The sequence below is a fragment of the Pipistrellus kuhlii genome, unplaced genomic scaffold (genome assembly GCF_014108245.1).
Source record: "Pipistrellus kuhlii isolate mPipKuh1 unplaced genomic scaffold, mPipKuh1.p scaffold_m20_p_3, whole genome shotgun sequence".
NCBI lineage: Eukaryota > Metazoa > Chordata > Mammalia > Chiroptera > Vespertilionidae > Pipistrellus > Pipistrellus kuhlii.
The window spans coordinates 98,360,003-98,422,798 of record NW_023425529.1 but is presented as its reverse complement, the minus strand read 5'-3'; the positions used below and the strand labels follow the sequence as shown (position 1 = coordinate 98,422,798).

General features: G+C 36.8%; 1 protein-coding gene across 6 annotated transcripts; it reads right to left on the bottom strand.

The window, feature by feature from the left end:
• Nucleotides 1-12,926: 12,926 nt before the first annotated feature.
• Nucleotides 12,927-32,603, bottom strand: UFM1 (ubiquitin fold modifier 1). Of its 6 annotated transcripts, XR_006742918.1 has the most exons (7): nucleotides 32,434-32,603; nucleotides 32,305-32,361; nucleotides 27,289-27,346; nucleotides 20,984-21,023; nucleotides 18,678-18,710; nucleotides 15,711-15,898; nucleotides 12,927-13,611 (listed from the first exon to the last, which is right to left on the bottom strand). XR_006742918.1 is itself a non-coding variant. In XM_036454986.2 (6 exons), the coding sequence occupies exons 1-6, from the start codon at nucleotides 32,586-32,588 to the stop codon at nucleotides 13,550-13,552; spliced, it is 420 nt and encodes a 139-aa protein (XP_036310879.2). In that variant the 5' UTR covers nucleotides 32,589-32,603; the 3' UTR covers nucleotides 12,927-13,549. The 6 variants fall into 6 exon arrangements, 5 of the variants coding, with proteins under 5 accessions (XP_036310879.2, XP_045444545.1, XP_045444546.1 ...); XM_036454986.2 differs by lacking the exon at nucleotides 15,711-15,898 and having other exon boundaries at nucleotides 12,927-13,626; XM_045588589.1 differs by lacking the exon at nucleotides 15,711-15,898.
• Nucleotides 32,604-62,796: the final 30,193 nt, after the last annotated feature.

Below are 62,796 nucleotides of genomic sequence, written 5' to 3'. Positions count from 1 at the left end.
GGGGGATGTCTGGTGAAGGTGTTCAGTGGCACAGTGGTGGGGGGAGTGGGATCACTTAAATGACACAGGAGGATCAGAGGGGGCAATCAAAATGACACAGGAGATTCAAAAGGGGTTACTATTAATAAAATGGTAATTCTCCCCTCTGATTCTCCTGTGCCATTTTGATTTCCCCCTCTGATCTCCCCTGTATCATTTTAAGTGATCCTCCTCCCCCCATCTTGATACCCCAATTCATTTTTTTTACCCCTAGAAATGAGCACAAAAAGAAAAAGCTACTCTGTGGAGTGCAAGAAAGGAATCATGGAAGATTCTTGGGGCCAAAACCTTACTGCTTTCTGCAAAGAGAAGATGTTGAGTATTTGATTGGTCTGAAAATGGTGAGCAGAGTATGGTAACCTCACTGAACAAGTGGACAAGGGAAATGCTAAAAAGCGCAAGTGTGAATCAGGTCAGCAACCATTATTTTCCGAGCTGGAAGACCTGATCTGTGAATGGATTGTTGACAGGAGAGCAAAGGCTTTGGTTGTGAATAGGGCTCAGATTCAAGAATTTGCCCTTGCAATGGCACCACAGTTTGACATAGCCCCCAAAGACTTCAAAGCATCACAACACTGGCTGGATAATTTCCTTCAGTGAAGTGAACTGTCTTTAAGATCTACAACATTGTTTAGGTTGGAAGATACTCAAGTTATTAAGCGAGCACTTGCATTCAAGTCCTTTATTGATGATGCTGACTTCTCTAAATACAATCTTTCCAACATAATTGCTATGGATGAAACTGCAGTGTTTATGGGCCAATCATCTCAAACAACAACTGAACAGCGGGGTGCCTCCTTACTATACATTCCTTCCACTGCTTACGAAAGTGCATGTGTTTCCTGTATTTTGGCAGTTCGTATGGATGACACTAAAATCCCACCATAATCATTTCTAAGGGCAAGAAGGAAAAGATTGAACGTGTTTATTTATTTATTTTTATTTTTACATATTTTATTAATTTTTTTTGCCCCCCTCCCTCCCCAGAGTTTTGTGTCCATTGGTTGTACTTATATGCATGTATACAAGTCCTTCCGTTGATCTATTATCTCCTCCAGATCTTCCTCCCCTCCCCACTGTTATTTGACAGTCTGCCTGTTGCTTTACTTTCTCTATATCTGTCTCTTGGTTCATCAGTTTATAATGATCTTTATCATCCACCAATGAGTGAGGTCATGTGGTGTTTCTCCTTCATCGATTGGCTTATTTCACTCAGCATGATGTTCTCCAATTCCATCCAGGTTGCTGCAAATGATGAGAATTCCTTCTTTTTATGGCAGCATAGTATTCCATTGTGAAAATGTACCATAGTTTTTGGATCCAATCATCTGCTGACGGGCAACGAGGCTGTTTCCAAATTCTGGCTATTGTAGATTGTGCTGCTATGAACACAGGGGTGCAAATGTCCTTTCTGATTGGTGTTTCTAGTTTCTTGGAATATATTCCTAGAAGTGGGATTACTGGGTCAAATGGGAGTTCCATTTTCAGTTTTTTGAGGAAACTCCACACTGTTCTCCACAGTGGTTGTACTAGTCTGCATTCCCACCAGCAGTGCACGAGGGTTCCTTTTTCTCCGCAACCTCGCCAACACTTGTCATTTGTTGATTTATTGATGTTGCCCATTCTGACAGGTGTGAGATGGTATCACATTGTTGTTTTGATTTGCACCTCTCGGACAATTAGTGACTTTGAGCATGTTTTCATGTGCCTTTTGGCCTTCCTTCTGTCTTCTTTTGAAAATATTCTATTTAGGTCCATTGCCCATTTTTTAATTGGATCGTTCATCTTCCTTTTATTTATTTGTATAAGCTGTCTGTAAATGTTGGAGATTAAACCTTTATCAGTGGTATTATTTGCAAATATGTTATCCCACACCGTGGGCTTTCTTGTTGTTTTGTTGATGGTTTCTTTTGCTGTAAAAAAGCTTTTTATTTTGATGAAGTCTCATTTGTTTATTTTCTCTTTAGCTTCCATTGCCCTAGGGGCAGTATCGGTGAAGTTCTTTTGGCATACATCTGAGATTTTGCTGCCTGTGGATGCTTCCAGTATTTTTATGGTTTCCCGTCTGATGTTTAAGTCCTGTATCCATTTTGAGTTTATTTTTGTGAATGGTGTAAGTTGGTGATCTAGTTTCATTCTTTTGCATGTGTCTGTCCAATTTTCCCAACACCATTTATTGAAAAAACTGTCTTGACTCCATTGTATATTTGTGCCTCCTTTGTCGAATATTAATTGGGCATAGTGATTTGGGTTGATATCTGGGTTCTCGATTCTATTCCATTGATCTATATGTCTGTTCTTGTGCCAGTATCAGGCTGTTTTGAGAACAGTGGCTTTGTAATACAGCTTGAAGTCTGGTATTGAGATCCCTCCTACTTTACTCTTCTTTCTCAGGATTGCTGTGGCTATTCGGGGTCTTATATTGTTCCAAATGAACTTTTGGAGAGTTCTTTCTAGGTCAGAGAAATATGTCATTGGTATTTTAATGGGGAGTGCATTGAACCTATAGATTGCTTTAGGAAGTATGGACATTTTGATGATGTTGATTCTACCAATTCATGAACATGGTATGTTCTTCCATCTCCTTCCATCTTCCTCTATCTCTTTTTTTCAGTGTCTTGTAGTTTTCTGCAAATAGATCCTTTACTTCCTTAGTTAAATTTATTCCAAGGTACTTAATTTTTTTGGTGCGATGATAAATGGAATTGCTTTTTTAGCCTCTGTTTCTGTAGTTTCACTGTTGGTGTATAGAAATGCCATGGATTTCTTGGCATTAATTTTGTATCCTTCTACGTTGCCAAATTCATTTATTAAGTCAATTAGTTTTTTAATGGAGTCTTTTGGTTTTTTTATGTACAATATCATGTCATCTGCAAATAAGGATAACTTTACTTCTTCTTTTCCAATTTGGATGCCTTTTATTTCCTCCTCTTGTCTAATTGCAATGGCTAGTACTTCCAGTACTATGTCAAACAGGAGTGGCAAGAGTAGGCATCCCTGCCTTGTTCCTGTTCTTAGAGGGAATGGTTTTAGTTTTTGCCCATTGAGTATAATGTTGGCTGTGGGTTTATCATATATAGCTTTTATTATGTTGAGGTATGATCCTTGTACTCCCACCTTGTTAAGAGTTTTTATCAGGAAAGGGTGTTTGATTTTATCAAATGCTTTTTCTGCACCAATTGATATGACTATATGATTTTTATCTTTTGATTTGTTAATGTGATGTATCACATTTATTGATTTGTGGATATTGTACCATCCCTGCATTCCTGGAATAAATCCTACTTGATGATCTTTGTGATGTTCTTCTGGAGCCGATTTGCTAGGATTTTGTGGAGGATTTTGGCATCTATGTTCATGAGGGATATTGGCCTGTAATTCTCTTTCATTGAGTTGTCTTTATCTGGTTTTGGTATTAGGGTGATGCTGGCTTCATAGAAGGAGTTTGGAAGTGTTCCTTCCTCTTGAATTTTTTGGAAAAGTCTGAGGAGGATAGGTTTTAGTTCTTCCTTGAATGTTTGGTAAAACTCTCCTGTGAAGCCATCTGGCCCTGGGCTTTTGTTTGCTGGAAGCTTTCTGATGACTGTTTCAATTTCTTCCCACGTCACTGGTCTATTGAGATTTTTAGATTCTTCCTGATCGAGTTTTGGAAGTTGTATTTTTCTAGGAATATGTCCATTTCCTCCAGGTTGTTCAGTTTGTTGGAATAGAGTTGTTCGTAGTATTTTGTAACAATCTGTTGTATTTCGTTGGGGTCTGTTGTTATTTCACCTCTTTCATTTCTGATTTTGTTTATTTGGGTCCTCTCTCTTTGTTTCTTAGTTAGCCTAGCTAGAGGTTCATCTATCTTGTTTATCCTTTCAAAGAACCAGCTCTTGGTTTTGTTGATCTTATGTATTGTTTCTTTGGTCTCTATGTCGTTTATCTGTGCTCTGATTTTTGTTATTTCCTTCTTTCTGCTTACACTGGGCTTTTCTTGTTGCTCTTTTTCTAACTCTTTGAGTTGTAGAGTTAGATCATCTGTTACCATTTTTTCTAGTTTTTTGCAATAGGCTTGTAAGGATATGACCTTCCCTCTCAAAACTGCTTTTGCTGTGTCCCTTAGATTTTGGATTGTTGTGTTTTCATTGTCATTTGTTGCCAGGATGTTTTTAATTTCTTCCTTGATTTCTCTGGTAACCCAGTCCTTGTTTAATAGCATGTTTTTTATTCTCCATGGGTTTGATTTCTTTGGATTATTTTTATTGTAATTAATTTCCAGTTTTATGCCATTATGATCTGAGAAGATGCTTGATATGATTTCTATCTTCTTGAATTTGAAAAGACTTTGCCTATGTCCCAAAATGTGGTCTATCTTTGAGAATGTCCCATGTGCACTTGAGAAGAATATATATTCTGTGGCTTTGGGGTAGAATGTTTTGAAGATGTCAATTAATTCCATCTAGTCTAGTGAGTTGTTTAGGATTGATATTTCTTTGCTGATTTTTTGTTTAGATGATTTGTCGAAGGGTGACAGTTGGCTATCAAAATCTCCTACTATGATTGTATTGCTATTAATCTCTCCTTTAATGTCCTCCAGTTTTTTTTTAAATGTATTTGGGTGCTCCTGTATTGGGTGCATATATATTTTCCAGGGTTATTTCTTCTTGTTGGATTGTTCCCTTTAGTATTATGAAGTGGCCTTCATTATCTCTTGTTATGTCCTTCACTCTGAGATCTAATTTGTCAGATATAAGTATTGCTATCCCAGCTTTTTTTTCATTTCCATTTGCCTGGACAACTTTTTTCCATCGCTTCACCCTCAGTCTGTGTGCATCTTTTTTTCTGAGGTGGGTTTCTTGTAGACAACAGATGTATGGGTCTTGTTTTCTTATCCAGTCTGACACCCTATGTCTTTTGATTGGAGCATTTAATCCATTTACATTTAAGGTTATTATTGATAGGTACTCATTTGACTCCATTTTTATTCTATACCGGTTGAACATGTTTTTGGCATTTTTATTCTTGAAACTGAAAAAGCCTGGACTACACAAGCAGTTATAAGGAAGTGGGTCAATTTAATGCTGCCACTTGTTATGTGAGGGGGCCAAAGAGGTTTGCTAGTCTGGGATGCAGCCAGCACTCACTGCGCTAAAGACATGAAGACATTTTTTCACAAAAGAAAAATAGATCAGATAATGATTCCCGCAGGAATGACGGCCTATCTTGATATTGCAATAAACAAGCCATTCAAAGACAATTTGCGCATGGAAATTAATGACTACATTGAAAATAGAATGGAGAGAAATCAGCATGGAATCTTTGTGAAACCTAAAGTGCAAGAAGTTGTGACTTGGGTGAAGAATTCATGGGAGAAAATCACTGACAGTTGCATTGCAAATGCACTGCGAGCAGGCTACTTTCACGAGAAGTACTCATTTAAAGACAGTGCTATTGCTAAACATGAGAGATTTGGTCCACTGATTCTGAAAGAAATGGAGTCACAAGAAATTTACCAGGAAATTCAGGAATTGGATTGTTATGATGATGTTCCAGAAGATGTTGACATGATTGTCATTGAATAAATGAGTAAATTCTTGATACTGTAGAATTCACAGTTTGTCTGGTTTGTGTTGACAACTACCGTACTACCGTACGGTATAAGGTAATAAATTTCCTTTATTTTCATTTAACAATAAATGTGTACCATATTCTTCTTCATGGAAAAATAAGACATCCCCTGAAAATAAGACCTAGTGCATCTTTGGGATCAAAAATTAATATAAGACACTGTCTTATTTTTGGGGAAACAGAGTATTACCCATGTATTTATGATTCCTGACCAGTCTTTCAGTTTAGAATTTTTATTTCCATTTTCATGCCTGAATTCCAAGCTGTACTTATTTTGTCCTCTTTTGGTCACTAACTTGCTGCCTGACCTTGACCTTTTTTGTTTGTTTTATAGTTTCTCACTCTATCTCCAGATTCATTCACCTTGGCCTTAGGCAGGCATCCTCTGTTCTATACTAGGCATCATTCAAATTATCCAATGTTGGTTAAAGTTTTGTGAGTAGAAAGTAATAAGGAGGGTTTGTCAGCCCTTAAACAAGAGATGAGAACAGCCAATGAGAACTATGAAAAATAGTTGAAATAATTAGAAACTGCTGCCCAAGCTTCATGACTTTTAACAGAAGGGAAGGGGACAAGTCTAATTCATCTTTATAACCTTGATAAATGTCTGAATAAAGAAATGAAAGAATTTTAAATAGAAAAATATGAAGAAATATAGATGTAAGTATAGAGGCTTCTATTCATGTCATCCCCTACATCTCAAGAGCTTTACGCAATACTAGTATAGAAGAGTTAGAGAGGATGTCAGGATAAATAAGTAGGACGGAGAGAGTGAGAGCGAGAGCAAGAGAGGCAGAAAAAGTAGCAATGTGGTAATTATCAGCTTTTTTAGTTTTCAACTAGACCCATTTACTAGGGCCCCATTAAGAGCAGCTGTGTGCCCTGGGGTTTCATCAGTAAGGTTTGATTTATATTTTGCCGCATAATAGATGTATAACCTTGGAAAAATTAGCAAATCTCTTTGAAAGGTCCAAATTCTTAATTAAAGTATGATGAAAAAATGTTATTGAGCTCTAGCCAGAGTGGCTCAGTTAGTTGGAGCATTGCCCATACAGTTTGGTCAGCACACATACTTAGGTTGTGGGTTGAATCCACGGATTGGGGTGGCTATGGGAGGCAACTGATCAATGTTTCTCTCTCTCTTCCCCTTCCCCTCTCTCTAAAAATCAATATGTCCTTGGGTGAGGATTAAAAAATATATTGACCTCCTATTAGGTATCCGTGTGTGTGTTTTTGTGCTATCTTTTTTAGTAAGAAAGATGTTAATAGTGATTATTTCTTTATAAGACTTTAGGTGTAAGGCTCAAAGTGCAACATGTATCCCTCCCACATACCAAGAAAACAAAATAAAAAATGACTTAATAATTCAACAAATTTATTTTTAGGCATTTGTAATACTAGGTCAGCCAAACTGACAATATTGTATAAAACAGTCCAGCAGATGATACAAATTTATCTCAGAAGTCACAAAGGATTAAAATTCTTGTGACTCACTCATTTATTCATTGTTTCTTACATTTCATTACTACTTAATTTACACATTTAAGGGAAAGTTTAAAAGCCCAGTTTCATTCATGTTTATATAGAAAATAAGAGAAGCTAGCATCTCCATTTGTGACACTGATGACAAATAACACATAGTTTATTTCTAAAACAGCTCATCAGTTTTAAATTGTGTACTTAAGAATTAATTTATTAAATGCAGTGTTCCTTGGTCAAATAAATATTGACATAATGTATCACCACAATGTGCTCTCAATAACAGCTTTTATATTGCTAACAACTTTTGCCAGAAAATCAGAGATTTATGACCAAAACTAGCTCTTTGCAGCTGTCAACCTCAGCCACTGTTCTGTATGATAAAACCCTATCCTCTATATAGCAAAGCAGACACTAGAGACATAAACCTACTTTTCAACTGTTTGCAATTATTTGTTGCTATAAATGTGTGTGGGTTTAGTAAAAGAGTCTATGTTTATGGAGATTATTGAATGTTCAACTTCTCAAGCAAAGTAAGATCATAAAAATGTTCAATAATAAATTTGAGGAGCTTTCAATATAATTCTAGGAAAATGATGGGAAACGTGTATTGATTTACAGCACATGTGTCAAACACAAGGCCCGCGGGCCAAATCCGTCCCGCCAGGCCTTGCAATGTGGCCCGCACCGCGCTGTCATCACTGCACTCCACTGCGTTTCCATCACAATGACAGTTTATGACTGTTCAGTAAACCATTCGGCCCGCGATTTAGGCTGGATTTTAGATTTTGGCCCCTTCTCTGATTGAGTTCGACACCCCTAATTTACAGGGTGGACTTTATAATCATGTATACCCAGGAGCAAATTTCATAACTTTGGATACATTAAATTAAATCTTAGGTTCCTTAATAGTAAAAAGTTAGCACCAGAATTTTATAAAGAATTAAATAATGTATGTCAAGTACTTAGCACTGTGCCAAACACATTTAGAAAATGGTGTGCTGCAAATCTTCACTTCTACATAATTACTTTGGTAGATTTTGATGCTTTGATATGTATACAGTTTAGGGAGCCCAGGAAAAGGGATTTTATTCATAATTCGTGTCCAGTATTTAGCAATCCATGATATAGCTAATAATTCATATATCTGTTTAAAAAATGGAAAAATGCTTTGAATTTTAAAAGTGATTAATTCATTTCTGAGACAGATTAAATCCCTTGCTATAAGAAATGTTGAGGAATATGAGCATATTGGATAATCAAATATTGTGGCTAAAGAAGTTATTACATTTGAGTCATAAATAGTTGCAACTTTCAAATCTTTCATTCTTTTAAGTAGCCTTTTAGTTATAAAGTACTATTGGGTCTAGTAATACTTAATGTCGTTTTTTAACATTCGTTTAAAATCTTGTTTGGCGTTGACTTGTATTGACATAACCTTCAAACACGTGGTATCTACAGAACGTGTGAAGTGCAATTAACAAGTTTTGCTTAAAAAAGTTTGTGTTTGGTTTGGTTTTAGCAAAACTAGGGCTAAGAAGATGGCGGATGAAGAGCATATTCGGCACTGCATGCTTTACGAGTTCCAATTATGAAGAAAAGCAAGTGAGGCTGCAAAAAACATCTGTAGTGCTCTTGGTCAAGATGCAGTTAGCGCCAGAAAATGCCAGCGTTGGTTTGAGAAATTTCGTGAGGGAAATTTTTCGTTAGATGACAAGAGTGGTCGAGGCCGTGTGTCCAATTTTGATCAAGAAGCTCTTCAAGCTCTTTTGGTGCAAAATCCTCAAAGTACCCAACAAGAGCTTGCAACAACTTTAAATTGTTCACAAAAAACAATTTCCAATCAATTGCGTGCACTTGGCAAAGTCCAAAAGTTTGGAAAATGGGTTCCTCATGAGTTGACCGACAACAACCGTAATCAAAGAGTCACAATTTGCAGTTCGCTCCTCTCTCATCAAAACTGTTTGTCGTTTTTAGAGCAAATTGTTACCGGAGATGAAAAATGGGTGCTGTATGTTAATTTGAAAAGGCGGCCTCAGTGGTTGGACAAAAATGAGGCTTTGCAGCCCACGCCAAAACCTGACTTGCATGCGAAAAAAGTGATGTTGTGTGTTTGGTGGAATTTTAAAGTTATTCTTCATTATGAACTTTTACCATCTAACCAAACCATTACAAGTGCAGTGTATAGTGCCCAATTGGAAAGGTTAGCCCAAGCTTTAAGAGAAAAAGAACGATAACGCACTACGCATACTGCAAGAATCACTGCTGAAAAACTGCGCCAGTTGGAATGGGAAGTTCTCCCTCAACCTGCATATTCTCCTGATATTGCCCCTTCTGATTACCATTTGTTTTGTTCTTTGCAAAACTTTCTTCTTGGAAAAAAATTTAATAATGAAGAATGCCTCAAAAATGCATTGACCGAATTTTTCGCATCAAAATCACAAGAATTTTACAACAGAGGGATTAAAATGCTTCCTGAGCATTGGGCACAAGTAGGAGAAAACAACGGCAACTATATTGTTGATTAAATTTTGTTGTATTGTTTAAATAAATTTGATTTAAAAAAGTATTAGAAAATGACATTAATTATTACTAGACCTAATACTATCTACTTTGGGCAAAACAGTTTGGAAATTTTAATGCTTTTATAAAATCCAGTTTAAATCAGAGATAAACATTATCATTCTGTATTTAACAATTGCTATAATGAAGGAATGTACAAAATACACCTGTTACTTAGATAGCTGAATAACCTACTTCTTGAGAGGAAAGGCCCAATGGCTTTTCAACTTGGAAGAATGAGTGTAAGGTTCCCAGGCAGAGGAGTGGAGAAAGAAGTCATGAAGACATAAGAACATGGCACATTGAGAAACTATTTCTTGATTGGGGTAGCTGCAGTATGAATTGGAAAGGAAAATTTAAGAGTAGTGATAACAAAACTCTGAACAAAAACTAGTTCATGAAGGCCCTTATGCCATGAAAAGTAGACTTTTATTCAGTAGGATGTAACCAGTTAAACTACATATTCATATTTCCATGCTCATTACAATATTGCAAAAGAAGAAAGACTAGAGGCTTTGGTAATAGCACATTCCATGAAGATGAGGGTTTAAATTATAGTTGAGATGGCTGAGATATATTTTTGTAAAATAAATCAATATAATTTTGTGATTCATCTGCTATGATTAGGGCAAGGAAAGAAATGAGTTCCAAATATCTGGCTCAGGCAATTTGGAGGATGAAGATAACAGACTGGATAGACTGAGCCTTTTGAAAATGTTTATTTAAATTAATGGTTTAATTAAATAGCCTGGTTTAAATAATTTATCAATATCCAGCATTAACTCTCAGAGAGCATTTCCAGAATTTCTGTATTACAGTTTATAGGTAGTATGGTTGGAAAAACAGGTTATTGGGGGACTAATCTTTGTAGTTACATCAGCAAGATAATGATAAAAAATCAAGTTGTCTGCTGGGGCTAATAAATATAGGGTTATAGTCCTATTTCCATTATGCCACCCTATGGAATAAGGCCAGAATAATAATTATCTTCATTTGACTGATTTTTACTTAATTTCTTATAATTTTATCATATTTATACCTTGTATGAAGAATATTTATGATTATTCCACATATTCAGTACTCTACAATGTGAATTTAAGCTTTATACATTTCTTTTATATTTTTAAATGTATTATTCAATACAGAGCTAGTATGTTATAAAAAAAATAATACTGAAAAAGTCTCCCGGTATAAAGATTTCAAAGAATCATATTTCAAATCTCAATCTCTTAAAGCCTCTTTTTCCTTCTGTAAACTGGGGAAAGAGTGTAAAATTACTGTGAAAAATAAGTAAAAGTATCAAATACTGGATACATAGATGTTTAATAATTTATTTTGGATGAATTGCATATAAAATTCATATCTAAACAAAACTTCATACATATATGAATTATACACATAAATTATATACATACATAAACCACATATATATGCTCAAATACATCCTATATAACAAAAGGGCAATATGCAAATCAACTGAACAGCAGTACAACTGGCTGCTATGACATGACCACCAGGGGACAGATGCTTAATGCAGGAGCTGCTCCCTGGTGGTCAGCAGGCTCCCATAGGGGGAGCACTGCCCAGCCACAAGCTGGGCTGATGGCTGGCAAAGGCAGTGGTGGTGGTGGAAGCTTCTACCGCTTCTGCTGTAGAGCTAAGGATGTCCAACTCGCTCAAGCCATTAGTTGGTTACCCCCTGAGGGCTCCCAGACTGCTAAAGGGTGCAGGCTAGGCTGAGGGACCCTGACACCCCCTCACCCCCCAATGTCGTGCACTGGGCCTCTAGTACATATACTGTATAATTTATGTATATAATTTTGTTTTATGAATAGATTTGGGAACATTAAGTTATTTTTAATCTTAATTTGGGGAAAGGGAGGCTTAAACAGGACTATTTCTTCCCATTGACTTTTCTTCAAAATAACTAACTTTTAGAAACAAAATATCCAATAACTACTAGCCCTGAAGCACTTCAAAAGGTGGCTTCACTATCAGTAAAACAGACTGTTAAGTAGCATCTTCGCACTTAGCTACTAGACAACCAAGAATTGGAATGTGTACTTTCCAAGATTCTAAAACATATTCTAGTTATTTTCTTTGACTCCTTAGATTTCATTTTGTTCACCTATAAAGTAAAAAAGTTTACCCAGCTACAGAGAAGAGCTCATCAGAATGGATTTTTGAATTAGAACTTTAGGGAGAGTTTCCATACATCTGTATTTTTAATTCCCTAAGTTCCTCTCATAACCAACCAGGCTTGGGACCAACTAGCCTAAACAATTACTATAACCTCTCCCCTTGCTCCTTTCAAACGTAAGACTGGTATTTGGAAATATATGCTCATTCTATGACCTATGGCCATTAATCACTTTTGTCTATTGTTTTTCTTCATTAATCCTTATGCACTGGCTTAATAGGTGTGCTAATTAAAAGCTTTAGCCTGGCCAGTGAGCGTCAACCTATGAACCAGGAGATACATGGTTCCATTTTCAGGTTGTGGCCTCGATCCCAAGTAGGAGGTGCGCAGGAAACAACTAATCAATGATTCTCTCTCATCTTTGATATTTCCTTCTCTCCCTTTTCCTTCCTCTCTGAAATCAATAAAAATACATTTAAAAATTTCTACTAGTAAAATAAAAATAAAAAATATGCTTTATGGTATAACAAATTGTTTTCATGAAATATTACGTGCCAAATAATGCATTTAAGCAAAATACTTCAAAACATGCTGCACAAAGAACTTATTGATTATATTTATTTAATAACAAAATGTCTAATTAAGAAAATGTCTTTAAGAACTTACAATCAAATTTTCAAAACCCTAAATAAAAATATTAAATAAATTACTTTATAGTAGAGGATATTATAAACTTATTTATGTAATACAGCAGGCAGACTTTGTGCTAGAAACAGTGGATGGGATCTAAATTAAAGAAAAAATTCAAAGAATGGGTATTCATAAATTTCTGGTTAATAGAGCCTTAATATTGTTAAGGAGCAGGTGATATTTAAGCATCAAATTTTATTTATGAAAATAAATACTTTCTCAAACGTCAGAAGTATAGTTCTCTGCTTTAGAAAATATTTTTTTCCCTTTTATAAATCAGAATCTCACTATTCATTTATCAAATATATAAATAGTATCTGGTTAATTTCTTAAACTTAACTACCAATGTCACCCTTCAGATGCTGATTCTGTTACATTTCCTTGTTTTTCTGCCAATGAAACAAGGGTCTTAGAGATATTTTATTTATGAATAATTCACCAAGTATTTATTGAAAGCCTACTATATTTTCAGGTTTAGAAAGAGCAAGACAAACACAAGGCCTGCTCCAGAGAGCTCACCATCTATTGTAAAATACAGCAAATTGAGCACTGATTCTGAATCACTATGAGCCTTCATTTCATTTTTAAAGATTTGAATAGTTATTGATTTCTGCTGTAAGAGAAAATAAAAACATTCCTTAGGTATATCATTCTTTAGATTCTCATAAAGGGAATTTTCAAATCTGTATGTTGAAAAGGCCTATAATTTGCTTTTTCAATTGTCTTCTGCTACTTATGACATTCTCTATTATCCCCTTCTGTTCTCCCAACACAACACAGCCTCTGCACTTTTGCCTATCCAGCTGGCTTTTGTGACTACACTTTTCGACAGCTTTCTGTTCCCCTTCACTGTTGTTTTTTGCTACCTGGGCTTAGCCATCTTCCCTTTCTTGGCTTCTTATTCACTTGATTAATCTTAACATTTCCTTAAATGTAGGACCTTCAGTGAGTATAATTAATCATTATTTCCACTAGCATTTTCTTGATCTTTGTTGTGAATTTCAGATCTTCTTTACAATAGGCTCTTGCTCAATGTAGTTTCCAAATATCCCCAGAAAGACAATGTTTCTTGAAAATTCCTGTTTTAAAGTCTGTATTAAAAGAGACTGATAAAGGAATGTGTTACTCAGCAAAGGACGCTTCTACTTTATTTTCAATTCTTAACAAGAATTGGATTCTGCAAGATCATAGTTAAAACCCTTTGGTGAGGGTTATCAATCTACTCATAAAGCCTAGGTAAAAAAAAAATAAAAAAAAAAAATCAAATTTTGAAATTTTGACTCTGATATTAAATTAAAAATTATATAAACACATGAAGTTTGAAACTTAAAAAAATACCTACATGTAAAAAGTTAAGACATATTGGGTCGGCAACTAAGTAATTGCGGATTTTTAAAAGAAAATCAAAGACAATTTTTTTATGGAACTAAATAACTTTATTCTTTAATGTATTGCCCATTTTGATCAATGACCTTTTGCCATCTTTCAGGCAGCATCATAATCCCACGTTCAAAAAACTTCTGGTTTTTATTAGCAAAAAACTGAATCAGGTACGATTTGACATCATCATCATTATTGAAATTTTTACCATTCAAGGAGTTTTGTAAAGATCGAAACAAAAAGTAATCAGATGGTGCAAGGTCAGGACTATATGGTGGATGTGGCAAAACATCCCAACCAAGCTCCATTAATTTTTGCCGAGTGACCAAAGATGTGTGTGGCCTTGCATTGTCATGATGGAATACAACACCTTTTCGATTTGTCAATTCGGGCCACTTTTCTTTAACTGCATTGTTTAATTTCATTAGTTGTTCAATGTAGACATCAGAATTGATCCTTCGGTTGGGTGGTAAGAGTTCAAAGTAGACAATTCCTTTGTAATCCCACCAAACTGATAACAAAACCTTCTTTTGATGAATATCAGCTTTTGATGTTGTTTGAGTTGGTTCACCTGGCCTGCTCCACGATCTTTTCCGCTTGATATTGTTGTAAACAACCCATTTTTCATCGCCAGTTATCAGTCGTTTTAAAAATGGATCATTTTCATTATGTTTCTTTAGCAAATCGCAGCTGCTAATGCGTTGCGTAAACTGTGATTCTTTCAGTTCGTGAGGAACCCATGTATCGAGTTTTTGAACATAGCCAAGTTGTTTTAAGTGATTTTCAATGCATGTATGTGATACATGAAGCTTCTCTGCAATCTCACGTGTTGTACTGTGACAGTCCGAATTGATTATTGCTTTGATTAGGGCGTCATCAACTTCAACTGGACGACCAGAGCGTTTTTCATCTTTGAGTGAAAAATCACCAGAACGAAATTTGGCAAACCAATTTTGACACTGCCGCTCTTTTAAGGCTTCGTCACCATAAACAGCACATAACTTTTTATGAGCTTGGGATACGTTTTTCCCTTTGTGGAAATAAAAAAGCAAAATATGACAAAAATGTTCCTTTTGATTTTCCATTTTTCAACGAACGCCAAACAAAAACTACAAAACAGATCAAAAAACTTTTTTTACTGATTAACAGCTGAATAGCCAACTATCAAATAACAAAATGTGTTTTACATTTGTACTACGTCTGCAAACCTAAAAATTCAACTGAAGCCATATATGTGTGAAACCCGCAATTACTTAGCTGCCAACCCAATATAAGTATTCATTGATATGTCTATATCATTTATTATAAATAGTATATGATTAAGAATTCAACTATTTTAAAAAAAAATAGATATTGATTTTTTACAGAGAGGAAGAGGGAGGGATAGTTAGAAACATTGATCAGCTGCTTTCTGCACACTTCCCACTGGGGATGTGCCCGTAACCAAGGTACATGCCCTTGACCAGAATTGAACCTGGGACCTTTCAGTCCGCAGGCAACACTCTATTAACTGAGCCAAACTGGTTAGGGCTCAACTATTTTTGAGTCTACAAATCAGATCCTTGGAGTAACCTGCCTTCTATAATCCATAAGCCTTTTAAAATTTTACCTTAAAGACAAATAAAAAGATTCAATAAGTTTAATCTTCCAAATGTTCTCAGAAAGAATTATCCTCCAGTAATAAAACACCAGCAGTATGTGCTGTGAGGTAGCAATGAAAGACTAAGATCTGTAAAAATGATACCCTCAATGCATAAGCATTCTTTCTTCATATGAAGAGTCAGAACAACAAGAAGGGACAGTGAGTTACCTTTCATTATTTCATCAATTATTGATGTTTTCATAGTATTTTAAATGCCTGATGTCAGTTTTACAACAGCAATACCCAATATTTATTTTGAAAGGTAATTCTATCTTTATGTAGAGGATATTAACAACTTCCAACACGATCTCTAGGAATAATTCGCAGTTCTGAACCATGCTTTAGGAAAACATTTCCTACAAACAAACAAAACATAAAGTTAGGTGTTTAAAAAACAGGTTATCATAACATTCCACTAATTATTATATACAATTAACAAAGCATTGTAAAAAAACAAACAAAAAATAATAAAGCACTGTAAAGTAAGTAGGTACAAAAACACAAGCATAATCAGAAACTAATTTCATGCTTTCAAAGCCTTGTTGCTATTCCACTCACATCTTTAGGACCTAACCATATGTCTGAAAATTTTAAATATGTACATTAGCCACAAAAATGCTAACTAAACCAAAACCGGTTTGGCTCAGTGGATAGAGCGTCGGTCTGCGGACTGAAAGGTCCCGGGTTCGATTCCAGTCAAGGGCATGTATCTTGGTTGCAGGCACATCCCCAGTAGAGGGTGTGCAAGTGGCAGCTGATTGATGATCCTCTCTCATATATGTTTCTAGCTCTCTATCTCTCTCTCTTCCTCTCTGTAAAAAATCAATAAAAATATATTAAAAAAAAAGGCTAACTTATACACTAAGCAAAGCACAATGTAAATCAATTTAACCATCAATACTTGCTTTAGTACACAATAAGGACAAAAAAGGATGAATTTAAATTACCACAAGTGACATAAGTTTAGAAACCCTGACCTATTTTGGTTCAATTAAATGATGAGATTTACTATGTGTCCCATAAAGTACACCTTTCATCTTTTAAAGGAATACAACTGATAACATATTACAATAAGCAATAATTCATATTAACATAAATTGAACATTTCTAGAGTAAGAAAACAAAACCTTTAAACCTAAATTTAAAGGCATTTACAATGTTATAAAAAGCCTCATGATTTTCAATGAATAACCTTTATAATTTAATAAAATTTATTATCTACCTACAACTGATTTAAATTTTATAAATTACAATTTTAAATCCTTCTTCATTTTTACATGACCAAATTTCAGTCCCAAGATCTATGAGAACAATGTAATTTTGTTATAAGACAGAAGTACTTTAGAATATAATTTAAATAAAAATACTACTCAAGATTGAGGTTTATTATATTAAAGCATGCTTAACTTCAAAAGACTATAATTAAATTACATAAGCCAAAAAGAAGGGTACATTTAAAAAATATATATATACAGCTGCCTGTTAAAAGTTGAAGATGACCCTGCTTGCCCTAACCAGTTTGGCCCAGAGTAGAGAGCATTGATGTGTGGACTGAAGGGTACCAGGTTCGATTACGGTTAAGGACTCATAACCTGGTGGGAGACATGCAGGAGGCAGCTATTCAATGATGCTCTCATCATTGATGTTTCTCTCTCCCTCTCCCTTTCTCTCTAAAATCAATCAATAATAATAATAATAATAATAATAATCCTTTCTAATAAGAGAGTAATAAGCAAATTAACCATTCAGCTACACTTACAAGCCACACCCACCAGCCAATCAGAAGTATGCAAATTAACCCAACCAAGATGGCTGCGAACAGGAAGCTTGGGTTGCCCCTGATGATGGAGGGAGCCAAGCTTTCCACACACCCTGGCCAGCCCAGGCCTCCAATCAAGGCTACAAAGTTTCAATTATAGAAGATTAAGAAATCCCAACAAAAATGGCTTCAGCCACAGAGCAAGCAGGAGTCTTAGCTCCACTAAAGGCTACAAAGTTTCAACTATGGGAGATAAATAAATCCCAGATACCAGGGCCTCCACTTGGGTCCCAGGGGGACATGGCTGGCCTGAAAACCACCACAGGCCCCTCGCTCAGGCCGCCCCATGCCCAAGGGAACTTCTACCCCATCTGGGACACCTTTCAGGGCAAACCAACTGGCCCCCACCCATACACCAGGCTAATAAGAGTAACATGCAGATTGATCATCACTCCAACATACAAGATGGCCAGCAGGGGAGGAAAGTTGAAAGGGACCAGGCCTGCCAGGGAGGGCAGTTGGGGGCAATCAAGCTTGCAGGGGAGGTCAGTTAGGGGTGACTAGGTTGGCAGAGGAGGGAAGTTGGGGGTAAACAGGCTGGCCAGGGGAGTAGTTAGACATCAATCAGGCTGGCATGGAGTGGTTCGGGAGTGATCAGGCTGGCAAGCAGAAGTGGTTAGGGGCAATCAGGAAGGCAGGCAGGTGAGTAGTTGGGAGGCAGCAGTCCTGGATTGTGAGAGGGATGACCAACTGCCCGTTTAGACCTGATTCTGGTGGAATTGGGTCTAAATGGGCAGTTGAATGTCACTTGAGGAGTTGGTCCCAGATTGGAGAGGGTGCAGGCTGGACTGAGGGACACATACCCCATGCACAAATATCGTGCATCAGGCCTCTAGTAATAGTAATAAAGATGACCCTACTTTCTTGTTAGGACACCAATATATAGTACTGCATAATGTTAAGTTTGAACCTCTGAGTATGGACTAAGCCCTCTGAAATTTAAATGACCATACATCTTTAAAATAGCACTTACTGAATGCTCACTATGGATAAGGCAATCTATTAAGCACTTTACATGTACTACTAACTCACAATACCTTATGAGGTAGGTCAAAACCATTATTCCAATAAGAGTACAATCTTACCTTTAGAATTTTTGTTATGAGTGTTAATATCTTTAATGCTTATTAGTCAGGGTTTCCCTTAGTCAAAGGCATAACTAATTCACATAATGAAACAAATTATTATTTAGATCCATAGGTGAAGACTGGCATATAATCCCTAAAAGAACATCTATGATCTTGGTAAAATCCTATCCAGTCCAATCAACTGACATATATAGCTCCACTACTTCTCCATGAATTTTAGATACTTACCAGCAGTCTGTGCAGGATTTATTCCTATTCCATCTAGAAAATAAATGATAAAATCATCTAAATTATTTCTAAAGCTAAAATGGTTCAACAGTAATAAGAGATTGGCCAAAATACTGCTGCAGTGTATATAGGCAAAAGCCAAAACAATAAAAAATAAATTACAGTCCTGACCAGGAATAAAACAGTGACCTCCTGGTTCATAGGTTGAAGCTCAACCACTGAGCCACACCTGCTGGGCAAGCCAAACAATTTAAATCCAAAAACATGAATGACAATCTTTCGGATAAATTATCTATTGAAATCTATTACTATTGTGCATTCACACACAGTGCTAGATTAAACAAGAGTATCTGTCAATGAAATGATCCTGGTAAGGTCAAAATACATATATATGTTTTTTTATTGTGTTATGCTATACAAAGTGAAAAATACACCTCAGGTACATCATTAATCACTTAGTTATTGCTATGAGGCTTACAAATCTTATGGCCACAAGAGCCCATAAACTCATCTACCCTGTTTCCCCAAAAATAAGACAGTGTCTTATATTAATTTTTTCTCCCAAAGTTGCACTAGGTCTTATTTTCAGGGGATGTCTTATCTTTCCATGCGTTATGTCTTATTTTCGGAGGATGTCTTATTTTCGGGGAAACACAGTAATTCAAGTTCTACTGACACGTGATAAAAGTTTACAAAGCACCTATGAATCTAAAACTTTGTAGATATTAGGCTAGCTTTGTTCTAACTAGAGTATACATTCTGTATACTGTCACTTCAATGTGGCAGTATACAAAATGTTTTAGAATGAGAAATTTTGACATCTCTAAACTAAATCACATTACTGTCCATTAAACCCATTTTCACAGTCTATCCTAATGGCACAGAAAACTACTCACTAGCACCTTCAAATATTATGGTGTATTCCTGAAAATTAGTTAAGCCCTCACTGCCATCTTTACTCCTCATCTTATATCAGTATTTTCTCATAGGACTAGTTTAATTAGTAGTAGTGTTTTAAGATATTCAGAATTTAAGTTATATATCTACTTGGACAAAATCCTCATAATTGCAAGCATATAAGAAATAAATTTCATCAGGAAAGCAACTACAAGATACAGCAATGGTACATTCCTGCTTAACTACCTAAGTTTTAAAAGCATCCTAATATATAAAAATCCTGGGTTGTAACGACCAGTAATGACTGAGGCTCAACCAACTCTAAGTCCTGAAGTCAGGCACAGTGCCCCAACACTGACTGCTGAGAGGGCTGCAAATTAAGGCCAGAGAGAGGCCTAAAGAGAGAAGCAGGGACTGATCCATTGCCTCTGAGGCAGCTTTTGATCAGCACTTGCCTCTCTTTCTAAGTCTGGCCAGCAGCTGAACCTCCATTTCTCTTCAAGCCTCCATTGGGGCTACTGATCAGCCCCACCTTTCTGATCAGGCCCCTTTGATTGGCCCAGAGATGCTGACTAGCATAGGAACCAACCAATCAGAAAAATGTGGGTACTGTTAAGAACCAATGGCTGCTTAGGAGGTGGAGCTTTTGATGCTGACTGGCATAGAAACTGAACTATCAGAACCAAATTGGCCAGCAGAGGAGGGCAGTTGGGGGGAGACCAAGCTGGCAGGGGTGGGCCATTGGGAGCAAGATCAGGCCGGCAGGGAAGGGCAGTTGGGGTCAACCAGGCTGGCAGGGGAGGACAGTTAGGGGCAATCAGGCAGGCAGACAGAGGCAGTTAGGGGCAAGCAGGCTGGCAGGGAAGGGCAGTTAGAAGATATTGAGCAGGCAGACAGGTGAGCAGTAAGGAGCCAGCTGTCCCAGATTGTGAGAGGGATGTCCAATTGCTGGTTTAGATTGGCCCTAAACTGGCAGTTGGAAATCCCCCAAGGGGTCCCCAATTGGAGAGGGTGCAGACTGGGCTAAGGGATTGCCCCCCCTCCCTGCCTCCGTGCACGAGTTTTGTGCACTGGGCCTCTAGTTTATCAATAAGCTTATTTTGAGAAAAAAACAAAACAAAACAAAACAAAAACACCTTGGTAAATAAAGTTATTTTCAGTAATAATCTGGCAAGAAGTGACCAGGATACAAGATATTACAAAATGCTATTCTATATCAAAACGCATAAAGAATCTGAAAAGAGCTAGCTATGAATAATAACCTTGATTTAGTATTTATAATTATGTATTACATTTATGTTGATATCAAATTTGGGATTTCTGCATTCAAGTTAAATGAATTAATTTGATTTTTAAAAAATAATTTCTATAGTTGTAAGGTAATAAATAATTTTTAAATGAATTCTTACCATTGGTAATAATTGCACTTGTGGCTGCAGAAACTTTAAACTAAGGGGGAGAAAAAGAAAACGATTTATATACACACACATACTCTGTAAAAGATGGTTAGTTGAACAAGAATAGTGTACAGATAATTCTAAAATGTGACTTTTTTTTCAGGATTAAGTCACATCATAAAATAAAGGGCTACTGTAATTTGTTTAAAACATTATTGCCCTCTAAATACTACATTTCATTCTATTTAGAATACCATGAATCTTATTTTACTCACTGCAAAAACAAGACAAAAATTCATTGTCAATAAATCTATGACTTGCAGAAACTGGTTTGGCTCAATAGATAGAGCGTCGGCTTGGGGACTGAAGGGTCCCGGGTTCGATTCCGGTCAAGGGCATGTACCTTGGTTGCGGGCACATCTCCAGTAGGGGGTGTGCAAGAGGCAGCTGATCGATGACTCTCTCTCGTCGATGTTTCTAACTCGCTATGTCTCTCCCTTCCTCTCTGTACAAAATTAATAAAATATATTTTTAAAAAAAATCTATGACTCAATCAATGTTTACTCTTTCAGACTTACACATGTTGCTTTCTTTCATAAGCAAAAATAAAAGCAAAAGAATTGCTTATAATATTCCTAAAATTTCTTTGTAGAAGTAGTAAGTTCAAGTAAACGCTCTATTGTGTTTAATGGGAGGACAGCCGAGGCTTATTGTCCATCTTCAAATTCTCCTGTTATGTTTTGCTGACTTAAATGTCACACAATGGCAACAATCTAATTATACCACCAGGAAATAATAACTAAATTCAAGTACTGCAGGTGATATCAAGATAATTATGTGATTACCACATGGCTAACAGTGATAGTAAGACTCCACTGATCTAAATCAATGAAATGTGGTTAAGAAACGTGTAGCCAAAGTTAGAATTCTTCTCAATGCTCTAAAGACCAGCACTTGTCTTCATAATTCATTAATTTTTCCAAGTATTTACTATGCCCTTCTTTGCTATGGACAAGTTTTGTAGATATTAGAGTTGAATTTATTGTAACCAAGTAAGTATGGAAAACACTACTTTATATTGATATTATTTTCAAAATTTTCGAGTGTGCTGCTAATACTTTAACACCAAGTTAAAATATACTTTATCTCCAAGAAGAAAATAGTGAATGAAGTATTTCCCATTCTTTTTGGCCACTGATCCACTTTTCATGGAATTGGTTTCTTTTTCTTTCTGGTGGTTCTAGTGCTTTAGGAACAATAATATGGGAAACACTGTTTTAGGTATTTATAATAGTCACATATGCATAATTGAGGAAAACAACAAAAAGTTTACTTTAACTTACAAAAGAATTCCATTTTAACCTGTTAACCGAGTGGGACGTATAAATACGTCAAATATTAACAGTATTGGGTACAGGTAGGACATATGAATACGTCCTTGAAATATATGTTGCACCCTGAAATGGGCGGGACGTATATTTCCGAACAACAAAGGTATTAGTCATCCATACATGTCTTGACATGAATTTAAGACATGGAGGGAATCAGTATAATTTCGCTATTGAGAGTGGTGGACGTGTTCTGGGTGAGCAGTGACGGGTACGTACTTACACTTACCTACCTATTTTCGTATTATATATTATTTACTTATATTTTTTATATCTCCAACCTTTATATAATAGAAAAACATATAAAATTGATCCAATCATCAATAATTTGTCAAAAAAGTTTAAAAGTTTTTAAGTATGTGAATGAGAAATATGCGTAGATAAATATCTTATTATGGAAAGGGAATTTATCTTGGAAACAATATATATCTACAAAAAGAGCTAGATTTGGAATGAAGTTGTTTATTTTGAGTGAAAGCCAATCTGGATACGTACAAAATATAACTTTATACACAGGCAATGACACAAATTATGATTCGAACTACCCACAAGAAAAACAATCAACAAGAATTATTTTGGAGTTAACACATGACTTACTGAATAAAGGGTATAGGATTTACTTAGATAATTTCTATACGTCAATTCATTTGGCTGAACTCTTGTGTCAAAACAATACAGACATTGTTGGAACAATGAGAATAAACAGAGTCAGAATCCCCAGTGAAATAAAAACAAAAAAATTACAGAAAAATGAACATATAGTAAGAATCAAAGACAAACTATGGTTTTAAAATGGAAGGATAAAAAAGACGTATTGATACTCAGTTCTATTCGTAATGATGAAAAGACAATGATTGAAAAGAGACGAAGAAGGCAAGAAAAACTGAATGTTGTCCTGGATTATAACAAGAAAATGGGCGGCGTAGATTTGGGAGATGAAGTTATGGTGGCCTACACGGCTGCCCGGAATAGGGTAAAAAAATTTTATAAAAATTTTTTTCTACGATTAATTGATGTGCTGCTTCAATGCATATATTATATACAAAACAAGATAAAGGTCATTTGGATCGATTACACTTTTTGATAGAGTGTATAGAGAAATTGGTAGATAACAACATAGTGAAAACCCACCCAAAGACATCAACAAGCAGCTCTACATCTAAACCATTACGCTTAGTTGAAAGGCATTTTCCAGAACAAATGAAAAGCGATATAGGAAAAACTAAATCCAGGAAATGCCATTTGCTACAAAAAAGGTGTTAGGAACGAATCTATATATTGGCGTCGGATTGTAAGGTAGCACTATGTATCAACAATTGTTTTAAAATATATCACACAGAAGTTGAGTTTTGAATTTTTACATCTATATTTCAATTTTTTAAACTCAATATTTCTATTTTATTTGTGTGCTTTTGTTTATTGTTCTGTAATTGTTAACTTTTTATATTTTTTATTGTATATAGAAATAAAAAATATATATATTTTGTAATCTTTATAATTGTAAAATTTATTTTTTAATTTGATGTTTCCATTTTTTTGTTGGTATTCTTTTCTATTTGTTTGTAATTTTGTATTTTCCTTTGTGCTTTATATATAAATAAATGAAAAAATATATATTTCATTTATTTTAATTAATAAATAAATAAAATAATAATATAAAATTACGTCCACTGGGCGTGACGTACTGACACGTCTTAGTGAAAGAGTATGCGCCCGCTGTATGTTGTGTAATTAAAAAGGGAACTCCCCGGTTAACAGGTTAAGAATGGAATTATGCATAAAACAATTGTTATAGTATTATGTACCTAATAAAAAATTTTACTGTTTATATGGTATATTCTTAGCTGTAAATGCTCTTTATAGATTGAAGAATTTTAACTAAACCTAATTTAAAATAACTTCAAAAATTACTAAGAGGTTGTACTACTTAGTAAAACTTTGATCAAATACCCAAATTAATTATAGAATGTCAGATTTCCAAAACTTGAATATTACGAAGTTGCTCATTACCCTACTGAGTGTATCTTATTCTTAGACTAGAGGCCCTGTGCACAAAATTCATGCACAGCGGGAGGAGGGACAAAGGGGTTTCCCTTAGCCCAGTTTGCACCCTCTCCAATCTGGGATCCCTTGAGGGATGTCCGATTGCCCATTTAGGCCCAATCCCGGTGGGCAATCAGACATCCCTCTCACAATCCAGGACTGCTGGCTCCCAACTGCTTGCTTGCCTGACTTCCTAATTGCCCCTAACTGCTTTTGCCTGCCAGCCTGAACACCACCTAACCACTCCCCTACCAGCCTGATTGATGCCTAACTGCTCCCCTGCTAGCCTTTTGCCCGATTGTCCTCTCCTGCAGGCCTGATCATCCCTAACTGCCCTCCCCTGCAGGCTTGATTGCCCCCAACTGTCCTCCCTTGCAGGCCTGGTGCCTTCCAATTGCCCTCCCTTGTTGGCTATCTTGTGTCCACATGGGGGTAGGATCTTTGACCAAAGGGGGGCAGCTATCTTGTGTGTCACAGTTAGAGTGATGATCAAGTTGCATAATAACTCTTTTATTAGATAGGATAGAGGCCTGGTGCACAGGTAGTGGGGGCCAGCTGGTTTGCACTGAAGGGTGTCCTGTATCAAGGTGGGGGTTCTTTGGGGTGTGGTGTGGCCTCAGTGAGGGGCCTTTGATGGTTTGCAACTGATGTGGAGGCCCTGGTATATGGGATTTATCTTCTACAATTGAAACTTTGTAACCTGGAGCAAAGCCAAACCTCCTGCTGGCTCCATGGAGGCAGCAATTTCTGTTGGTATTTATTTATCTCCTATAATTGAAACTTTGTAGCTTTGAGTGGAGGCCTCGGCCAGCCAGGATGTGTGGAAAGCTTGGCTTCTTCCATTGTAGGGGATACCCAAGCCTCCCTGCTGCTCCCTCAGTGGCCACAGACATCTTGGTTGGGGTTAATTTGCATGCTTGCTCTTGATTTGATGGTGGGCGTGGCTATAGGTGGGTGTGAGTGTAGGGGAGTGATGGTTAATTTGCATATCACTCTTTTATTAGATAGGATTATGTCCATGTTAAGATAAAACAGATTTTTTAGTACATCCATATAGTGGCAACATACTTTATGAACATTAAAAATCAAAAGGAAACAGCTGATACCACTTTTACTTTTTCTAGAATGTAAAAGCAACAGGAAAGCTAAAATTCAGGGAAGCATCACTAGTAAAATAAAATATATTAACTACTACTTTCATCCCAAATTACTGATAAGTTTCCTCATGGATGCAAAGCGTATTTTATAATTGTCAGTTTTCATTTATTTTCTTCCTTATTTCATAAGTTTTATAACTTTCTTAGACTTGGACAACTCACTACTTAAATTAACCCAGTCATGCAGTGGGAATTTTTTTATGTTTTTATTAAAAGAACTTTACTAGGGATTTAAATCCAGACTCTGGTTTGTCAAGTCTTGTTCCTATTGAAATATTCTACAATGACATCTTGTGAAAGGCCTTCTCACTGTTAACTGAAAGTCATAACTTTTCTAAATATATTAGACCCATGATTCACAATAATTATAAGCTATATTAAAACTTTGACCAATACATGTGGTTGGGTAATGTTATTTTCCACTGTATGTTTGTTAGGATGTTCTTATTCTCACACTAAATGACCAGGATGAAATCAATGTTTTTGCCCTATAAAAAAAAACATCATAAAACAATTATAAAATAGGAAAGTAAATGTCATTATTGTAAATAATTATATTCTATAAGTAATAATAAAATAATTAAATATTATTTGTTATAATAAATAAATCATTGCAAATTTATAGTAAAATAAATGATTGTAAATTATTAAATTAGAATCTGTGGAATCTGCTATGTCCTAGGCCAGGTATATTTCTTGCAAGTTATCTGTATAGCAAAACATAATGATGCTCTATTCAGATTTATTTTCCATTTCTTTTAACTTATTCTTTCTACAGGAAGAATAGATCAAATCTTACTATAAAACATGTACTATCATTTTTCAGTTTAATTCTGAATGAGTGATAAATGTTAGTGGTCCCTGACAATAGTATGAGGAGCTGTGAGTTCTGATAAGTTGTTTATTTTCCATTAATCACTTTCAATAGGATTATAGGTTAAGCTGGATTCTTATTTAACTAAAATTATTTTCCATAATTATAATTTTTTCCTGAAGATTAGGAACCAAAATTTAGATTTGAATCACTGTGTACTAGTATAGCACTTTTAACTTCACTTACTTCCTTTTACAGATTAAGAAATTTGAGGAAGAGAAACTGAGAAGCTTGCCTATGTCAAACATATAGTGAATGACACATAATAAGAATCTTAAGTCTCCAAGTCATATTTGGGTGCCGTTTCTACCCAAGCTACTCTTCCCCATGGCATGTCCAAAGAGTTGCTTTATAGATTTCTCTAATGATAATTTTGAATGGAAATTTTCCTTAAAAAACAGAAAATCAAAATATTTTTTTTTAAAAAACTAGACACTTTTAAAAACAATTTTTACTGACAGTCCACATAGACAAAAATTTTGAAAAATGAGATGTTTTAAAAACTATAATTCTAGAATAAAAAGTAGTAAAAATAAATATGCACACTACAGTGATATGTTGCTGCTTAAAATTTTTTACATATAATTGAATCTTTTCCATTTTAATAAAAATTTCCCTTATAATTCTCAATGGCTGCATTGGATATGTCAATTTAAATTCATTCTTCTTATATCTGTCAGTAAGTCTTAACTTTCATTCTACTTATATCAGTAAGAAAAGCTTAACTTTTTAATAGCTTTAACCTAGTAATAAACCCACAGAGAAGTGGTGGGTTAAAAGTGATGCAAAATAAAGATTTTTGACATACACTGTCAATCTATATTCTATACAGGTTGTCCCAATTTCTACACTTACCTCTTCTGCTGCAAACTTTAAGACTGCTATGAAAGGTGTACTTTCAGGAACACTGAGTCTAAAAAAAAAATTTAAAATAATTTTTTTAAAAAGCTATTTTTTTAAGTTCTTTGTTGCTCATATCAGCAATTTTAGCAGACCTAAACAAATCTGTCTTTGGAGTATAAAGATTTTTATTGCACACTACATCATGAACTCTAAAAAACCAACAACAAACAATTAGGCTTACATTAGATTCTGCCCATAGATGTACTTGAATACCAAAACCTATATAGGAGAAGATTTATACATTTTTAATAGTTTGATACAAATAGATCTAGGATATGGGATACTACTTGTTTCCAGAGATGGATTTTAAAAAGTTGAATCTCTCCTTGGTATTCAGTCCACACATATTTTTACTTAAAGCAGAAATTCATTTCATTACAAGGGCTACCTGGGAAAGCATTATCAGAACATAAATATTTTCATAATCCTTTCTGTGCACTTTTTAAAAAAATATATTTTATTGATTTTGTACAGAGAGGAAGGGAGAGAGATAGAGAGTTAGAAACATAGATGAGAGAGTTATCGATCAGCTGCCTCTTGCACACCCCCTACTGGGGATATGCCCGCAACCAGGGTACATGTCCTTGACCGGGACCTTTCAGTCCCCAAGCCGATGCTCTATCCATTGAGCCAAACCGGTTTCGGCCTTTCTGTGCACTTTTAATAATCAAGTCTAAAAGAGTAGACCAAGTTGCTGAAAATGAACATGTTTACTATGGCAAAATGTAAAGTCATTTCCCACAAAACTCTTACACCTCCTCAGATCAAGGGCTTAATACAATCTGAAATAACATTTGGAGAGTAATGTATGATTTTGTTACTGACTTGTACAACATCAAGTGTATTACAGATTGCTGATGAGTGACCTGTGAATTTTCCAATTTAAATACCGTATTTTTCGGACCATAAGACGCACTTTTTCCCCCCCAGAAGTGGGGGGAAAAAGTCCCTGCGTCTTATGGTCCAAATATAGCCTACACATATACTTTAAAAAAAAAGTTTTTTTACTTGCCCAGCTCTGTGTGGTCTCTGTGTGCTTGCCCGGCTCTAAAATGGTTCTAAATGCTGCTGTTTACTTTACAGGGTTGATTACATGTGTTTATGACTGTGATGTTGGGTTTTAATGCACATAAAATATTTTAGGACACTATTTGTTTCAGAATCTTTTTTTCTTCATTTCCCTTCTCTAAAAACTGGTGCGTCTTATGGTCCGAAAAATACGGTACTTAAAAAAAATGATATTATACCCTTATAAACACAGAAGGTAACAAAAGAAATATAATATTCTTAAGGTTAAATGAGTTATAATCATTAAAGACAAAAAAACATATTCTTTTTCACAGCAGGAAAAGAGACTTATAACCTAACATTTACCTTTGAAACTTGTCTATCTGTAACCACTATATTATTCTTTAACGTTTTAATACCAACTTCCATTATGTAACATTTTCACTTATAAATACCATTTCTTAGTGTACAAATTGAATAGAAATATCATTATAGCTGACACAGTGCATTATAATGACTTCAGTATGTGTGAATAGTTTGGCTGCCCCAACTCCTCTAAAATCTAACTAAAAAGTGAAAATAGTTATCACTGTTTTTACCTTTCTTTAGTTTTCTGGGGGGCAGGGGAGGCGGAAAGAAAAAAATTCTAAAGGGTAGGCACTGTTTAAAAATTATCTAGTAAGTTGGCAATATGATAGTTTACAAAGTAAGGAACAGACCTTGCAAGTATTTTTGCATTACATTCATAGTTTAGGTCCTGAGATTCATCCTCAAAAGGACAAGTTCTAAAATCTTAGGGTTTCGATTCCCTTTTTAAATGGAGACTGGAAACGTCTTTGTAAGTAGATTTTATATTGATATTCACTAATATAAACTTCCACTTATGTAGTTGGGACTTATGCAAAGACAATGCAATAAAACAGAAAATACTTTTTAATGTATGTTTTATGTGACAGAAAATTACAGAGGAACTCAGAGTTACTGTGACACCATCTAGATTTGAATTTGTCTTTGCCAGTAGCATCAATTTTGTAAAACAGCAGTTACACATTATACTGGTGTTTTGAAAAAAGGGAAAGAAGGGGCACACTATTATGTATATTAAAGTGAATTTTAAAAAATAAATCAAACGTAAATCTGTTTTTAAAAAATGTATATTTCATATAAAGAGAACTATGACACAAATGCTGTCATAAAGAATAAGAATAAAGTTTCTATAGGAAATGAAAGAAGGGGGAGATGAATTCACTAGACAATTATAGAAATCTGGAGAGGTAAATTTTATTTTTAAAGGGTATTGTTTGTCAGGAACTGGACTGCATTCCTGTCAAAGAAAAGAACATGTGTAAAAAGCAAGGAGAGTTAAAAAGACTTGCTTTTCAATTTAGGAATAGGGTGACTGATGCTTTGTTAAATGATGATGGTAGTAAGAAAGGAGAAGAGTTGGGAAGTACCGTATTTTTCGGACCATAAGACGCACCAGTTTTTAGAGAAGGGAAATGAAGAAAAAAAGATTCTGAAACAAATAGTGTCCTAAAATATTTTATGTGCATTAAAACCCAACATCACAGTCATAAACACATGTAATCAACCCTGTAAAGTAAACAGCAGCATTTAGAACCATTTTAGAGCCGGGCAAGCACACAGAGACCACACAGAGCTGGGCAAGTAAAAAAACTTTTTTTTTTAAGTATATGTGTAGGCTATATTTGGACCATAAGACGCAGGGACTTTTCCCCCCCACTTCTGGGGGGAAAAAAGTGTGTCTTATGGTCCGAAAAATACGGTAAGTCTGGAAAGACTGGAATCAGACTAAATGAGGCAAATGTTTTTTAATTCATTCTTCATTTAAAAGAGAATGCTTGATTTCAATATTTCTATAACCTAGTAATGACACCAACAGTGACTGTATCAACAAACAAAAACACTGTAAACTCTGATAATGCTCAGAATAAATTTAGAATTGAAACATCTTTCACAGAATTCAACTATTAGTAATGTTAGAAACTCAAAAGAAAGTTTTTCTATCAAAGTATGTTTATAAGTTAAAGAATGTTTTCCCATTAATCTAAAGAAGTTGCTTTTACTAATGTTTAGTTACAATTTACTTTGAAAACAGGATAACTACCTTTACATACACAGGTACATATATTATGCATACTTTACTCATAAATACAACTACACACACTAAATAATAGATATGCTTATTAAATTCATCCAGTCACCCATAATAATTGAACTGGTACAATGTTCCAGCCACTCTTATACTGATGCTGTCCTGCCCTGTCCTCTTTCTCTCTCCATCTTCTCAGAATTTCTTTTTTAAAGCCTATTTATATATTTATGAGAATAATTCAATATAAAGGGAGAAATCAAAGATGACAAGAGGGTGATCTTTAGACTCTCTGCTTTAATCTTGAGAAGATTGAAACAAGTAAGATGCAGAGCCCAAGTGGTACAACTGGCTTTTCATAAGTCATGCTGATGGTTTCTAATCCAACATGATTATAGACAGAAATCACAGGTTTACACATAGTGATAGCTTTATAGATGTAATGGATAAAGGAGAGAAATTTCCTCTGATGGCTTGAAAGAAACGAGGAAAGGAATTGTAGGAAGCGTGAAAATACATTTAAAAAATCCTTTCTGAGAATAAAGAAGAAAATATGCAAACTTGGAAAATGTAGCAGAGTGTTGGCTACTATTGAGCATAGTTATTAATTTTATGTCAAACTCATCAATCTAATTGTGTAATTTTTTCCAGGAACATTCAGGTATATACAGAAAAGTTCAGAATTGGTGTTTCACCAAGTGCTTGGAGTGAAATATACTGGAATTTTGGGGTTGGGGGAGAATCAGAGTTGAGGGTATTTGCAAGACAGTGATTCTAAGTTGGATAAGAAGTTGGGGAAGGTAGGGAGAAGAGGAAAATGTTAAAATGAAGTCTCATCAATGAATGAAAAGAAACATTTTAAAGAAGAAATATTAGAGTAAATCAGATGTAAGAATACAATGTGGTTAACCGTATGAGTGTTTAAAAATGGCATTTTATAGGTGGAGTAATTACTTAAGATTAGGCAAAGAGATTCATTTGGAGATAAAACAATTGAGAAAGAGAAAGGCTAGGAGATTACATGGGTCCCAGAGGGCTAAATAAGACTGATAACAACTGTTACAGTTCAATTAGGTAGGATACGACAATAATTACTTATTAACTAATAAACATTAATTATATATAAAATCCTATTTAAGACCTGTTCTTTGTTATATTTTATATGGCTTCCAGCTGCAATGACCGTAATAATGCTTACCTACAATCACACAAAGGTCTGAAGAATCCGGGTTAGAAGGTCCAGATTAGACACATGCTAACTGCTAAAGGCTAAGCAAAGGATCCGCATGAATAAATTGCCCTATTTCTGTATTTCCCATTTCTACTAATCACTCTTTTCTAAACCCCAACAACATTAGGATATGATTTAAGGCTCAGTACTTCGTGATGCCCAAGTCGTGTGTTCCTTATACACAAGAATCAGAAGCCTGTAAGGAATAAACGTTTAAGTAGTTTCGGAATCTGGATTGAGATGTCTTCTTTTACTTCCTCTAACAGCTGGTCAAAGTCGTGAAAGGCCTTTCTAATCTCCAGCAGACTGGGCCTGCTGAAGGATTCCAGTCATCACCAGAGCCCTGTGCAGTCCACAAAGTCCTCCCCAGCCACCACCACCAAGTGAGTTCGGAGCAGCAAGGTTCCGGTCACACAGCCCTGCACCCTGGGGCAAGTTGACACTTAAGAGGAGCGGTCCAGGATGCCTCCTCTCATTTACAAGTGGGAAGCCAGAGGCTCCCGAGAGGGCGCGGGTAGAGGTGCAGGGAAGGAAAGGAAAGGATGTGGGCTGCTGGGGTGGGATGCCGGGCTCCATCCAGCCCGGATCTACTCAGCCACCGCAGGGAGCTACTCACACTTTGTAGGGCAGCCGCGGGTCCGACGTCAGCGTGATCTTAAAGGAAACCTTGGACCTGAGAAAGAGCGGAAAGAGTTAAGGGCGGGCAGTGGCATCAGGATCGGGGAGGTTGAAGGTAAACACTTACATGGTGAAGCAGGCCTGGACTAAGACGCCAACTTCCTGCAGTAGTCCTACTTCCGCCGGGTTCCGGAAGGGCTCTTCCACACTTAGGTCCCAGGCGCTGGCAACTGGGGCCTCCAAAGTTGCTGTTGTCCAAGGCACTGCCTGAAAAATTGGCATCTGATGCTCATCTAGGCGGAGACTCCTAATTACAAATACTTACTGATTTAGCATTTACATATCGTAAAAGAACGTGTGGATTATATGAAATTAATATTTTTACAAATGCTTTTATTTGCTGCCGTATTTCTGTCAGGCATCACAAACGGAAGTAGGAATTTTGGCCTCAGCGGGTCTTTTCGGAGGGAGAGGTGTCGGGCGGGGCGGGGCCCTCCGAAGTTGTCCAGATGTCCTGGGGGCTGAAAAGTTCAAAATCCTCACCTGACTTTAGTTTTAGCGGTGATACCCGAGTGGGTGTGCTGTAAGAATTTTAAAACATGTAATAAATACCTGGCTACTTAGGGGCACTGACCTCTTTCCCCTTAGATTGTCAAAGCCAACACAGCAGTAGCCTTCTACAAATTATACTTTTTTTTTTAATCAAATTGGCAAAAAATATATATTCTTTGGTGTGCCACAGAATTTTAGTAATTTATGTGGGCCATGAGATGAAAATAGTTGAAAATCACTGGTATTAGTGTTCTTTTGCCTTTTCAGCAACCTGATCCTGTTAAATCATTTAGAGTTTTCATATTGTTTTCCTTCACTCTTTACTCTGCAATACTAATGTCAATTTAATTTGCACATGTAAGAGAGTAAGTAGGTGAGAAAGACAAGATCCTGCACTCAGCAACTTGAAATCTAGCTGGGAAGATTTAAACCAGGGCACTAGGTTGCGGATTTTGGCACATTTACTCAGTTTAACAACACATTTTTAATTATTTCCATGTTCCAAGCACTGAGGCAAAAGCAAGAGATGTCAGGATTAATAGGAAAGCTAGCTGCCAAACCTCTAGGATCTGTTATAAGTTTTTGTATAGTGTGGGAAGAAAACGTATTTCCTCTAAATATTACAAATCTCAGCATCTGTGTTTAAAAAATAAACATGCTTATCACAATGTCTGCAGTGCTCTTTTTAAGAAATATTGGATACAGATAGGAATTAAAATAATGAGGGAATCTAGTTAATCTTTAGAATATTTTGTGAGATTTTTTCTTTACGTTACATACATCCCCATGACTTAATTATTTTATAACTGAAAGTTTGTACCCTTTGAATTTCTTCAACCATTCCCTCAGATATTAAGCTGATATTAATATCTACAAACTTGTTTTATTTTTTAGATTTCACATGTAACTGGATCATACACTATTTGTCTTTCTCTCTGACTTATTTTACCCAGTATAAATCCCTCATGGTTCTTCCATGTTGTTGCAAATGGATTATATTTCTTTATGACTGAATAGCATTACATTGTGTGTGTGTGTGTGTGTGTGTGTGTGTGTAGATAAAATTTTCTGCCAGGGCTAACTGGCAGACCCAGAACACAGGTGAATGATTACTCTGACACATGAGAGGGCTAAAGGACTGCTTGGCTTGAAAACCCAAACAGCCTCGTTCAACTGGCTCTTAGGCTTTTATTGTAATAACAGTTTGAACTAAAATTACAATAACTTCTAGATACTACCAGCAGGGTAAATATCCTTGAGAAGACATGCATCTGCAGTGTCCTTTACGCAAGGACGCCTAAAGACAAAACATTCTAGTAAAACACCTGGGGGCTCAGACTTGTTTGGAAAAGTCAAGGCAGGGCTTGCTATCTTCAGCAAGGTCCTCCTGACATTTCAGAGATTTCCAATCAAGTCCTATTCTTCCCCACAATTTTCTTTAATGGATATCATGTTATGCATATTTAAGGGTTATGGGAATTTCATCTTTGCCATAATTTTGCAGTATTTTGCCATAATTCTGCCATAAATTTGCAGTAATTTTGCACTCTTCTATTATCACATCTCCCAATAAAAAGAAAGAAGATTCTGACTGTAGAAAAGTAAAACTCCAACATTCTCATGACAGTCCTTGTCTTATTTTTAAAAAATATAAATGTTGCCATATATAGAAAGAGATAGAAGCATATGTTGATTGATAGATTTTGGGATCAGCATTTATAATATTAATAGCTGAGACAATGGGATTAGTTGGTGTGACTAAAATATTTTAGAATATCTATAAGAAGAAATGTGTTTACCTGGTGTCAAATGACAATGAAGAGATTAGAGTACATATTTATAGTTTCTATTTCTAAGGACACATATCCTCTCACTCCACCACTCACCAAAAGAGTTTCAAGGGCACAGAATAGCGGCAACATCCAGGTCACACATACATGCACCCTGCAACCAGGACAAGCTGACACTTGCTTATATCTTTAAACAACATTTGGATCTTTTATAGTTTTGTGATTCTATTTATACTAAATGCTTAACATAATATCTAGCATTAGCACAAGATAAATTTTGATCCATTAATATTCTCATTGCTGACCTAAATAGAATATTCTCAAAAGAAGACAGAAGGAAGGTCAAAAGGCACATGAAAACATGCTCAAAGTCACTAATTATCCTAGAAATGCAAATAAAAATGACAATGCAGTAACATCCATCACCTGTCAGAATGGCTATCATCAACAAATCAGCAAAAGACAAGTGCTGGTGAGGATGTGGAGAAAAAGGAATCTTCATGCACTGCTGGTGGGGATGCAGACTGGTGTAACCACTGTGGAGAACAGTATGGAGTTTCCTCAAAAAACTGAAAATGGAACTCCCATTTGACCCAGTAATCCCACTCCTAGGAATATATCCTAAGAAACTAGAAACACCAATCAAAAAAGATATATGCACCCCTATGTTCATAGCAGCACAATCTACAATAGCTAGGATTTGGAAACAGCCTAGGTGCTTATCAGCAGATGATTGGATCCAAACACCATGGTACATCTATACAATGGAATACTATGCTGCCGTAAAAAAGAAGAAATTCTCATCATTGCAGCAACCTGGATGGAATTGGAGAACATTATGCTGAGTGAAGTAAGCCAGTCAATGAAAGAAATACACTACATGATCTCACTCATTTATGGATAATAAGGAACATTATAAACTGATGAACAAAAAGATAGATACAGAGACAGTAAAGAAACAAACAGAATGTCAAATTACAGTGGGGAGGGTAGGGAAATATGGGGGAGATAAGAGATCAACCGAAGGACTTGTATGCATGCATATAAGCATAACCAATGGAGGAAAAACTATGGGGAGGGAGGGCATGTTTGGGAATGGGGTGGGTGGGGATTGGTAAGGTATGTATACATATAATATCTTAATAAAAAATATTCTCATTGCTCAATGGTATCAGCACCCCTTACAGGATTATAGGCTGAGAAAAGGTAATAGAGGGGAAAATGATCAAATTGAACACAATAAAAATATTACTTTATTATTAATTGTTCAGGCTACATTTTGTTTCCAATATGAAGTGTTTGGAGTTTAAGATCCTAAGATTTATATCTTGGTGTAAACCTCCCAGAATTACATAATTGAACTATAAATACAATCAACTTATGGTGAAAAAGTTTGGAAGGAAATTCATTTTTGCACCCAAATCTGACATGTTTTCACTTTACTTAAAGCTGATTACAGAAGACATATGATTTTACTTACATGTAAAATCTAAAAAATAAAATAAACACATAAAATAGAAACAGACTGAGAAACAGATAACAGACTGACAGTTAACAGAGGGGAAAAGGTTAGCGGACTGATTTAAAAAAGGTAAAAGGATTGAGCCCTACAAGTTGGTAGTTACAGAATGGTCATAAAGATGTAGATCATTTTATACATGGGGAATATAGTCAATATTGTGAGAATCGTGTATGGAACCAGATAGGGGCTTGAAAATTGGTGGCGGACCACTCTGGAAAGTATAGGATTTCTAATCACTGTGCTGAGCATCTGAAACTAATGTAGAATAATATTGAATGTAAACTGTCTTTGAAAAATAAATAAAAGACATAACTGGTAAAAATTTTTATAACCATGTAAGCAAATCATTTTTCTCCTTATGTAAATTTAATTTTCCTCAATTATCTCTAATAATGAGAAACATATTTTTCTTGCAAACAGAATATTGCTATGCTTCATTGACATTTAATGAATTTTAATGTGGTCACACTGTATACTTCTACTACCATTTCTATCTCTGCATGATACTAATTGGATCCCTTCCAAGACAGATTAGGCTGTTTATGCTGTCTGTTGTCCTAAAATATTACATTTGCCAATTACCTGGTAAAATCCAGAGTTTGCTTTTGTTTACAGGTATTAAATATACTTCATTTCAGTACTTGAACTTTTCAGTAAATAATATTGTCCTTCTTGTGTTACATTTGTCAAATTTTGCTAAATTTGTGCACTGGTTGGGGGGAGGAGGGGCTTTCAGCCCAGCCTGTGCCCTCTCACAGGGGATGCCCCTCAGGGGATGTCCAACTAATGGCTTGGGCATGCTCCCCACAGTCAGATCCTTAGCACTGCCTTGAGGGCAGAGAGGCTCATGCCACCACTACTCTAAGCCCAGCTTCTGGCTGAGCGGTGCTCCCCCTATGGAAGCACACTGATCATCAGGGGTCAGCTCCTGTGTTGTATGTCTGCCCCTTGGTGGACAGTGTGTGTCATAGCGATCAGTCATTCTGCCGTCGGGATGAAACTAGTTCTCTGACATTTCCCAAGGGATCCCAGATCTCAAGAGAATGCAGGCCAGGTTGAGGGACCCTACCATTGTATGATCAGGTCCAGGGAGGATGTGAGAAGTTGACCATCTGGGGAGGGACCACAGCAGGGCTCCAGGGCTTGTCAGACCCATTTTGCTCAGTCTCTATCAGTAGGAGCCCAGCAGCAAGCTAACCTACTGGTCAGAGCGTCTGCCCCTTGGTGGTCAGTGCACATCACAGCGAGCAGTTGAGCAGCCTTAGCATATCATTAGCATGTTACGCATTGATTGGTTGAATGGCCAATTAAGGAGAGTTAGGAGATCAAAGCAGGAAATAATTCTAAAACTTTAGTAATATGTAATTTTCAATATATCTTGGGAACAAAATGTTTTCCTGTTTCATTTTGATATAATGCATTATTATTAATATATTTTCTGAAGAGACAGCAGATATGAGTACTGAAGTCACATTATGTGAAGATGAATCATGTTTTCACTACATACAATAAAAACTCTCTGATCAAAATATTGTTATTTCTATTTCATAAATAAGGAGTTCAAACAAAGAGAAACTAAGTAATTTTTTTCAAATACACACAAGTAGTAAAGTGTCAGAGGTGGAAATGGAACTTGAATCCAAAGCCTACACCCTTCAACATGATATATTAAAATTTACTTTTATTTACCTTATAGATAGGATATAATATCAATTTAAAAAACTATGTGTGTAGTCACTTTTTATTATCCAGGAATGTATATTTAGGATTTCAAAAAAAAGCATTAATATATTTGTATTAAAAGAGTGCATTGAGAACCACTGATTTATGTAATCTAATACTTTTATAATAGATACTAACTTTTCACAACACAATCTCAGGTGTACTAAAAATAATTCATTTATTTTATTTTTGTCTGTTCCTCTGTATCTTTATTTCAAGGCAATTTCTGCCTCATTGCACAAAGTTAATATGAATTTCTTTATCAAATCAACTTTTTCATAGTCCAGTGGTCAGCAAACTCTTAGTCAACAGAGTCAAATATCAACAGTACAAAGTCTGAAATTTCTTTTGAGAGCCACAGTTTTAAAATTTAAACTTCTTCTAATGCCACTTATTCAAAATAAACTCTCTCAGTTTGTGGTATTTTGTGGAAGAGCCATACTCAAGGGGCCAAAGAGCCACATGTGGCTTGTGAGCCACAGTTACCAACCAGAGTCATAGTCAAATCAGGATTTCCAGATCTACAGTGATTCCTAGATCTGAAACTGTTTTTGGAGTAGGATGTAGAACACTAGCTTTTGGAGTACTTTCATATCTGGTTCTTTGTCATGTGTCAAGATGTCCATTTTCATTTTTTTCACTGGCATTGTCTGAGATAATTTATCATCAGAAGATTTCCATTGCAGGAAATACTCGAGGAGGTTATCCCACCTGTTACAAACTATGAGTAAGATAATCAACAAACAGAATAAACAGGGATAATTTATTATAACAGAAACATAAAGGAGGGTAGGTCTTGATTTGCAAAGAGATATGGAGTTCAGAACATAAAAAATGTATATATGAAACTTTGTTTTTCATAGACAAATTAGTAAGCAAACATACACAAACACAAACAGAAACCCAAAATTAATACATTTAACTTTAAAAAGAGGAATCAGAGGCAAAATTTAGGAATACTAACAAACAAAATCAACAGCCAAAAACACAAATGGCAGGACCAATAGAGGCACAGAGCTTACCATAAAAAAAAAGATAAAATGACTATAGGAAATCCTCATAAATCAATAATCACCCTAAATGTAAAAGGACTGAGTGCACCAATTAAAAAGGCACAGAAGAGCAGATTGGATTAAAAACAAACAAACAAACAAACAAACAAAACAAAAAAAACTAAACCCAATCCTATACTGCCTTCAGGAGACTCATCTAAGGATCACTGAAATATACAAAGCAAATATAAACAGAACTACCAAGAGATACTGACAAGAGTCATAGTTGGGGACTTTGATACTGCATTGACAGCTCTAGATCAATCATCCAAATAAAAAAAATCAATGAACAAATATTGACCTTAAATGACACATTAGACAAAATATACATAATTGACAGTTATAGAGCCTTTCATCCCAGAATACCAGGTTATACATTCTTCTCCAGTGCACATGGAACATTCTGAGAGAGCATGTATCGAGTCACAAAACTAGACTCAACAAATATAAGAAGATTGTAATTATAGTAAGCATATTCTCTGACCACAGTGCTTTGAAATTAGAAATTAACTGCAGAAAAGGGAAGCAAACATACCCACAACTATGTTCATATTAAAGAACATATTACTAAAAAGTGATGAAGGCAAAGAAGAAATAAAAGGTTATATGAAAGGGTAAATAGAGACCAATGAAACTGACAATAAGACATATCAAAACTTCTGGGAAGCAGAGAAAACATTAATAAGAGAAAAGTTTATATCATTACATATCTATCTAAAAAAAACAAGAGAAATTCAAAGTGAATAGCATAAAATTACATCTTAAAGAACTAAAAAAGAACAAAAGCAACTCAAAATCAACAGAAAAAGGAGGGTAATAAAAACTAGAGCACAATTTAGTTAGAGAACAAAAAGACTATACAATAAACTAACATAATAAAACTGTTTTTGTTTTTGTCTTTTTGCTTTTTAAAAAACATATATTAAAATTGACAAGCTTGGCCTGGTGCATAAAATTTGTGCACGGGGTGTGTGCCCCCAGCCCAGCCTGCACTGCACCCTTTCCAATCTGGGACCCCTGGTAGGATCAGGCCTAAATGAGCAGTTGGATATCCCTCTCACAATCCAGGACTGCTAGCTCCCAACTGCTCGCCTGCCTGCCTGATTGCCCCTAACACTTTTTGCCTGACAGCCTAATCACCCTTTAACCGCTCCCCTGTTAGCCTGATTGATGCCTAACTGCTCCCCTGCCAATCCGTTTGCCCCTAACTATCCTCCTTTACAGGCCTGGTTGTCCCCAACTGCCCTCCCTTGTTGGCCTGGTTACCCCTAACTTCCTTCCCTTGCCATCCTGGTTGCCTCTAACTGCCCTCCCCTGCAGGCCTAATTGATCCAGAATTCCCTCTCTTGCAGGTCTGGTCTCTCCCATCTGCCCTCCCCTGCTGGCCTGATTGCCCACAACTATCCTTCACTGTGGGCCATCTTGTGTGTTGAAGTGATAGTCAATTTGCATATTACCTCTTTATTATATAGTATATATACAAAGGATCATACATAAACTATATGTCATAAAATTCAATGACCTAGAAGAAATAGATATGTTTCTAGAAATGTATAACCTTCCTAGACCAAATCATGAAGAACTGGAAAATCAAAATAGACTGATCAACAGTGAGGAAATTGAAACAACCATTGAGATTGGCCTTTTCTGCTTGCAGCCAAGTTCTGTGGAGATAGACACAAACTCTGGATCTCTTGGAGCTTTAAGCAGATTGCTGAAAGCCAAAGAAAGACAATTTCTGACAGTGGTTAGCACCTAAGTACTTCACAGCAAGTCCAGAATTGGCAGTCAGCCAGTCATCAGAAAAGTAAGATCCAAAGGGAGCTTCCATGAAGCACTAAACTCTGCTGAAACTTCACTTTTTATTTTTTTCTTCTCTTTCTAATTATTTTCCTTTTATTTACCTTCATTATCTATCTTTATTGATTTGTTTTATTATAGTCTCTATTGTTTTTTTATATATCTAATTTTCCTCTTTCCTTTTTTTCTATTGAATCTCAATTTTTCCCTTTATTTTCTCTTTTTCTCCACCCTGCCCCTGCTTTCTTATCTTTTTTTTTTCTTTCCTTATTTTGCGTCTGAGTTTTCCTCTATTTTCCTTTTAAAATTCTTCTTTTGTTTTTCTTTTGTTCATTCTTTATTTTAAACAAATTTTCTTCTCCCTTTCTACTAATTCTTTATTCTTATTTTCTTTATTTCACCTCTGCACTTACACATTCATTTTTGTCCTTCCCTATTTTTAGTCTTGTTTGTGTTTTTTTATTATTATTATTTTGTTATTTTTCTCCTCATATTTTATTTTACTTTATTTTTATTTTTTTCCTATCATTCTTGGTCTCTTTTCTCTTCCCTAATTTTTTCTTCCCCAGTGATTGCTCTTGGTATTATTTTAGGGGTTTTGTGTATGTTTATGTTTTGTTACTTTAGGCCTGGGATGTGTGGGTGAGGGGTAAAGGGTGTAAATGGGCGGGGGGATGGAGACCACAAAGGGGACTTATGTAATACTTTCAATAATAAAGATAAATTGAAAAAGAAAAAAAAAACTATCAAAAACTTACCCCAAAATAATAGGACCAGATGGCTTCACCAGTGAATTCTACCAAATATTGAAAGAAGCAAAAGAATACATATTCTTCTCAAGTCCATATGGGACACTCTTTAAAATAGATCACTTGTTAGGTCACAAAACAAAACAAATTTAAGAAGATTTAAATCATACCAAATGTCTTTTCTGAGAACAATGGAATAGAAATAGAAATCAATATCAGTAAGAAAATGGGAAGATTCACAAATACTCGGAAATTAAATTACATACAAGAAGCACTAGGTCAAAGAGGAAATCAGGAAAGAGTTTTGAAAATGAAAGGTTAGCATGGTGATACATGGAAGGCTAAATAGCCATCTCATACAGGGGATAAAGGAAAATTGAATTTGCTTCAGGAAAGGGGAAGTAAATGGGATATCCAAAGGGAAGAGCTGTATAGCACCAAGCCAAGGGGACATTGGGTCAATATTGGCAGCACCCAGGAGCTGGAACTTCATCCTCATATGCAGTCACTGGCTGGAAGCTTTTGTGGCCAGTGTGTCTAGAGTTGAGCTGGTGGGCTTGGAATTCAGGTGAGTGATCAGGTGTCTTTAGAAGAGTTTCAGTTCCTTACATGGTTTGATTCCTGATGTCCATCAAGCTTTTTCCCCCCACCCATGTTTTCCTGTGGTAGGAAGCTTACAAATGGCCATTAAAGATTGTATTGCCCTACAGTCCTAACAGAAAACATATAAAGACAAATGGAAATAAATACACAACAAAACTTATGATATACAGTAAAAGCACTACTGAGAGGGAAGTAGTTTTGTATTAAAAGAAAATTATTTTTTAAAAGTTATCTTTATTGTTGAAAGTATTGCAGATGTTCCCCTTTTCCCTGATTGACTCTATCTACCCACACCTGCCCCTCCTAGCCTTCATCATACTATTGTCTGTGTCCATGTGTTATAGTATATGCCTATAAATTCCCTAGTTAATCTCTCCCCCGTTCTGCCTTCCCTCTGAGATTAGTCAGTCTGTTTCATAATCTGTCTTTGGATCTATTGTGTTCATCAGTTTATTTTGTTCATTAGATTCCACATATGAATGAAATAATGTGATACTTGTCTTTCACTGACTGGCGTATTTCGCTTAGCATTCTATTCTCCAGGTCCCTACATGCTATCTCAAAGGGTAAGAGGTCCTTCTTTTTTACTGCTGCCTAGTATTCCATTTTATAAATATACCATAGATTTTTTTTTTATCCATTCAGATGCTGATGAGCCTTTGGGCTGTTTCCAGATTTTAGCTACTGTAAATTGTGCTGCTATGAACATAAGGGTGTATATATATTTTATGATTGATTTTATTTAGGACATATTTCTAGAAGTGTGTAAAATGGTAAAAAAAAAAAAAAAATGGTGATTTTTGAGGAAACTTCATACTGTTTCCACATTGGCTGCACCGGTCCGCATTCCCACCAGCCGTGTATTAGGGTTCCCTTTTCCCCACATCCTCATCAGCACCTACCATTTTTTGACTGTTGATGACGGAGCCATTCTGACAGGTATGAGTTGAAACTTGTATCTCTCATTTTAATTTGCACCTCTCTGATCATTAGTGACTTTGAGCATTTTTCATATGTCTCTTGGCCATCTGTATGTCTACTTTGGTGAAGTATCTATTTAGGTCCTTTGCCCATTTTTTAATTAGGTCCTTTGCTTTCCCTTTGTTAAGTTGCATAAGTTCCTTATATATTTTGGATATTAACCCCTTATCAGAAGCATCATTGGTAAATACGTCCTCCCCTACAGTGGGCTCCCATTTCATTTTGTTGATGTTTTCTTAAATAACTTAAATTTATCACTCAAGGTACTAAAAAAAATGAATACAAATAAATAAAAAGAACAAAATAAACCCAAGGTTAGCACAAGGAAAGTAATAATAAAGATTAGAGCAGAATAAAATATAGGATAGAAAGACAGGAAAAAATTCAGCAAAACTATGAGGTTTTTTAAAAATATTTTTATTGACTTTTTACAGAGAGGAAGAGAGAGGGATAGAGAGCTAGAGACATCGATGAGAGAGGATCATCAATCAGCTGCCTCCTGCTCACTCCCCACTGGGGATGTGCCCACAACCAATGTACATGCCCTTGGCCGGAATCAGTCCACAGGCTGATGCTCTATCCACTGAGCCAAACCGGTTTCGGCCAGGTGGGTTGTTTTTTTTTTGTATTAAAAGAAAATTCCACTAGAAGTAGTGGATAAATTCCTAAAAACATTAAACCTTCTAAGACTGAATCAAGAAGAAAGAGGAAACTTGAACAAATATATCAAGTTAGTAATAAAAATCTCCTAAACGAGAAGCTCACAACTCAACTTTAAAAAAATTAAAAAATTAGTACATATCTTTCTTAAACTCTTCAAAATTAAATATTAGTAGAGGAAATTCTTTTAAATTTATTTTTTAAGGCCAGCATCACCCTGATACAAACCCAGCAAAGACTCCATAAGAAAAGAAAACTACAGGTTAGTATCTCTGATTAGTATTGAAGGGAAAATCCTCAATATAGTATTAGCAAAGCAAATTCAATAATATATCAATAATATTATGCATCATAGCCAATTGAAATTTTTTTTTCTGAGATTCAAGTTTGGTTAGACATACAGAAATCTTTCCACTGTATTAAAAATAATTTAAAATAACGTAATTGTCTTACTGAATGCACAAAAAAACATTTGACCACTTTTAGCAACCTTCTATGATTGAAAAAAAACACCTTAAAAATTAATATAGCAAAAAAGATGGTGACCTGAGGGAGTTAGGGAGGGAGAGTGTGTGAGCGAGTGAGGTAGATAGAGTAGTGTGTGGATCTGAGTGTGTGTGTGTGTGAGTGAAATAGGGACAGATAGACCCTGCAGGTCCTCCAAGAGGCTGCCAATCTGGGCAGTCTTATGGTCAAGCCTTCATATATCACTAGTTATTTTTTGTTTGCTGCTTTTAATATTCTCTCTTTACATTTTTGATTCATTAGATTCCACATATGAGTGAGAACATGTGATACTTATCTTTCTCTGACTGGCTTATTTTATTTAGTATAATACTCTTCAGGTCCATCCATGCTGTTGCAAATGGTATAATAAGAGTTCTTTATTTGATTGTCCAATAGTATTCCATTGTGTAACCATAGTTTTTCTTTTATCCATTCATCTGCTGATGGGCACATAGGCTATTTACCAATTCTTAGCTATTGTAAACTGCACTGTTATGAACATAGGGGTGCATATATTCTTTCTGATTGGTGTTTCAGGATATATTCCTAGAAGTTGGATGCCTGGGACAAATAGGAGTTCCATTTTTAATTTCTTTTTTTTTAAATAAATCTTTATTGTTCAGATTATTACAAATGTGTTCCTCTCCCCTCCCCCCCTCAATTGCTCCCTTCCACCAGGTTCCCACTCCACCCTCTGTCCTTTCCCCATCCCTCATTGTCCTCATCCATAGGTGCACAGTTTTTGTTCAGTCTCTTCCTGCACCCCCACTCCCCCTTTCACCAAGAATCATCATTCCACTCCCCTTCCATACCTCTGATTCTATTATATTCACCAGTTAATATTGTTCATCAGATTTTTTACTTCCCTTGGTTTTTCGATTCACTTGTTGATAGTTACCTATTTGTTGTTCATAATTTTTATCTTTATCTTCTTCCTATTCCTAAATAACCCCCTTCATAATTCTGGTTTGGCGGTGATGAACTCCTTTAGCTTTTCTTTTTTTTATTTGTGAAGCTCTTTATCTGGCCTTCAATTCTGAGTGACAGCTTTGCTGGGTAGAGTATTTTTGGCTGTAGGTTCTTGCTATTCATCACCTTGAATAATTCTTGCCATTCCCGTCTGGCCTGCAAGATTTCTGTTGAGAAATCAGCTGACAATCGTATGGGTGCTCCTTTATAGGTAACTACCTGCTTTGCTCTTGCTACTTTTAATATTCTCTCTTTGTCTTTTGCTCTTGGAATTTTAATTATGATGTGTCTTGGTGTGGTCCTCCTTGGGTTCCTTTTGTTTGGAGTTCTGCGGGCTTCCTGGACTTGTAAGTCTATTTCTTTCCCAAGGTGGGGGAAGTTTTCTGACACTATTTCTTCCAGTATTCTTTTGGTATCTTGCTCTCTGTCATCTTCTGCGATGCCCATAATTCTGATGTTGGTTCGCTTGAAGTTGTCCCAGAGGTTTCTTACAATATCTTCAACTTTCTGGATTCTCTTATCTTCTTGCTTCTGTGGAGGAGTCTCCTCTGGCTCTTTGTGTTCTAAATCTTTGTCTTGATTCTTGTGATCTTCCATTCTGTTTTTAAGACTCTGTGTAATATTTTTTATTTCAGACAATGTTTTCTTCATTTCTAGTTGATCCCTTATTATTTCTAGTTGCTCCCTTTATTTTTTTTTATTTTTTTATTAAAAAAAGAACTTCCATTTTATTAATATGAAATGCACCTATTTAATATAACAACTTATAAATACTTATTTATTCATAACAAAATCTTCTAAGGTTGTTTAACTGTAACACATTCATTAAAATAAATTTAAGTATTACACATTTTTACAATGTGATATTTGCTCCTGTTTGCTTGAAATAAGTTTATGGATTTTTGGCTGCAATGATGTTACTGCAAGATGGAGAGCCATATTTATTTCAAGCTGAGACTGGTACTGAGTTTTAATTGCTGTGACTGATGAAAATGCTTTTTTGCACAAATATGTTGTTGAAAATTGAATCAAAATTTTCATTGCTTTTTCACTCAAGAATGGGTATTCACTTTTTTTTTTTTTTTACAATTGACATCTCTTATTTTATTTATTTATTTATTTATTTATTTTTAGATAAATTTTTATTGTTCATATTATTACAGATGTTCCTCCCCCCCCCCCCGCCATTGCTCTCCTCCACCAGGTTCCCACCCCACCCTCTGCCTTTTCCCCACTCCCCATTGTCCTCATCCATAGGTGCACAGTTTATGTTCAGTCTCTTCCGACATCCCCCTCTCCCCTTTTCCCCAAGAATCATCAGTTTACTCCCCTTCCATACCTCTGATTCTATTATATTCAACAGTTAATATTGTTCATCAGATTTTTTTAATTCCCTTGGTTTTTAGATTCACTTGTTGATATTTACCTATTTGTTGTTCATAATTTTTATCTTTATTTACTTTCTCTTCTGAAAGAACCCCCTTCAGCAATTCATATAATTCTGGTTTGGTGTTGATGAACTCCTTTAGCTTTTTTTTTATTAGTGAAGCTCTTTATCTGACCTTCGATTCTGAGTGATAATATTGCTGGATAGATTATCTTTGGCTGTAGGTTCTTACTATTCATCACCTTGAATATTTCTTGCCATTCCCGTCTGGCCTGCATGGTTTCTGTTGAGAAATCAGCTGACAATCATATAGGTGCTCCTTTATAGGTAACTACCTTCTTTGCTCTTGCTGCTTTTAATATTCTCTCTTTGTCTTTTGCTCTTAGAATTTTAATTATGATTTGTCTTGGCGTGGTCCTCTTTGGATTCCTTTTGTATGGAGTTCTGTGCGCTTCCTGGACTTGTAAGTCTAATTCTTTCACCAGGTGGGGGAAGTTTTCTGTCACTATTTCTTTCAGTGTGTTTTCGATATCTTGCTCTCTCTCATCTTCTGGGACCTCCATAATTCTGATGTTGTTTCACTTGAAGTTGTCCCAGAGGTTTCTTACATTATCTTCAATTTTCTGGATTCTCTTGCCTTCTAGCTTCTGTGGAGGAGTGTCTTCTGGCTCTTTGTGTTTTAAATCTTTGACTTGATTCTTGCGATCTTTTATTTTGTTTTTAGGACTCTGTATAATATTTTTTATTTCAGACAATGTATTCTTTATTTCTTGTTGATCCCTTATCATTTCTTGTTGATCCCTTATCATTTCTTGTTGATCCCTTATCATTTCTTGTTGATCCCTTATCATTTCTTGTTGATTCCTTATTAATTCTAGTTGATCTCTTTTCATATCCTCATAGGTCTTATCGATCTTTTCTAGGAAATTCTTGAAAAACTTTATAAGCGTAGATTTGAACTCTATATCCAGTCGCTTTTTGTCCTCCATTTCTTTCGTTTGTGATCTATTTCGTTGTCGCATTTTGCAGCTACAGATGGGACAGGGTTTCAGGGTGGAGCCTATAGCCTTGTCTTCCATCAGCCCCGCCCTATGCGGCTCCTGGGTCTCAGGGTCCTTCAGTACTCATTGCAAGAGCCTCTGAGAGAAAGGTGCCCTCGATTTTCGCCTGCTACTAAACAGTCTAGGCTTTCCCCCAATGAGCCTGGTATTGGGGTTCAGTAGAGTTGGAATTGGAGTTGGAGGTGGCGTTCAGAGCAGTCTGGAGCCCCAGTCTCCTTCCCACCGGGGCAATCCCGTAGCACAGCCAACCGTCCTTTCTCTGCGCACAATGTGTGCACCTCCGGGACCTCCTCTCGCTGCTCCCCCGGGGTTCTGCCTCGCAGCCCAGCTCCCTCTGTGTGAGCCTGGGTCCCTGGGGTTTGGCCTAGAACTGGGGTTCAGAGCAGTCGGAACTGGGGCCCAGCACAGTTTGAGCTTTTTCTCCTTCCCGCTAGGGAACACCAGCCAGGCACTCAGGCTCCCTCCTCTCCGGCTCCGTCCTCTCTGCGCGTTGCGTGTCTCCGTACCTTAGGCCTTTACAGCTCCTCCGTGCTTCCTCCTGGTTTTCTCCTTGCTTCTCACTGTAGAATTTCCAGTCAGTCTACTTTCCTGTAGTTCTGGGTAATGTCCATTTTATATTTTAGTTGTATTTTATTGAAATTGTTGTGTGTGGCTGCGGCTAGGTGTCTACCTGAGCAGCCATCTTGGATTCTCCCTAGTTGCTTCCTTTATATGTCCTCATAGGTCTCATTTATTTTATCAGCCATTTTTAGGATACTCTTGAATAACTTTATAACTGTAGTTTTGAACTCAATGTCCAATCTTTCCTTTTCCTCCATCTTCTTCCTTTGTGTCCTTCTTGTCTGCATTTTAGTTGTTTCCCTGATTTGATGGAATAGTTTTGTGTGCTAGGTGTTCTGGTAGAGCCCAGTAGCACAGCCTTCCCAGTTACCTGCAGTGGACAGTCTTGGTGTAGCCCTTTGTGGGCTGTGTGTGCAGTATTGTTGTTAAGCCTTGCTTATTGTTGGTATCACTGGGAAGTGTGGATCTCCAAGCCAATTGGCTGTGAGGATCAGCAGTGTCTCAGCTAGGAGGGCTTCTGTACTCTGCTTGGATGGGGTAGGGTCTTGGGAAGGCGCAGACAACCTTTGGTTCCCTGTCAGTCTCGCCTTAGAAAAGTCCTGTTCACGGTAAGTTTCAGAAGATGGGTTGCAGGCGCATGCACCTCTTAGACAAGCTTTGAATTCTGGCCAGTCCCTTCTTAGAGAAAGCCATTCTCTGGGAGAGCTTCTGTGCTCAGCTTGGGTGGGGCAGAGTCTCGGGTTGGTGCAGACAAGCTTTGTTTTCCCTTCAGCTCCTCCCCAAGTCCCACAATAATGGCCTCTGGCTTCACACACCTCCAAGAAATCTCTGCCTGCTGCCTGACAGTCTGGCCTCTCCCTGTCTAGGGCCGTCTATCAGAGCAATAGGGTGATTCTGTTTTCCTCTCGAACAAGAAAGCCAGCCTCTCATTAGCTGTCCACCCTCTCTGCTCGCTGGGAGTAAGCCAGCAGCACTCTCAGCCCTTCCTCTTCGCGCGCCGGGAGTAAGCCAGCTCCTGTTCTTGCGCACAGTTCTCCATACTTTCACAGTTCCTGAGGTTCAGGGTGCCTTCTCTCTCCTTCCCAGATAGCAGAGCCTCCTGTCAGCTAGCCATATCGTGCTTCAGGGCAATGCCTCCCCTCCCTGTTTTCCAGTACTAAATTCAAATTTGTTGTGGTAGGCTGCATTTGGGTGTCTACCCTATGCCACCATCTTGGTTTCTCTCCATTTTTAATTTCTTAAGGAAACTCCATATTGTTATCCACAGTGGCTGCACCAAGCTGCATTCCCACCAGCAGTGTATTAGGGTTCTCCTTTTCTTCACAAACTTGCCAAAATTTGCCCTTGGTTGATTTGATGGTGATAGCCATTATTATAGGTGTGATGTGATTTCTCATTGTCATTTTGATTTGCATCACTCGGATGAATAGTGACTTTGAACATTTCTTTATACCCTTGGCTTCCTGTATGTCCTCTTTAGAAAAGTGTCTATTTAGTTTTTTTGTACATTTTTTAATTGGATTGTTTTCCTTTTGTTAAATTGTATGTGTTCCCTATATATTTTGGAGATAAACTCCTTATGAGATATATCATTGGCAAATATGTTATCACTGTTGTGGGGTCTCTTGTTATTTTGATGATGGTTTCTTTCCCTGTGAAGAAGCCTTTTATTTTCATGTAGTCCCATTTGTTTATTTTTTCCTTAATTTCCATTGTCCTAGAAGATGTATCGGTAAACATATTCCTACAAGAGATGTCCAAGATTTTGGTGCCTATGGTTTCTTCTGGGACTCTTACATTTTCACATCTTACATTTAAGTCTTTTATCCATTTTTAGTTTATTCTTGTGCATGATGTAAGTTGGTGGTCTAGTTTAACTTTTTTTGCACTTACCTGTCTAATTTTCCCCACACCATTTATTGAAGAGACTGCCTCTGCTCCAATGTAAGCTCTCTCTCCTTTGTCAAATATTAATTGAGCATAGTGGCTTGGGTTAATTTCTGAGTTCTTGGGTCTCTTTCATGGATCTATATGCCTGTTCTTGTGCCAGTACCAGGCTGTTTTGAGGACAGTGGCTTTATAGTATAACTTGATACCTGGTATTGTGATTCCTCCAACTTTGTTCTTTCTCAAGATTGCTGCAGCTATTTTGGGTCATTTATAGATCCATATAAAATTTTGGAGTGTTTGTTCTAGGTCTGTGATATATGCCATTGGTATTTTAATAAGGATTGCATTGAATATATAGATTGCTTTGGATGGTATGGACATTTAATAATGTTGATTCTACCAATCCATAAACATGGTAAATTCTTTCACTTGTTTATATATTCATCTATCTCTTTTTTCAATGTCTTAAAGTTTGCAGAATACAGGTCTTTTGCCTCCTTGGTTAAGTTTATTCTTATGTATTTTGTCGTTGTTGCAATGGTAAATGAGATTGTTTTATAGTGTCTCTTTTTGAGATTTCACTATTGGTGTATAAAAATGCTATGAATTTTTATATGTTAAATGCGGCCAAATTCATTAATTAAATCTGGTAGGTTTTTGATGGAGTTAATAGAGTTTTCTATGTACAGTATCAAGTCTTCTGCAAATAATGAGAGTTTTACTTTCTCATTACCAATGTATATTTCTTTTATTTCTTCTGCCAGGGCTGACCAGCAGATCCCAACTGATGAATGATTTTTCTGACACAGGATTGTAGTGTAAATGAGGGCTAATGGACTGCCTGGTTAAAGGAATGAGACAGCCTCATTCACCTGCCTCTTCAGGTTTTTATTGTAATAGCAGTTTTGGATAAAGTATACATTTTAAATATATTTTTTATTAATTTTTTTTACAGAGGAAGGGAGAGAGATAGAGAGTTAGAAACGTCGATGAGAGAGAAACATCGACCAGCTCCTCTTGCACATCCCCTACTGGGGATATGCACGCAACCAACGTACATGCCCTTGACCGGAATTGAACCTGGGACCTTTCAGTCCGCAGACCGATGCTCTACCACTGAGCCAAACCGGTTTCGGCTAAAGTATACATTTTATATACAATCAATAGGGTAAGTATTCTTCAGGGGACACATGTGTCTGCAGTGTCCTTTAAGTAATGACACCTAATTAAGCATAAATATTCCAGTAAATACCTGAGAGTCTGCATGTGCACAACCTTGTTTGGAATGTCAAGGAACAATTAGGGGTGCCACCTTTGGCCAACTCCCCTAAGTAGGAATTCCAATCAACAGGGGCAGGCCACCTTTGGATAACTCCCCTAGGTCAGAATTTCCTCCTTACAAACTTTCCATCCAAGTCTCTTATGCTCTCCTACATTCTTCTTGTTTGATTGCCATGGCCAGGAATTTCAGAACTATGTTGAACAAGAATGGTAAAAGGGGGCTTCCCTGTCTTGTTCCTGTTTTTAGGGAAAATCGTTTTAGTTTTATGTCCATTGAGTATGATGTTGGCTGTAGTTTTATCATATATGGCCTTTTCATGTTGTGGTATGCTCCCTTTATTCCCCCTTTACTGAGATTTTTTTTTTTTTAATATATAAAGGATTTGGGATTTTGTTGAATGCTTTTTTTTTTGCATTTATTAATATTATCCTGTGATTTTTCTTTTGAAATCTATTTATGTGCTGTATCACATTTGTTGATTTGTGAATATTGTACCTCCCTTGTATTCACAGAACAAATCTCACTTCATCATAATGTATGATCTTTTTAATGTATTGCTATATCCAATTTGCTAAAATTTTGTGTCTATGATTTTAGTGTCTATGTTCATCAGGGATATTGGCCTGTAGTTCTCCTTCTTTGTTGTGTCTTTATCCAGTTTTAGTATTAGGGTGATGGAAGTGCTCCTTGCTCTTGAAATTTTTGGAACAGTTTGAAGTGTAGAGGTGTTAGTTCTTCTTTGAATATTTGGTAAGACTCCCCTGTGAATCTATCTGGACCAGGGCTTTTGTTTACTGAGAGATTTTCTTCAATTCATCAGTAGTTATTAGTCTATTCAGGTTTTCTGATTCTTTCTGATTGAGTATTAGAAGGTTGTATTTTTCTGGGAATATGCCATTTCATCCATATTATCCCCTCTGTTGGAAAAAAAAGTCATCCATAGTATTTTATTACAACACTTTGTATTTTTTTGTGGTGTCAGCTGTTAGTTCATCTCTGCCATTTCTGATTTTGTTTATCTGGTTCCTGTTTTTGTTTTTTTTTTTTTTTCCTGGTGAGCCAGGTTAGAGGTTCCTCAATCTTGTTTACCCTTTTGAAGAACCAGCTCTTGATTTTATTGATCTTATGATCTTTATTATTTTCTTCATTCTACTTATTGTTTTTATTCTTGTTTTTCTTTTAAAAATATATTTTTATTAATTTCAGAGAGGAAGGGAGAGGAAGAGAGAGAAACATCAATGATGAAAGAATCATTGATTGGCTGCCTCCTGCATGCTCCCCATTGTGGGCTCAGTCACATGCCTTGATTGGAATCGAATCTGGGAACCCTTCAGTCCACAGGCCAACACTGCATCCACTGAGCCAAACCATCCAAGGCTCTTTTTCTAATTCTTTAAATTGTAGTGTTAGATCACATATTACCAGTTTGTTTGTTTTTTTGAAGGCAGTTTTCTGTCAATTTTTGCAGTTGCTGCTATGAACTTTTCTCTAAGGATTGCTTTGACTGTGTTCCATAGGTTTTGAATTGTTGTGTGTTAATTTTCATTTGTTTCCCAATGATTTTTTATTTCTTCTCTAATCTTTTTGGTCATCCATTCTCTGTTTAATAGTATGCTATTTAGCCCCATTTATTTGATCATTTTTTGGTGCTTTTATTGTAATTGATTTATAATTTCATGCCATTGTGGTCTGAGAAGATGCTTGATATGATTTCAATCTTACATTTATAGAGACTTAGCTTGTGTCCTAATATGTGTTCTATGTTTGAAAATGTCCCATGTGCACTTGAGAAGAATTAATTCCACCTGTTCTAGAGTGTCATTTAGGATTGCTGTTTCCTTGTTGATTTTGTGTCTAGAAGATTTATCCAGTGATATCAGTGAGGTATTAAAGTCACCTACTGTGATTGTTTTGCTGTTGATCGCTTCCTTGATATCCTCCACAAGTTTTAAAAAAATACATATTTAGATGTTCCAGTATTGGGTTCATATAAGTTTACTTGAGTTAGAGCCTCTTTGTGTATCTATCCTGATAGCATTATGAAGTGGCCTTCTTTATCTCTTGTTATTGCCTTAACTTTGAGGCCAATTTTGTCAGATATAAATATTGCTACCCCAGCTTGTTTTTCATTTTCATTTGCCTGAAAATTTTTTTTTCCATCCCTTCGTGTTTAGTCTGTGTGAGTATTTTGTTCTAAGATGGGTCTCTTGTAGATAGTATTTATATGGGTCATTTTTTCCCCACTCAGCTACCCTATATTTTTTGATTGGAGCATTTAATCCATTTAACTTTAAGGTGTTATTGATAGGTACTTGTTTGTTGCTATTTTCATTCTTTATGCCTGTGCTCCTTCTTCCCTGTATATTTTTCTTTTTATAGTAATCTGTTTGGCATGTCTTGTATTGTTGACTTGGTGCTAATAAACTTCATTAGCCTTTTATTGTCTGCAAAGTTCCTTATTTCATCTTCAACTTTGAATGATAGCCTTGCTCAATAGAGTATTATGGGATTCAGTTTCTTGGTATGCAACACTTTGTTTACTTCATTCCATTCCCTTCTGGACAGATGTGTTTCTGTGGAAAAATCAGTTGATAGTCTAATGGGAGATCCCTTGTAGGAAACTTTCTGTATCTCTCTGGCAGCCTTTAAGATTCCACTTTGTCCTTGACATTTGCCAATTTAATTACAATGTGTCTTGGTGTCAGTCTTTGGGGTCATCTTGTTTGGGATTCTCTTTGCTTCTTGGACTTGTGTGATTTTTGTCTTCCCAAAGTCAGAAAAGTTTTCTGTCATTATTTCTTCAAATAGGTTATTATTTCTTTTCTATTCCTTACTCAGCTTTCCTTCCTTCTGGCACTCCTATTATGTGCATGTTGTTTTGTTTCATGTTGTCCTGGAGTTCCCTTAGACTTTCCTCCTGATTTTTAATTTTTGCAGTTGCTGCTCTGCTTGTGTGTTTTTTCTACCTTGTCTTCTAACTTGCTGATTCAGTCCTCAGCTTTTTATAGTCTACTGTTAAAACTTTCCATTGTTATATTTATTGTAGCAATGCCATTCTTTGTTTCTTGCTTTTTATACATGTTGGAAAATTTATCATCCAGATATTTGAGCATCTTTATAACGATGACTCCCAATTATTTCTCTGATAAATTACTTGCCTTGATTTCATTTAGATCCTTTTCTGGTGGTTCCTCTTTTCTTTCATTTGAAGAATATTTCCTGTAACCATATTTACTGTTCCTTTGTAATTATTTCTATATATTAGATCAAACTGCTATGCTACCCAGATTTTTAAAATTTGATCTTATGTAGTAAGTGTTTTGTGGGGCCCAGTCATTCAGTCTCTCAGGTTCTCAGATCCATCTCCTAGGGCAAAGGAAACTAAGGAGAAAATAAACAATGGGATTACATCAAAATAAAAAATACACAGCAAAACAAATAAAAAACAAACAAACAAACACACACACACACACACAAAAAAACAACCATCAACAAAATGAACACAGAGCTTTCTCTACAGGAGAAAATATTTGTCAATGATATATCTGAGAAGGGGTTGATATCCAAAATATATAAGGAACTCATACAATTAACAAAAGGAAGACAAGCAATCCAAATTAAAAAAAAATGGGCAAAGGGCCTAAGTAGACATTTATTGAAAGTGGATATAACAGGTGGCCAAGAGACATATGAAAAAGTTCTGTCACTAATCATCATGGAGACACAAATTAAAATAATGAGTTAAAATAATAAGAATTTTCAGGATACTCCTTTATTTAAGTTCTAAGTTAAATACATATAAAAGTTAAAAATTGAAAAAAAATTAATTAATTATCTAAGGAAACTAGAGAAGGTACTCGGGAACTTGGCAAGAAAATTAAACAATTTATCTTATGTTGAAGTAAATTGTTGAAATAAAAAAAAATTAGAGGTGATGCAGAGTAATTAAATAGTGGAAAAAATCCAACATTATTGACAATTACATTAAATGTTAATAAAGTAAATATGAGTTCTGAAAGGCAGAACTTGAAACTGTGAATTAAAAACAATGCCTACTCAATATGGTTTCTAAATAAGTGAATTTTAAAAATAATGCATGTAGCAGCTGAAAGTACTATCAATAAAAATATATTTAATATGAAAAAATATAGACCAAGTTACCAGATTGTTATGATATCTGAATGCATAATAATATGGCCACTCAATGTATATATTTATAGTATACTAGAGGCCTGGTGGATGAAATTCATCCACGGAGGCGGGGTGTCCCTCAGCCCAGCCTGCACCCTCTTCCAATCTGGGACCCCTTAAGGGATGTCTGACTGCCCATTTAGGCCCGAACCCACTGGGATTGAGCTTAAACTGGCAATTAGACATCCCTCTCATAATCTAGGACTGCTGGCTCCCAACTGCTTGCCTGCCTGCCTTCCTGAATGCCCTTAACTGCTTCTGCCTACCAGCTTGATCACCCCCTAAACATTCCTCTGCCAGCCTGATTGATGCCTAATGCTACCCTGCCAGCCTGTTTGCCCCTAACTGTACTCCTCTGCAGGCCTGGTCACCTCTAACTTCCCTCCCCTGCCGGCTTGAACACCCCAACTGCCCTCCCTTGCAGACCTTGTCCCTCCCAACTGCCGTCCCCTGCTGGCCATCTTCTGGTCACCATCTTGTATCCACTTGGGGGCAGAATCTTTGACCACATGGGAGCAGCCATCTTGTGTGTTGCAGTGTTGATCAAACTGCATATTACTCTTTTATTATATAAGATAGAGGCCTGATACATGGGAGGGGGCCAGCTGGTTTGCTCTGAAGGGTGTACTGGATCAGGGTGAAGGTTCCTTTGGGGCATGGGGTGGCCTGGGTAAGGGTTTGCAGGCCAGCCACGCCCCCTGGTAACCCAAGCAGAGGCCCTGGTATCTGGGATTTATTTATCTTCTACAATTGAAATTTTGTAGCCTAGAGTGGAGCCAAGCCTTCTGCTCGCTCCTTGGCAGCAGCCATTTCTGTTAGGATTTCTTTATCTTCTATCATTGAAACTTTATAGCATTGAGTGGAGGCCTAGGCCAGCAAGGGCAGGCAGAAAGCTTGGCTTCCTCTATTGCTGGAGAAAACCAAGCCTCCCTCTTGTTCTCTGTGGCTGAAGCCATCTTGGTTGCATTTATTTGCATATTTGCTCCTGATTGGATTGTGGATGTAGTGGAAGTATGGTTGATTTGCATATTACTTTTTATTAGATAGGATTAGAGGCCCAGTGCATGAATTCATGCATGGGTGGGGTCCGGCCAGTCTGGCCAAAGGTAGGGGACATAGGCAGTTGGCTGGCCTGCCTACTGGTCAAATTCCTGGTCGAGGGGACAATTTGCATGTTATCTTTTTATTATATAGGATATACACTGAGTGGCCAGATTATTATGATCTCTGAATGCATAATAATCTGGCTACTTAGTGTATATATGAATGATAACCTTGCCAAGTAGAGTTTTCTTGGTTGTAGGATTTTCCTTTCATTATATTGAATACTAAAGGCCCATTGCAGTAAGATTCCTGCAAGAATAGGGCTCCTTGGGCCTATTCCTGAAAGAATAGGGCTTCCTGCCTCGCTCCCTTCTCCGCCGTCATGCTTGCTTCTGCAGGACTTAGCTTCCTTCTACACTGTTTTCAGTCTTCACTCTGTGTCTGTGAGTACAAATTAACCAACATTTTTGTTAGATTAATTTGCATACTTGCTCCTGATTGGCTGGTGGGCATAGCAGGACAATCAATTTGCATGTTTCCCTTTTATTAGTATAGATATCATGCCGATTTCTTCTGGCCTGAAAAGTTTCTGTTGAAAAATCAGCTAATAATCTTATGGTCAAGCCTTTGTATATCACTAGTTATTTTTTGTTTGCTGCTTTTAAGATTCTCTCTTTACATTTTCACATTTTAATTATGATGTATCTTGGTATGGATCTCTATAGGTTCACTTTGTTCTGTACTTTCTGGACTAGGATGTCTGTTTCCTTCTCCAGGTTGGAAAAATTTTCAGCCATTATTTCTTCAAAAATATTTTCTGTCCCTTTCTCTGTCTCTAATTGATTGTGAGGCCTGGATGCAAGTGCTGCTGGTGTTCAGGTCAGGCTTTTAGTTTATGGCTATACATTTGTGTGTGGCAAGACTCAGTAGGACTATTTCAGACACAGCACTGTGTACTTGTGCTGACTGAGATTGCTCACTAGGTGTGACAGTGCAGTAACCACTTTCAAGTGGTGCCACTTTGGTGATTTTCTTAGGGAAACTCCAGGGTGGGGTGAATAGTGTTAGCAAGGCTAATAAAGAGTGTCAGAAATGGAGCCTGCCAGTGTAAGACCAGCTAGGTTAAAGGTGGGGAGAAATGGCACCCTCCAGCATCTCTGACTCTGAAGAAAGTTCCAACAGATCCCTATCCCTCCAGCATATACCCTAAAATTAGTCAATGTATTATCCTTATGTATGACCTAGGTGCTTTTAAAACTGTTGCCTCTGCTCTGAGACTTGGAAAAAATACAACTTTGAATTCCTACAGTCCTTTGGTTTTCCCAGCATAAGCCCACTGGTTTTCAAAGGCAGGTTATTGGAGCTTTTCTTCCTGGTGCAAGTCCCACAGGCTGGAGCTTGGAGACCTCACTCTCTGAAGGGGTCCTCTGTGGTTGTGCTATCCCTTCCCCTTGTGAGTCACCACACAGGGAGTAGGAAATAGGGTGGGTCCTGATTAGACTGAATCTCTGACCATCTTAAAGTAGTTTTTTTCTTTATATTTATAGTTCCAAAAAATCTTTTCTGCTTGGATATAGCTTTTCTTTCTGTAGTTTTGGTTTTGATGTCAATGAGAAGCGATGAATTCACGATCTTTCTACTCTACTATATCATTAACTCATGGCCATGGTCCTCGCTCTAGAATGCCAATTTAGTTTGTCAGTGAATGTTGTTTTTTGCGGTTGGTACACTGTCTCCACAACAAACATGTCTTCAGCTCACCAAGTCCCTGCCTGTCCCCTCCCCCACTAAACCTAGTAAATGTATTTATAAATATTAAAAAAATTTAAACCTTTCATATATTAGGCCATTTTTGTAGTCTTGTAACAACTTTTTGGAAAATGTATTTTATGCACTTCAATAGACTTTAAATTGAAAATGATTTTTGTGCACTCTTTTTTTCAGTCATGCGTTCATATCATTTACAAATGGATTTATTTTGGGGGGAACTTTGTTGCCACTTTCATGTAAGAAATATTTAGTATTTCTAAAGGAGCAAACAAGATGTATTTTAATTACACCATAGCTTCAACTAATAAAAAAAAACAAAAACAAACAAACAAACAAACAAAAAAAAAAACCTCTGCCAGTTTTAAAGATTAACCATTCTGCTAAAAGGGAGTAAATGGGTCCCATGTGTGGCTAATGGAGCTGATATGATTTAAAGTGGACAAAGTTTATCACCATACAAGCACTTAAATAATGATCATATTATAAGACTACAGCATGAGAATTAGAATATTTTAGAGATGAAAGCAGGTTTAGGAAGCATATCTAAACATCTGTGCAAGCAAGAGATTCTGTTTGCAACATCACATGTTTATTCATTTATCAAACTAAATTAATAGTTTTTGTTAAATTCAAACATATTTTAAAATATGGTATAGTAACACATAAATAAAATAATAAAAATTGGAAGTGTATTAAATTAAATATTTCTAGCCTTGATTTTAGGGTTATACAGCATCAGATAAAATTCAACTATGGTAGAACATGTATACAAATTGCTCTGATATTCTTTTTTTGGAATTATGATGCTACATGGCAACTAGTTATTCATTGTAAATGATAAATAGTTTTATAATTAATCAAAATAAGCATTGCTTCTACATAATAAAACCAGATATCAGTAGACTAATGCATCAATTAATGATTGGAAATGTTTTGAGAAGTGGGGGAATTCATTAAGCAATTTTTCCAAGTAAACATAGAATATGCCTAAACAAGCCTAGATGGTAAAGCCTATTGCACACCTAGTCTATATGTTATAAACCAATGCTCCTAAGCTAAAAAACTGTACAGCATGTTACCGTACTATATACTGTAGGCAATTGAAACACAATGGAATTGTTAGTGAATATAAACATACCTAAACATTGTTAAGTTGTATGAGTTTTTGTATATTTTGAATATTAACCCTTTATCAGATATATCATTGGCAATATGGTCTCCTGTAGAGTAGGCTGTCTTTTTATTTTGTTGATTTTTTTTTTTTTTTTTGCTGGGAAGAAGTTTTTTATTTTTATATTAGAGGCCTGGTGCACAAAATTTGTGAACTGGGGCGTCCCTCAGCCTGGCCTGCACCCTATTGCATCCCATCCCCAATCAGGAGATGTCTGCCTACTAGCTCTTAGTAGCTTCCCAGAGTGTGGCTACTATGATCTTTTTTATTTCTGTAGCCATGGCCTGGTCTCTCTTTCTCCTCCTGGTCTTTATTATAGAACACAGAGGTGGCAACTTTCAGGAGGTTTTCTAAGGTACTTTCAGGACTAATAGCCAATTATTTTTAACTTTATCCTGATGTCTGGGGCTATCTGAGTGATAAAATTGTCTTTTAAATTTAGTTTGCCCTCTTCTGTACCTAGAGTCATGTTGGTGTGCTTAACCAATGCCTCCCTGAGCCTCGCTTAAAACAAAACAAAACAAAACAAAACAAAAAAAACACTAAGGAGTTTTTGTCAGCCCCTTGATTAATGGTGGTTATTTTATTTTATTTTTTATTTTTAAAAATATATTTTATTGAGTTTTTATAGAGAGGAAGAGAGAGGGATAGAGAGTTAGAAATATCGATGAGAGAGAAACATTGATCAGCTGCCTCTTGCACATCCCCTACTGGGGATGTGCTCACAACCAAGATACATGCCCTTGACCAGAAATGAACCTGGGACCTTTCAGTCCGCAGGTCGATGCTCTATCCACTGAGCAAAACAGGTTTTGGCTATGGTAGTTAGTTTAGAGTAATTAACAGGCTTTGTTTTACTACAAACTTCTATAATACAGAACTGGCAGTGCTTTATCTTCCACCTATTGATTTTAGGGTTCCATTGAGGGTGTATGGGGGGACTGCCTCCTGTCTATTAAGAAATTCCCTCTTCTTCCCTCAGAGTACTCTACTCCCTGAACATAAGTAATAAAATATTCATTCCCAAGTTCTCTTGCTTTTCCTAATGCAGCTTGCTTTTTAGTGGCTGAGAGGGTCAGGTCTAATATGAGCATGATGTGTACATTTGAATTAGGTTTGGAAGACCCCAATATATATGTCAGGTGAGAGGGCAGGGCGGGGCGAGGATGAGCTCCTGACTCCGCCCCGCAGGGCGGAGTTATCCCTAGCTCTCACCCAACCAATCAGGGTTAGCTGAGGCAGTGACATCACCACTGACCGGAGTAAAACCCCTGGACTGGGCTAAATTTGCTCTCTTCCACCATGCTGCCGGCTTGAGTGGGAGGAGCCCATGCTAGCATGGAGAAGGCTCTTTTGTTTATTGCATCGGACTGGGCTCCCTGGTGGTCCTCGGGGATCATGAAGTCTGGGCGTAACATATGGGGGCTCGTCCGGGATCCCCAGCTAGGGCCATGAGGGACCCCAATCCGGAGAGCCTGACTGGCCGCAGTAGGTGTGTGTGTGTCTGTGTTTTTGTGTGCGCGCTCTGGAGGGACGTAAAACCCCTCGTGGAATTGCTGCCCGAATATGTCTGGCAGACGTGCCATAGGACCACAGGCAGGAGGATCATAAGATGTTCTGACCTCCCGGGAGGGCCCTAGAGAGACCCTCATGTGGGGAGAGGAATTGAAGCCTCTCCTAGGACGAGGTTAGCGGCATGAGCCGTCTTTGCCTCACCTGCGGAAAGTGAGCCTTTCCCAGGTCTGAGTTTGGTACCTGTGGGCTACATGGCGCCCCAGGATCGAGCCGGTGAAGTGTGGCTGGCATTGTGGTGCGGGGGCCCCCTGGTGGCATTGGGTTAGAGGGGGGCTCCTGCGGGGCTCAGTCTGCGCATTGGAGCGCAGCTGGGCAGTGGTGGCCTAGCTCGGGGAGCAGGCACTTGGGTTAATTTGCTGGTTGCCTGGAGAAGGGGAGGTGGAGCTGGGAACCTGCTGGGGCGACCCGCGCTCCCGCACTTTCTCCTCGGGGCCACCTGAGTAGCATGGCTGGGGCGGCAGAGGCAGCAGCCTTGCTCCAGGGGCCTGAGCCCGAGGGGGCCTGGGCCGGCGTGGAGGCATAGGGTATAGGAGAAGAGCTCAAGGGCGAATTTCTGTGCTCAGTAAAGAGAAAAGGCCAGTTCAAAACGAGTGCACATAGTTTTGGGCTGTGCTTAAAACGCTTTTCTGTGTACAGAATGAGCTTTAAAAATGGTGGAGATTAACTGGGAGATAAATTAAAACTGGTTTCCCAAGTCATTGTAAGCAGCTTTTGAAATTCCCTGCCATGAGGCGGGAAACTAGATGGTAATGGTAACAAGTTTAGGTGAATGGCCATGAATGGCTGGGAGTCTTCAGCTAAAGAATGTGTTCATTTGCATTTGAATGCTACTCCAGTGATCTGCAGGGAGTGACAGGTGATTCAGTGGTGAAGCTGCCCAGATGGCCTTGCTTACAATGGTTAGTCTTCCTTGTCATTGGTATCAGCTAAGCAGAGTCATATAGCTACTTAAGTATGAATTGTGATTGACCTATGAACAAAATTCATTCTTTTTTCTGACATTGTCTTAAATTTTAGTAAATTGCCTCTGGTGCAGAGAGGTCTAAGGGAGGCCGGAGAGCACAAGACTATTAGCTCTCCTGCAAAGAGATTATTCAGTGCTTTGAACTTCAGAAAAAATTTTGAAATCTGAAAAAAATGTATGACCAGATATGTTGCTGAAACTTTACCCTAAGTAAGCAGGATGTGTTAGAAATGTAATGTGATTAATCTAAAAAATGTCAAATATATTTGACTTGCCAGCTTTAAAAGTTCAAAGTATAAATTGAATTAGGAAAAATTAATTGCAGTAACTAGATGCCTAGAATATAGCAGGCTAAACTGTATAACATGTGTTAAGAATAAGCAGTAGATCAAAGATCTCAAGGATTGATTTATTCTCATTTGTCAGATGAGGAATCTATATGATGCTTGAGCCCTATCCAGGTTGTTTCATACAGACCTAAGTAAATTTGTTGGGAATTTATAGTGTGCCTCTTGTGAAGAAGTAGGCCAAGTCATATATTTTTCTCTTAATGTAGCAAAAGTGATAGCCATATTAATTTGTTTTGTTTTGCTTTTCTCATATGCCATTGTTGTTGAATTTGGGCTTGCACCTGCATCTTGTATTTGTACATTCGGTTGTTTAAACTTTGGGAATCATTTTTGGTTT

Bases quoted from the DNA above. Each gene is read 5' to 3' on its own strand.
- UFM1 (XM_036454986.2), bottom strand. From the start codon at position 32,588: ATGCCAATTTTTCAGGCAGTGCCTTGGACAACAGCAACTTTGGAGGCC. The intron at 32,362-32,433 runs GTAAGTGTTTAC...GCTCTTTCTCAG, and splicing joins GTCCAGGCCTGCTTCACCAT to GTCCAAGGTTTCCTTTAAGA. The intron at 13,627-18,677 runs GTAAGTATCTAA...TTCCTTTATCAG, and splicing joins AAATCCTGCACAGACTGCTG to TCTCTTTTAATACAGACTTT.